Source organism: Elaeis guineensis, chromosome 8, assembly GCF_000442705.2.
Source record: "Elaeis guineensis isolate ETL-2024a chromosome 8, EG11, whole genome shotgun sequence".
Classification (NCBI taxonomy): Eukaryota; Viridiplantae; Streptophyta; class Magnoliopsida; order Arecales; family Arecaceae; genus Elaeis; species Elaeis guineensis.
Window position 1 is genome coordinate 126,446,991 of NC_026000.2, and position 72,089 is coordinate 126,519,079.

Here is a 72,089-nt window from a genome sequence, read left to right on the forward strand (position 1 = left end):
TCAACTCATAGAGGATACGCTCGGTTTCAGACAGCGCAGGAAGTTTTGGCTTTGAGTCAGGATGTGGTCGCTTTTGGGGTAACATTGAAGAAGCACTCATGGCTGCTGCTGCTCATAGATTCACCACAAAAGCAGAATAAGTAAAATAAGTAAACTAAAATGATGCAAAATATTACCACAATGTCTTTTTGCTGTTTATTGCCCTTTCAACATGCACAAGTGTATAATGCAAAATAAGACTTTGCAATCAAAGAAATCTAATAAATTCGCCAAACATTATGTTCTTCTAGAGCAAAACCTTCTTTTTTTTCTCAAACTGAACGAAAGTTAAAAGGATATTTCAGGTGCAGGCATATTTAGCCTTCATAAAAGAAAATAATCCTTTAAATGTCAATATTTTTAAACATCAGAAATCGATACTCCCAGAAACTCCAAACAAGCAAGCTTCACTATAAGTGGACCCTATTTAATACTTGGATATTTGTGCGCACGCGCGCACACACACACACACAAAAAGCCAGCATAAAGCCTGGATGAAAAGTGTCCGGGACTGAAAACTATGTCAAACTATTTCTAAATCAAGTTATGGAAGAAATCGTTAGAAGATAACAGCTTAAAACTTAGAAATGTAAAAATGAAAAAATGACCATGCAATGCAAATCTATGAAAATATATGAATTTAGATGAAGCCATGGTCAAGATATAGACCTAATTACACTTGTGATATTTTAACTACCTAACTAAAGAGCCAACACACCAAGGATTTGGGTTAAAAATTTAGATTCAGTCCCCTTAAAGGTCCAAGTTTGGATGGGAGGTACCCAAACCTGACTTGATCTGATCAGACCCAAACTTGATATTGTTCTGTAAAAGTGAGCAAACATTGCCTCTTTTCAAAAAGACAAATAAGCACAAAAAGAGACCTAAGCCAGCGCAGGATTACTAAGCATAGGTGTATGGTACAAGGCAAATTTACCTCCTATATTGGTTATTTTTTGCTGCCTGTAACAAAAGAAAAATTGAACCAAAAAATGAAAGAGAAGTTGGGATCATAATCAGGCAGTGTGGCACAAAAGAGGCAAAAGCCTTTTGGCTAGTGGGAGTGGGAGTGGGGAAGCGAGAGGGAGACATACCAGGCAAGCTTAGATAAAGAAATGGGGAGGAAGAAGTACTCAGAAGGTATCAACACAATCAAATATAGCACCATGGAAAACCTGACACAGTACAGATTCAAAAATAAAATATATAGAGGTGGAGATGAATAGAAAATTGGGAAAAAAATTTCAAGTCACGTGAATACATTTTTTTCCTTGACTATTACAAAACATGATTTGTCCATTGCATGTTTATCCCAAGGCCAACAATATGTTTTGATGACTTGATTTCTATGTTCTCATGACCTAAAGTGAATCAAGGACAAAATCCAAATCCAACCTATTCATATTTTTTTGGTTCAACATACGTGATCCAAATCTTACCCAAATAGAAATGAAACAACTTTGGTCGAATAAGTGGCTTTACTGAGTCAGGGAAAGATAGGATATGGATCAGATATCCATAGTCAATTTCGTTTTGTGGATGTAATCATACCAATTGATGTCAACAAATACAAAAATTTATATCCATTGTTACTTGCAAATGGATATGGATACTAATATCTATACTCAATCCACACATACATGAAAAGTTGGTGAGGAGCTTAATGGTTTAATTATCCTCAACATGGTCTGGTATTGGATCCAACAACTATAGATGCAATGAAGCAATGAAAAAATATCGACATCTTCAATTGACAATATCTCAATGTTGGATCTATGTAGTAACAGCAGCCAATATATGTGACATGTGTTGCCCTAATATGAAAAAAATATTCTTCCTCTGTGGGAGCTAAAGTGTATGTGGTCATTGGATGGCTACTTTGTTAGCCCTCTCTTATGTGCCACGGCCGACCTGGATATTATCAAAAGAAACAGAAGATATGTAACTTCTTTTTTTTTTCAAGGAAAAAGATCAGGCAAGCCTAATCACTAGAATATACAACTTTCAGGCAGATTGGCATGCGGAGAGTAAATTTGGTGCTATCATCCACATCAATAGAACTGGGATTAAATCACTCTTTGTCAATGGTTTCTGACTGCATGATTGTGAGATACAAAATTTTTGTCCTATGGATGCAATTTGGTTCAGCTCCAAGTACCACACCTGATACCAAGGTTACCTTAGAATCTATCTAAAAAATTTTCTTGCACATTAAAAATATCCAACAACATCCACATTCAGGTACCAGCATGCAAAAACATAACATAAAGATAATATACAGTGTTGTTTAACTGCAGACTAACAAAGGATTCAATGCCCCATAAATGCAAAACATCACGTGACCGAATAGAAAAAATTGACTATAAAACACTGCATGAGTGAAGGGAACACACTGTAAATTTACTCGCATGGGCAGCATTGCATACTTGCATTTTCAAATTTTCTGGTAATATCCACTTTGGGCAATAACTAGGAATAAGCTAATACTAGAAGAAAGATAGAACAATATCTTTCGACTCAACAATTGCAAGAATTAGAACCAAGTTATCTTTTTCCCATTTGGGTTTTTTTTTTTTTTGGGGAATAGAGGACAAGGGAGTAAGACAGGCAAAAAGGGACAACGGGGACCTCTAAATCAACCTTTGAACAGCTTGTTTTCATACGGATATCTTGGTCAAGAGCACCAAACTACAAAAGCACATTTCTATGAGAATAATATAGAGTGCCGCTAGAGTTGAAGCTTACTTACTTGAGCAGGCACGTCTGTAACGATATTCTTCCAGGGCGATCTCTTATCTATTCACAAAAAAAAAAAAAAAAAAAAAAATCGTGGTCCTTCCCGGCGAGTGAGAGGGGAGGACTTGTGTCGATATGCGTCAGCAGATAGGGGGATCTCAGATTTGGGGAAGGATCAGGGAGAACGAGAGAGATGGGGGATTAGGGATGTTGAATGAGAGAGAGGGGAGAGCGGGGAGGGAAGCGGAGAGAGAGGTCGCCGGGATAGGAGTCGGAGTGGGCGGGAGGGGGTTGGGAGAGGAGGGGGAGGGAGGGAAAGGAAGCGGATGGAGAGAGGGAGGAGGATGCGAACGCCCGAAAGAGTGGAGAGCGGGGGGGCCAGATCGTCGCCTACGACAACGACTCCTTCCTCGACGACCCACTCCTCTCCTTCTCTAAAGGCCATGCTAACCCCTGCCGACGACGTGCAGCCCGATTTCCCATCTCTCTCGGAGAAGAACAGAGAAAAAAGAAAAAAAAAAAAAAAAAACAGAGGAAGAAAGAAGAGAAGGAGGAGTTTATTACCTATGTTCGGTGAGGAATCAACGGGACGGGGTTTTGGAGCAGAGCAACGGGACGGGGTTTTGGAGCAGAGCAGAGTGGCGAGAGGGTTAAACAACCTTTATAAAGCAGAGTGGCAAGGCGGATCCTAGAGTTTGCCTCCCCTAGGATCTGTTTTCCTAGCCGGAAACAAAGAAAAGGAAGACTCCCCAACCTGAGATCCCGCCTCCACCACGGCTCCAACCTGAGATGGGCGGGAGGGGGTTGGGAGAGGAGGGGGAGGGAGGGAAAGGAAGCGGATGGAGAGAGAGAGAGGAGGATGCGAACGCCCGGAAGCGGAGTGCGAACGTCTTGAAGGTGGGCGACCGAAACCGAGCGATTTGGGATGTGAAGGAACCTGGGAGGGCTGAAGGGGGTGGATGGGGCCGGTGGGGTTAAGCGGATGCATACGGGCTATGATGAATCAACGTCTATGATTGATCATATTTTTAGAAAAAAAAAACACGGCTACGATTGATCATATTTTTAGAAAAAAAAACACCGTAGAAAAGCTATTACGTGGTTTAACTTGTTAAAACTGGTTTATGGTTTAGGCTTCTCTAATAAAATAATAATTTAAAGTATAAGTTTTTATATATTATTTTTTTTATTTTCTCCAATATCTCTTCGTTGTGTATCTTTGTTCTTAAATTTATATTTTTTTAAAAAAATAAATTAACTTATTTATACTTAAAAAATCTTGCTCTCACACACAATATATGCTCACAAATGCTTAGTATATAAGCATAAATTATGAAAATCACACACATAATGTATACTCACAAATATTTAGTATACGAGCATAAATTATAAAAATCAGATCTTAATTACAAGTTATATTCTCTATCTAAACAATGTAGCACTTCTATCCTCATAATTAGATAAATTTTTAGAAAGAGAAACCATCCCACTTTCTAGATTTAGCAAGAAAAAATCCTAACCATTGTGTAAACTTCTCTATTCGGCCCCTCCAAGCCTCCCACCTAATTGAGACTCAAGAGAATGAATCTAAGCTTCCATATTTGGTTGCTTCGAGCGTCCCACCTGATTAAGATTTCTGAGAATGAAAAAAAAATCATAGAAAAAATTTCTTTTGCCTTTGAGAAGAAATAATTTAATCCAGCTTCACAAATGATTGTTTGGCTGAAAAGATGGAATAGATGGATTAAAAAACTTTTATTACAATTTAACCCTAGAATGCTGCCTAAAGATATCTATCATTTGCTGTAAATAGAGGGATAGATGATAGCAAAAAATAATATTTATTGGCTATATTGTCTCTTTTAAGCCATCTTTTTCTTATTTGAGTATTGCTATATGGATCCTATTAGAATTCGAGATAGATCGAATATCGAAAAAAGTCCATCTCACAGTCATCCCTAAGCTTATTACAACATTAGATACATGATTGGCTTATTGCATTTTCAAGCCAATATGTTGTATTTTAACATGATTTTTTTTGGACTTTTTAGATTGATTTTAAGAATTTATATCCAAATGTATAAAATATCTAGATTTATTATATCCAAGTGAAAAAAAATCAAAAGATTAAAAAAAAGTTGGTTGTATCAACTGGATGACAGCAATGCATCAGAATTTTTTTTTTTTTTTTTTTGAGTTTTTAAGATTACTTTTAGGATTCTATACTTAAATTTATTATATATAATTCAAAAAATATTCAAAGATCAACATAAAAAAAGTTAATAGTTTCGATTGTACGAAATTATAATATATATATATATATATATATTTATATTTAATTTAAAAAATTGATAATTAAAAAATAAGATTAAAATTATGGACTATATTTGGTTATTGATTTTAAGATTTAATATTTAATATTTAAATATCAAATATTAAATATTTAAAATTATAACTTATTTTTTCAATCATTTTGATTCATATTTTATTATGGAACTCAATTCAGTAATACTCTAATAAAATATTTTGATATTCATATTTTCAGTTTAGATGAAAAGATTATGGTAAATGAAGATCAGCATGAACATAAGTTTATGGGCTAATGAAAATACTATATGTTATATTGTACAAAAAAATTATATATTGAAAAAATATTTTAAACTTTTACTTTGATTCAAGTTAAATCCGACTACGGAGCGCAAGTTACACGCTCGTAACTAGGCCACGAAGTATCTACCTTATCGGTACTAAAATAAGCCATTTTTATTCTTATAAAAGCTTTGCAACTTTTTTTTTAATCTAGCCATATATATTGTTGTCTTAGTAGTGGCAACTCCTGAGCAATTAGGTTCACAAACTGAAGGACAGGTATGAAAAATCGAAATGCTAGAGAGGCATCATTAAAATCACTTTGAAAAGTTGCTGAAATAATATATTCATAAACTGCTAGGGTTGAGATGTGCAAGATAAGTAGCATGATGCTGACAATTTGTTGTTATGAGTTGCTTTGTATATTCTACTCATCAAGTAAACATAAACAAAACCATGCTTTATCTTTGACAAACAAGTTTTATTTTCACTACAAAGGGCATGTAAATTTCAAGGAACAGAGAAAGAAACCTCACAATAATGACGATTTACTGCATAAAACAAAAATCATGTGTAGGCTTGGATATATCAAAGAGAAAACTGCTGCTTACTACATTTAGTTTTGGCCAATTTTTTCCTCCCCTTCTCAACCTTGGGGAACCTTGTCTTGCAAGCCTCCCTTTTCTCTTCTTTCACTTTTCCTAGCCGCCCTCTTCTCAGCAAGACCCATCTTGATCAAAAAACTCAATAAAATATTTGTGTAATAACTATCCTCTGCAAGAACTATCCTCAGTGGAAGAGGCAACCTCAACTAAGTCTCATGTCAGGTTGGCTTAATTAAATGATACAACCATCAAACAAGAAAAAAAAAAGAGGAGACAAACTCATTTAAGCAGCTAAAAGTATCATGTAATGAATCTAAAGCTGCAATAGATTAAACTATGCTATGAAAAATTATTTATTTACCGAGCACACAAATATTAAGCTATATCATGAGTCCTCATTTTGAGAACTATCAGCATGAATTAGAATTCAAGCTGCATCTTTTAATAGATTCATGATTTGAGACTTTCATAATACTAGAAGATGGGACACACTGATGTAAACCTTAGTACTTTCATAATATTACAAGATCGAATTATAAAATATTGCTTGCAGGTTCTTTGTGATGGATTAAATGACTAATAATATCAATGCAAGTCTAACAAAACAAAGAGAAAAATATAAATAAGGCTACAAAAATCCTACAATCATAGAATTGCAAGCAAACAAATTCAACGATAGTATCTACTTCATAAGAGTACCTGTAAAAACCTTATAGATATGAAAAATGCTAGGTTATCTTGTTAGTAAATTCTATTGGTGGTTATATTAGAGACTTAGGCTAGAATCTTACCTTCATTAGGATTGAAGGCATGTGAATGTAGTTCTACCCACTATTATAGAGCTCTTTGCTTAACACCCCCACCATCACCAAAACAAAAATAGATATAGAGGTATACATATGACACATATATGATATTTCTCAACTTTTTGGGGGGCTTTATAGCATTTTGTGTTTTGTTAATTGTGGTTTTCCATTTATGATGTTAATGAAGTGGGTGAGTTTTATCTCATCTATGTCAAAAAAAAATAAAAAAAAATGATGTGCATGTAAGTAACCGGTTGACCGTAGAAAACTAATATAAAGTAATATCTCACTATATAACAATTTATATATCCTCTAGGGTTTGTTTTCATGTTTAGTCCTCATGGACCCAATTAGGTGAGCTTTACTAATTCACAAGTGCTTGAACACTATATGTACATGAAATGAATCTACTATTCCCACCGAGCATTGATCAGTGGTGCTTAGTAGTACGTAATTTATCTTGAGGGTCCCTTTTAAGAACACGAATTAGAGTTTAACTTAGAGATTGGAACCCCAACTTTTTTTTTCTAATGATATAAAATAAAGAATAATTTTTTTAAAAAAAAAAAGCAAGAATACAAGATGGATGAAGATTTTTTTTTTTGATAGGGTGGAGTACTCATATAACATAAGTACAAATATAACCAATAAGATTAAAAAATAGAATGTCCCAAAAAGGGCAGGGCAGAACGACAGGAACCGTTCTTAAAGCTTCTACAGAGTGTTCGATTATGAATCTGACAATCTAATCCACCGTATTGTTCTTCTCTCAGTAGACATGTCCGACGTCTACAGAGGTGCAACCCTCCAACAACTTCCTGATGTTGGAAATAAGCAGGTGCTCTAAGACGGACCCCGCTACCCCCACGACCAGCTCACCACCATAGTAGAGTCCCCCTCAACAATAGGCTTACCAGTCCAAACCTCCAACCACACGTACTTGTTGCCCTCCCAGATGGCCCGCAGCTCCACACTAGGAATAATAGGCTCGAAGAGATGGATCCCACCGGCAACAATGAGCCCAAAGTGAGAACCCCAAATCACAAAGCAAGCACCGCCATGGTTAGCAATTATGCTACCGTTGAAGTTGACCTAGAGCCAGGTTGGGGGTGGGAGCTTTCAAGTGATAACGACCCTATAAGGTGCTGCAAGAGCAATGAGGGAGTCCAAAATATCTTGAGTCAAGAAGGTCGAACCAAAGGTAGTATGATCAATGATCTCTGTGGACTAGATAATAGCCTACTCCAACATAAATATCAGTGACGGCCACCTATTCTCAAGCACACCACTATTTCAAACCAGCCAAATATGATAGGTGATGTAGACCACCCTAATGCCCAAAAATCTAAAGGCCCCTGCCCATGTGTTCTATTGCAAGGCCTCCACAAAAGTCTATATTGACCCACCAAATTGGAACACTGCTGGAAGGAAAGTGGCACATCTCCAAACATGAGCAGCTTTATGGGATAGAAAGAGGGCGTGTTCAATTATCTTGTTGACCAGACCATACACAGAATAAGAGGGCGGAATGTCCATCTCCTGAGCTCTCAGGAAGGCTCTGATGGGAAGGTGACTCATAGAGACCTTTCAAAGGAAAAGGCTAACTCTTGGGTGAATCCTAAGCCTCCAAATCTATACACCATCAAGCCTCCTCGATGGCTCTCTCCTATAAAGATCATATAGCTCTCTAGCCACCACCCGAGAGGTGCACGGGTCCTCCAAACCCCAATGTCTAGACCACCATAAATAAGAATAGCCAGAGAAAGTATCCTCTAAGCCAACTGGTCATCAAAGTAGCGGGCCACCCGCTTCCTATCCCAACCTCTCTCCCTTGCCTGAAGTAAATCCTAAACCCACCTCGACTCCCCTACCTCCATGCAGATGAATGTCAACTAGTGGCACAAAAATAGGTCAGCCACCTAGCTATCCCTAATGATGTCTATGGATTGCCCATCACTTACCACCAAGTGGTCAAAGCCAGAACCTTTGGGGCATGAGAGCAGGTCTCCTTCCATATGAAGGAGCAATGTCGAGTGACATGAATGTCCTCGTCGATGGTCCAAGCACCATATCTCGCTCGCATCATGGCACTCAAGACACTGACAAGCTGAAGAAAAAATTTGACAGCATGTCAAGCTATTAGGGCATCTCACGCATCTCCAAGGACTGAATGCCGAGTCCCCCTTTGCTAATCGATGGACAGATAACCTTCCACACCAGGAGGTGCACCCTACACTTGCCAAGGTGTGAGCCCTAAAGAAAGTTCTTGAATAGCCGCTCCAGCTTCTGAAGGGAAGCCTTCAAGACAATGGTGTTAGACAAGAGATATATGGTGATAGAGCTGAGGACAAACCTAATTAACATCATCCTAGCCATCATGGATAGAGCTCTGGCCCGCCAACACTCTATCTGCTCTTGGATTGAAATCTCCATATTAATACACTCTGTCCTCTAAAGTCTCCATCCAATGATAAGGATGCTCAGGTAGTGCATGGGCCTGGTGCACTCGATGATCCTCAAAATCCCCCTGATCATCTACTTTTGACACACACTGGTCTTAGGGTAGAAATAAACTATTGACTTGAGGAGGTTGACGTTCTACTTAAAGCCAGTATAATAATCCTCCAAAATCCTTCTAAACGTCGCTACAATCCGAACGGAGGCCCGACTCAATAGAAGGCAATCATCTAATAAACAATAAGTGCATGGCTAATTGGGTCCCAGGGGCCAAAATATAGGGATCCACCTCCCGCCCCAGAGATACACCTGTAAGGCACAAGAGAGAGCATCAGAACTAATAATGAACAGTTAGGGAGACAAAGGACAATCTTGATGAAGATCCACAGTAGAGTGGAAGAAGTCCATCGGTGTGCCATTGATCAAGATAGAGAAGGATAATACTGTTAGATGTATGCACTAGATGCCAATATGACAGTCACATAGTAATAATTCTAGGACATATATTTATACTTAAAATATTGATTCATCAATAAAATAGATTTTTTCTATCTATTCTTATTTTATGTGTCCAAGAATCATCCTAAAAATTAATAATTTAAAGATACATATTTTCAAGAGTTGAAATTTAGAGATATGTATGATTAATTCTTAAAATACTTTCGATCGATGGATCATCATGTGGACGATGATCGATTTGATTAGATTGACATACGGATCACTTTCTTTTGGATAGACGAGTCTCTAGTATATGGTATAGAGACATTGAGTGGGAGTGTGGTAGTTGTTAGAGAACATCGATACTGAACGTGATCAAATGAGAGATCATATGGATGCCTACTCACTCGTCAGTGATCTTTTTGATATTACAGTGGTCTGAGTAGTTCTTTGATCTACGGTACCTCAGCTACTCATAATAGAGTTACTATAGTTTGACTGCACATAAACATGATCTCTTAGTCATTTGGATCTTTGTAGTGTATATTGGCTACAGTAGATTTACTGTAAGAGTAGGATGTGCATCTAAATGAGATCTATCAATCTTAGTAGATAAGGAGAAATCTTATGAAATTTGAAAAAATGAGTCTTCAAATCTGTGGCCATAGCAAGGTGATTAATAGAAAGGAGTTTCCATCAGTATCATTATTTAGACTTAAGCTAATCAAATCTTTGATGTGATAGATGTTTAGGTTTGACAAATTTTTATAACCTCCATCTTGTTGGGACTCACAATAGAAGAACTGAATCATACGATAACTATACCTAAAAATTTTAATTATTCTATTCTACTGGGTTGTTATTATATACTGCTAGATGTCACTAGTGGACTGTGAGAACTCATTAAGATCATTCTGGATTGATGATCCTTGATAGATAAGAGTTGAAAATATTCTAATCCATTAAAAGGTGTTTCGATGATACTATTATGGAGATCATGATATGTCTCACTATCAGACAGAATAAAATCTATGAAATCATACACAAAAGAGATTTGATCAGATCAAACAGTTGGATCTTGATAAAATTATCAATATGATTGATGATTTAGATCAATTTGTAAAAGTTACAAATGTTGGATCAGCTAATAGTTAGCAAGAAGGACCTAATTGCAATTATTGCAATCCAATTTGATGAGATCCAGTTGGAGATCAAATTCTAAATAATTAAATCAGATTTAATTTATTTGAGCTTGACTTATATGAGTCTAACATAGCATCTGAATTTCAGATTTGAGTCCTAATTGGATTAAGTCTGAGTCTGAAATAAATCGGACTTGAATCGAATTCCAATCGGATTCAGATTGAGCCTAATTAGATAAAGATGCAAGAGTCTCAGGTTTATTGAGACTCTCTCTCCTCTCTCATGGTAAAAAGGAGGGGTGCACATGGGGATGCACACCTCCTTCCTTTGGCATATGCAAAAAGGGAGAGAGGGCGCCAACTCTTCCTTGAGCTTCTCTCTCTTCTTACCACATGGGATTGGATTGAATTAGTTCAATCTGAATTTGAACTTCTTATCTGATAAGAGTTTAAATTTGGTTGAACTCTATCTAATCCCCTTGATGCCATCTATAAAAAGGATAGGGTTTTTAGGTGTGATGATTATAAATCAAGTCATAGAATTCATCTGTGCTGCCCCTTCTTCTTCCATCATCCACACACCCAAACTCCTTTCTGATCAGCCACACAGAGAGAGAGATCAGAGAGAGAGAGAGAGATCAAAAAAAGAGAGAAAAAGGAGGAGTTCTTCTATTGCCTCTCTGCATTCCTTTAGTGCTTCGCGATAGCAATCTATGCGTAGATCTTTAGATCTTCTTCTACGATGGTCGAAGAAGGAGATCAGATTCAAACCAACGAAGTAGAGATTTGAAAGAAAGTTAGCACTTCGATGATTTTCGATGTTTTCGATCTACTTTAGCACCATGTGGATATCCATAGAGGTCGGACATATGTCCAACTTTCAACAGAACCTGCAAACATCCTTATATCCAAATCTAAAGAAGGATTTTGCAATTCATATAGGTAATCTGATAATCAATTTTATTTTGATTTTGAAATCAAATATATGCTCCTCATGTTATTTTCATCATATGAATTAGATCTGTAGATATAAGATTATATCTATGCATGCGTAGATTAAAAGTAGTTTTAATCTATCTCTGCTATATTTTTCAAAATTATTTTGAAAATTTTACATGCATGACACCTAACGAAACCCAACAAATACCTGAATGTAGTCCATGATCCAACTAATCCAATGATTATGGAACCCAAAGCTCATAAGGACACGTTAGTGGAAATTCTAATAGATCCAGTTGTAGGCTTTCTCTATATCTAGCTTAATGGCCGTAAGACTACACCAGATCGGGGCTCTCTGCAAATCGTGCATGAATGCCTAGGCAATCAAGACATCGTGGAGATGCTGTGACCACCCACAAATGCCTCCTGCACAAGGCTGATCAGACAAGATAAAATAGGCTTCATCCTGTCCACCAAGATCTTTGTACACATCTTATAGAGGGTGTTACAAAAACTGATGGGCCTAAAGTGACCAGGTTTCGAAGTGTCCCACCTCTTCGATAGCAAGATGATAAAGGTATGCTTCCAAGAAGTCACTATCAAAGCAGTGGCGAAGAACTGTTGGATCACCTCCACCAACTCATCTTGGATGATGGCCTAGTAGCGCCGAAGAATAGAGGGAAGTCATCCGGATTGGGTGCTTTGTCCTTAGCCAAAGCTTAAAGTGCCCCCCAGATCTCATCCCTAGACACTGCGGCAGTCATGATAGTATTCTCCAAGCATAACACTTGTGGGCCAGAGGGGGGCCAAAAAAGTCCTAGTACCCCCTAGCTCTGTAATTCATCTCAATCTGAAGAAGCTAAAGATCTTCTACCTAACCTCATCCTCACTATCAATCCACTGACTCTAAGCAACCCTTAGAGATTAGATCTAGTTCCTATGCTTTCTAATGACCGTGGCTTGATGAAAGAACCTGATATTCCTGTCATCCTCTCTGATCCACTAAATCCTCGACTTCTGCCACCACAAGACCTTCAACTACAGCAATGAGTAGTGCAAGGAAAGCCTGCCCTAGAGCTCAGCAAGGTCATCAAATGACAACCCTCCCACCCTCTCTTTCCTAAGTTGCAGCTCGATGATAGAAGCCTCAACCTCATCCAATCTCTTGAAAATGTCACCCACCTCCATCTGATTCCACCTACTCAGCCTATGCCTAGTCAACTCCAACCTATGGGTGATCCAGTATATAGGACCACCCCAAACTGGGAGTCTCCAAACCTCCCAAGCAATATCCCAGGAATATGGAAAAGACAATCAAAACTTCTTGAACTGAAAGGGAAAGCAGTACAAGAGAATAGAATCTGTGACAATCAGAATCGGACCGTGGTCAGAGGCTATCCTCAGTAAGTGGCGCACCTAGTAACTCAGGAATCATTGAATCCAATTAGCCAAGGCAAAGGCCCTATCTATCCACTCCCAGACCCTAGCTCTGTCCTATCAGTTATTGCATCAGATAAATCTTGGATCAAAGAAGTCAAGGTCCACAAGCCCATTCCTTACAATAAACTCCCTGAATTTTCTAGTCTCAATATCATTTGAAAAAGGTCTACCATCTCTCTTCTTCTATGGCCTATCAATACAATTGCAGTCACCTGGAACCAGAGATGGAAGGTCTAGAACAACCAATCAAAACACCTCCTCCTACTACATCCTCTGCTCTCTATACTCAGTGCTAGCATAGACATCAGATAAGATCCAAGAAGGTACATTAATCTCAAAAATAATGGCTATAATCTATTGTCTACTATTGTGTATTACATCAATACAAGGAGTCCTAATTCTCTAAACCACTATGACCTACTAACCAAACCGCAAGAGTCTATAGCATAGAAGCCCCACAAAGAAGAAAAATATCAACAGGCTCGCTCCAAACTTTTGCCGACCAAGTGTCTCGAGCAACATGTAGAGGTCAAGACAATACTGGTGCACCAATCTCATATATGTAGAAGTGCTCAGATCCCTGAACATTCCAAAGTAGGATCCATATTAGTTGACATCAGCAGTTGGGCTTCCTAACCCCTCAGCATGGTCCAAATATTCTATCTTACTCTTTGCATGCCCTTTACAACTCACTAGGGCCTCTCTGATGCGGCCCACCGCCAACTTATGCAAAACTTCACCATCATGGACTGACCCACCCAACGTACATGCCCCACATTCGGCTGAATCACAGGATTAAATACCACCTAATGGTGGTTCACATGGAATGTGTGAGGGCAGTGCCCCCTCGGAAGAAGGGGTGTATGCCTCCCTGCTTCGGCCTAGCCGGGGCTGGAGTCGGTGCCACCGATGAAGGACTTGCCAGGCTCGCTATTGAGTTAGCTCAGGTAGCTTAAGTAGCAACTTTTTAAAAAAAATCATTTTCTCTTTCCTCTAAAATATTGCAATAGTTGGATCTACAGATTAACAACAACCACCACAAAAGAGAGTAAAGCCACGGCTTCTGTTGTGTGATGAAGAATTTCTTCAAGATGATGGGAGAAGTTTTTTTGATTTGAATGAACCTCCCGATGATGATAATTTTAAAAATTTTGAGGAGGTGTCAACTGGTTTGAGAGATAAAAATTTAATAGAAAATATATATAAGTCATCCATTGGTTAATGCTTTCTCAGCGAAGAAAAAGCTTTTATTTCTATGAAAATTATATCAAAAGAAATGATTTTGCAATTCGAAGAAGCAAGTTTGTCAACAAGAAAAGATAAAAAAAAAAAAAGAAAAACATGATTTTTTTTGCCATCGTGAAGGAAAATTAGAGCTGAAAATTATTGATTTGTCTAAGAAACGATGAAATAAAGAATCACTTAGATGTGAATGCAAAGCACATATGTGAATCACATTAAGAAAATTATTTGATATTCTTTTTGAGAGATGGCATATCACTGAGTTTGTTGCAAATCATAATCATAATTTGTTATTTTCTAAAGAAGTGCATTTTCTTTCATCTTACCCTAGTATTACTAAAGAAGATGAAGAATGCATTCTCTTGCCAAAAGAAGAGGGTTTTTCGATTAGGCAAATAATGTGTGTTATGGAGCTTGAAAAGAATATGAAACATGGGCACGTTCTATTTTTTTCAGTATATTCATAATATTTATAGCAAAATTTATTGAAAGAATGTAAAGAATGATGCTATGGATCTTCTTCAATATTACAAACATGCTAAAAAAGAAGACTCAAGATTTCAATATACTTTTACGCTTGATGATGAAAGAAAGTTAGAGCATATTTTTTGATCCCCAACTCATTATTTTAATTGGTACCAAAGGTATGGAGATGTTATTATTTTTGATACCACATATAGGATAAACTTTTATGACATGCATTTTGGTGCCTTTGTTGGTGTTGATAATCATGAGAGGATAGTATTGTTTAGTTATATACTTCTATGCAATGAAACTATAAGTGTATCTCAATGGTTAATGAAGGTAACATAGCGATTTTTTTTTCTTTTTTACTTTTTATACACTTTAGTGTTCTATTATATATATTTTATTTGTTTGAATTTAATTGGTAGAATTTTTATATTGTTGATGAAGAAGCCACCTAGGACAATACTAACTATCAAGATCCATGGATGACACAGGCAATTGCAAAAGAAATGCCATCCATAAAACACAGTTTTTGTATATGGCATATAATGGCTCAATTTAGTGGTTGATTTATTTCAATTTTTCAAAATTAGTATTCAAATTGGTGTGCTAATTTTATAAGTTATACAAGTTAGACACCCCTAAAGAATTTGAGCATCAATGGTATTTAGTGATTGCAAAACAAGCACATAAATGGTTTGTACTAAATTAAGTGCTTCAAGGTGCCAGTTTATCTTCGTGACTACTTCTTTGGTGGTATAACAACTATAGAAAGATCAAAAGCATAAATGTATTTATAAAGAGATTTGTCACTTCCCACACAAGCTTAATCCAATTTATTGAATGGATAAGTTTACTTCATTTAATGTGATAAAAATTTAAATCATAGTTAAGAATTTTTTTGCATATTGCTTGTTTAATTTTTTCTATGCCATTTTGAAACTTCTTTCTAATTTGACATGTGAAGTATAAGTTGATCTTGCCATTGAAGATGTCGATGAAGCACAATTACACAATATTATGTTAGAGAAATACAATAGATCTTTTTTGAAAACTATTTCACCCAAAGAATAGCAAGCATATGATACTTTGACACTATTTATTTTTAAAAAATTTCAAGAAGAGTTTGGAAGAGTAGTTGGGTATATGGTGCATGAAGAGAAAAATATGGAGTTTATAGTGCAGCAACATAAAAAAATTCATAGTCAAAGGCACAGAATTTCATGGGATGGTGAGATGGCTATTTGTAATTGCAACTATTTTAAATTTTGGAGATTCTTTATCGTCACATACTAAGTGTTTTCTTTCATAAAGATTGTTTTGAAGTCCCTTCCAGCTACTTGCTATCATGTTGGTGCTATAAAGAATTTCAAAATGCACAAATGATGAAATGTTAGTAGACCTTGAAGTATCGCCTGATGGTAATCCTTTGATTGATGTGGCTAGTATTGTTCGCCACCCTCTAGCATCAAAGACAAAGGGGTGACCCAAGTAAAAATGATTGAAAGGTGGAAAAAAATTAGAAAAACAAGTGAAAACTTGTAGACTTTGCAAGGGTGTTGGTCACAATATTGTTACGTGTCCAGAGAAGGAGAATATTCATAAAAATCACACTACTACAAGTGGTGCTAATAAGTAAAAAAATAAATATTTCAAATTATAATGATTTAAGTCCTATTTTTTTCTTAAAATTTTAGAGTGGAGATATGTAATGCTTTGATATTTTGTGTTCCATATCACTCATTTTAAAATTCAAAAAATATTCTTTTTTTAATCAGGATTTGTATTATGATAAATATGATGAATTATTTTTGTCGACAAAATATTCAAGAAAATATGATAAATTCCTGAAATATATAATTAAATTTGAATATATAGATAAAATTTTACCTCATGGTACCTTTTCCCCTTGGGTAGATAATATGTTTTCAAATTAAAAGAACCATAAAGAAAGGTCTTTGCATCAACTGCTAATTTCCAATTTTCCCTCTGTTTTCTAGTCCAAAATGGCTTCTAACACCAAGAGATCAAAGGAATAGTTTTGTCATAAGAAGATTATTAAATATCTTCTTGTTATTTAAATAAAGCCCACCTAGTTAGATGGGTAGTTAATGCTCCTTAACTTGTGCCCAAAGGGCACAGGTTAGGAAAACCCTTGAAATTTCTATTTAGTTGAAACAATGAAAAATGGTAATAATTTACAATTTTTGTCCAAATTCCTGTCACATTTTTATTCAAGTTTAACACCACTTAAATATCACATCTTCATAATGGGAGACAAAAGATGCTTCATGGGAAGTCATGAAACAGTATGTCTAGCCACGCATCACTTTGAGCTATTAGCTATTGCAATCATTCCATGGGAATTTTTCATTATAGGTAGTTATTATGGCGGAGAACAACTTTTTCTATTGTAATTCTACATTTTTATCTCTTAAAATTTATAAATTGGGGGGAAACGTTATGCTTTTTCTCCTCAAATTTAAACTTCCGTCTCCAAATACCAATTCAACTTGATTACCAAAAAAGAAGAGTTCAAATTATTCTTCAAAGTACCCTGCTATTTTCACTACAACCAATCTTTCTGTAACTTGGCGGGAGACCCTTTTAGCCACGCTATAGCAATATACTTCGTTGAAACAGCAAAAGGAAGGGGAGAACTACAGGCAAGGGCTAAATATTTGATGAAGATTTTTAAAAAAAAATTGGAAAACATGTCTCATAATGATCCTTCCAAGGATGGACTGGTACTCAAACCACAAGCACCACTTCTGTAATATTATTTGCAAATAATATCATTTCTTGCAGGAAAGAAAGAGGGTGCAAGCTCAGCTTGCAGCAGAGCAGGACAACCTGTCAGAGCCAAGGCCGAACACAAGTGCCAGTCTTCCAAATAGAAGCTTAAACAGGCTGCTCAGCATCAACCAGCATCTAAGCTCAAACAACAAGTCTGCAACACAAGGACCAAACTTCAAAAAAAAAAAAAGGACAAGGATATAGGTGGTGAGGATGTTGGTGAAGTACTTAGAACAGATACAGCATCAGAAATCTCCACAGCATTTTCAGGCACACGATCTCCATGATTTTTCTTAACTATCATAAGATCATATCAGCAGAGAAGAAAAAAAATAAAAATTGTCTGGAAAATACAGATGATTGTAAGAGAAAAACCCTGCATGTTATTGCAACAGGTATACGACATCAAAGTCACTACATCTTGCCCAGGCACCCAAGCCTCAGCCAGTTTCTCGAGAATTTGTGATTGCACAAGAGAATGACTAAATTGTACACCAACATATGTAACTATTGCTGTACATATTGTACTTGTTTCACCAACTCATTTCCCACAATAGAACACAGAATTTGCCATGTACCCAATGATGCTAATTATTCCCATTCAGAGGGTGAGATAGGCGCCATTTTTTATGCGTGCCTGCATTGTTATTTTGATACAATACCTGTCAACCAAAACAATATATCAGGCAAAATAATCAACATGGAATTGAACAGCAAATTTTTAGCACAGCGTTACATGGCAAGTTCATGATTCAAGACGTGGTTCTAGGGAACTTCTCTGATGAACATTGATGCTTTTATCCTTTTTGCATGCATATGTATTAGCGTCCCATTAAATAAACTTTCATTGTGAAAAAAATAACATACTTATCATCAACAATGACCGAATTACTTAAAGATCTAGCCATAATTGCGAATCAGGCCTAGCAGATTACCAAAGGCTTGTACAGACGCAATAACAAGTACTGACTGGTCTTTCCCAGTTAGAATTAACAACGAATAACAGTATCATGTTTAATGGGGCAGAGACATTTAGAAGATGGACAAAGCGAACATTCAGTTTGAGTGAAATACTCACCCACATTATGAATTGATAATCCAATCAAAGAACAAGGGCAAATTTTTTTCAGGTAGAAGAGAAACAAGGCGCTTGCTGATAATAAAGCCTGAGGATGGTTCAAGTATTTTTCCTTTACATATCATTTTCATGATGCTAGAAAGTACTCTTATCATGCATGCACACATGTTGTCATGCACAAAAGATAAGCATGAATGGCTACAGAAACATGTGGATACCTACTGATATACCCATGTATAGATTTAGATATGCATCTACCTACATAGGGCAACTTAGTTAACTTACAACTTTTTGATCATCTCCCCCTGTGCATAAGTATTCATCATTTGGAGCTACTGCAACCTGCAATTCAAAATCACATATATCATTCAAACCTAGGAGCAAGGGACCAAATAAACATTCCATTATCAATGAACGGCCAAAACATATATGATTTACTGCAATAAAGGAAGAGATTACTGACGTACAGTATTAACACATCTTGTATGGCTCATGATATGCCTGACACACGGTTGACCTAGGGCAACATTCCACATTGCCATGCTATGTACAGAAATTCATCAAGTTATAAGCATGATGGATATCAGAGAGAAAAAGAATAAAAATAAGGAAATGAGTTCACCTCCCATCACCACTCACGGTGACCAAGACAGGCTCCCTTTGAAGCCACCGAGCATCATTTACACCTTGATCACCCTCATCAACATGGCTATAGACAATCAAAAAAAAGAGAGAGAGAGAGAACAAATATGTTATTGTCTATCACTAATAGCTCTCAAAATAAAAGAAAAAAAATATACAACTCATTGCACTACATAGAACCATCCATTAAGCAGTTCTATAAATAATAAAATAAAAGAGGGAGCAAGAAAAGGGATTTACCATTAATAATCAATAAGCTAATATTATATCCACTACACGTTGGCTTTATAAATTAAATCCTATGCAGTTTTCTTGTACCAACAGCTAAATCTTCTGCAAAGGTAAGCCTCTCCAAATCCTCATTTCATGCAATTACACTTTTTGAATATTCCAATCTTTGCAAACCAAGTCATTCCCCTGTCAGACACTCCTTTAATTGTCCTTATACCATCATATCTAATGCATGCAACTCTCAAGTTTCATAAGTTTGACTCCCCATAGAAATCATATATTACCTGATTGTCATTGTGCATGCACATGTCATATTTGTCAGCAATTCCACAACAAGATGTCCAACAATACTATATTCAAGCCTATGGTGCATGGCCCCTTATTCTGTTGCTACTGAAAGTGCTGTCCATTAAAGATCACTATGTGAGAATCAAAGTTTGCTGTACCAAGCCATATCGCTCGATATTGGGCATACCATATTGTACCAGTAAGGCACCGGTACAAAAATAGGGGCTTGTACAGCATTATGCTGACACATAGTACAATACTTTTTTATCTGAAACAGCGTACCACGTCAGTAGGGGGCGTACCATACCAGTAAGCTATCGGGATGGTGGTTGATACTAGTATCACAAACCTTGAGAAACCCTATCAAACCTGATAGAGACTGCAGACTCAGATCATGGAAGTCATGTTTGTTATTTCTTCAATCTTGGGGCACCATAAGACACCAAAATACTGCATATTTTACTTGAGATAATACAATGTATTCAATGGCACATTGTTGCATAGAAATGTAAAAAGAAGCACCAGCCAACCAGACATTTTTGTGGCACAAGTATTTAAGAACTGTTTGAGTCTCAAATCATGTGCAAGGCCTAGAAACAGGAAGAACAAGGAAAGAGAGAAGGTTGTAGAGGAAGGAGAGGAGGGAGAAAGAAAAAAGGACAAAATGCACAAGTGCAATGCCCTGAATTTGTTCTCTCCCTTAAACTTAGATTGCAATGAGGATCCACATTGTAGGTGGATAATAAAAAACAAAATTCCCCTAAGTAGGAGAATCAACAACTTCTAATGAATGTTGAACATGATTCGGCAAGGAATCATGCCAAAACCCATCCAATTATAGCCGGTATATAAAAACAAAGTTGTCAAAGTCTCAAGGTCTCTCAGAGCTTAGGCAAATGATGCATCGTAAGGTGCATGCCTTCATGAAATGAGGTGTAAAAATATAAATATACATTTAGACAAAAATGCATACGTGATTCTAAATATATTTAATAATATGGTATCAATTTAAGAACACAATACCAAAGAAAAGGCATTGGAACTCAACTTTATGCACATATGAAGGACATGGTATACTCTATCCTCTTTTCTGTTTCTAATGGACAGAAACATAGCTGCAGCTGCAGCTGAGCAGCTGAAGAAGAAGAAAAGGGAGAGGAAGTGCAGCAGAACGAAGAAGAAGAAGAGGCAAAAAAGGGATTTCAGTCCCCTGTTTCACACAGCAGTAGGAATGCCCTGTCAAAACAACAAGAAGAAGAAGAGAGAAGAAAAAAGAAGCGATTCATATAGCAGCAGGGTTCCCTGTTTCACAGAGTAGCAGGGATCCCCTTGCCCAAAGAATAAAGAAGAAAGACAAAGAAAGCATCCTACATGGTTGATGGCTTTGATGCTGCCACAAAAAAGAGGGGAGAAGCTTGCCACACCAAACTTTGGAGCTCCATCGAACCCCTTGGAGCGCCACTGCACCAACCCCCCCCCCCCACCAAAAAAATCCCCTTCCTCTCTTACTGAATCAGCCACTTAATTAATATCTTCTGGCATTGTAATTATGTAGCTTTAGTCATCACTGAGATTTATTGCTACAGATCTAATCAAGAGATTGAGCTTTATTTAAGAAAAGGTTCAGGAGATTGAGCTTTGTTCAAGAACGGTGCACCTTTTCTGCACCTTAGAGTCTCAATGAGGCACATGCCTCCAAGGCTTTTTTGCACCTCTCTGAAGGAACTTCACCTCACTACAGGCAAGGTGCTTGGGGTGGGCTTCACCTGTGCCTTGCATCTAGATGCAGCTTTGACAACACTGATAAAAAGATACACCTACAGCTACAGGCTACAGCCCTCTTATACCCAAAATTATATACATAAATTGTCAACCATACATCTTTGAAGTTTTTTTGGAAGTAGCAGTCAACAGAGGATTTAAAATGCACGTATGATAATGTGATTGGACTTACAGAGCCATTTCTTCCATATCAAACTCAGGGAAGACTTAAGGGGTGCTTGGTTTGCAACCGGAATCAAAACCGGAATGGATTGGAATCGGAATGGCCAAATCTCCCAAAGCGTTTGGTTCGTGACCGGAATTAGAATCAGAATCAGAATGAAAATTTGAATCCTTGAGGGAGAGTAGGGATTGAGTTTTAGGTAGATTGGGCTACCATTCCGTCCTAGAATCGGAATCAGAACAGGGCTCCTCTCAACCAAATGTTTGGAATGGAAGTCAACCATTCTCATTAGAATTTCAGACCCCAACTCCCTCCAACCGAACACCCCCTTAGTTCTTCTTAAAGTCACTTACTGTTCAAAAGAAATTAAAAAACTATGTCATTTTCCAGAGGTCCTTCCAATGAACTAACAACCACAAAACAGGTATCATATTACATTTTTTTATGCATCATGAAAAAAGTGATGCAACAAAAGCACTTTAATGAATGAACTTATACAGTAGATAAATACTCCAACAATCCACTATGAATCAGTGGAATCACTATAGATTCACTTCAGCTTCACTGATGCCACCAGTCTTGTTTGAATAGGTAGAAGTTTAATTGTATGAATAGTAAACAACTGCAACAAGTCTTTTTTTTTTTTTTGAAACTCACCCTGGCAGTTGACCAGCATGTTCTGCAGTAGGCATTTGCTTCCCGTGGCTCAGACAATGTAGAGGCCTAAAGAAACGCATATCATTGCTTTGACAGGATGCACCTAGAGCAACCTGCCCACGGTTCATTGGCAGGAACCGTGTATCCCATACCAAGGTGTTATTTGATGTACTAGAGGCAGTAAAATAGGTACCGCAACCACTAAATGAAACACATGTAACCTGTGATAAAGAAACACAAATACACATATAAAAAAAAAAAAAAAAAAAACAGTTGATAATAAAGAGATCAAAATAAAATAAACAAAAAAACTAAAGGCAAGACCAAAAAAATCAAATAATAGATGTTCTTATGTGGTCAGGCAGAATGCAGCTGGGATTTCTCCAAAACTGCCAAATTCACACATCAGTCCCATTATTTTATTTAGCAAAAAATGTTTTCATATTCCGAACTTCCTAGGACGGCCGGGGAAAACTTGCCGCTAGTGACAGTTTCAAGAAAAATCTCAGGTGAAGAAAATATCGTAATGGACATGGCACGAAAATATGAATACAGGTGTGTGCAGTGTCGCTAAAGGATTAAAAGAGAAAACCTCCAAATGAAACACATAAATTTCTATCAGAAGCACACATAATCTTGGAGCTCATCTTACATACTACACTTGATTGAACCGTTGCAATGACAATTATTTGTGATTCTGGCCCAAGAATGTGCCCACTCACCTTTCATGAGTGATTAAAAAAAAAAAAAATCCAATCAAGGTAACAACCACTCCTATAACCGCACACCTAAAGACTAAGTTCTTAAGAACGGTAAAGCCAGTGAACCCAATAAATCAAATAGGCCGGAAACGAATAAACATATCACTAGGTTTAATTTTAAACACTAGATGCCCTAATTGTCTGCTCAAAAGAATAGAAATTAGTCTTCTTGAAATCTTAAGATCACTCCAAAATGTTTAAAACATCCCGGATGAAGGGAAAAAAGGAAGCTATAGAATAAAACCAGCTTGGTGTTCACATTATTAATTAATCTTCCTCTAAACATGAGAAGAACTGGTTGAAAAGATGCAAGAATCAGTGTTACTAGCAAACTCTATGGATCAAGGATGGCTGAACCAGCCAGTCTGGGATTGGCATGGTTCATCTTTGATTTTCGAGATGGTTCCTTTCTCAAACCCACTCTAGCTCATGATGTTCGAGTGCCACCCTCCTCACTCACAATATTCAAATGCCCCCCATCCACCCCACACGCGAACATCCCCACCACCCCCGCGACCACTTGTGATGGTCCGAGAGGCGGGTTTCCGCCCTTCTGATAAGTCCTCTCTCTCTCTCTCTCTCCAAGAATTAGGGTTAGGGTTTCTCTTGGTTGGTCCGCCTCTCACCTTCGATTGGCTGATTCAGATTTCCCTCTCTCTCTCTCCTCTTCACTCCAAGGGTTAGGTTTCCACCTTTGCTCACCCTTCTCATGCCTCCCTATCCGCGGCCTCTTCCTAAGAAGACTGCACACACGGGTGCGACACCAAGCCCTGTGCTTGCCACCGGTGCCTTCACACATCAACGCCAACACCACCTCCTCTGGATTCAAACTAGGTGAGTCTCCCCTCTCCCCCCTCATTCCCTCTCTCTCCTTCCACTTCCCCTTCTCCTTCTCCCTCCCTCTCCTTCTTCCACTCCAGCCCTCTCCCTCTCTCTCTCCATGGTTCCAGTAGCGATGGTTCGGTATGACACAGACTGATACCGCATTGTACCAGTTGCTGGTCAGCATGCCTATTGGTACCAGTTCTTCCAATCTTACTAACATATTACAATTGATTCTCTCATGTAATTTAACTCAGTGGTGCAACACATACACGAGACAACTATATGCAGTCCAAAAAAAATGCAAAAGTAAAATTTCATGATACACCTCAATCTCATAGTGGATCAAGGATAAAAGTCTATATGTTCAATTTAGTGAAAATGTGGCATCTGGATCTTGTTAAATAGAGAATAGCAAATCTCATAGACTAAATGCATAGAAACAATAGGGTAATGTAGGAAGTCATGGCTGAAAATGTCACAGTCAATCACAGGTTACCATTTATTTAGTGCATCAAAATGTATAATAGAGAAATGAAAGGAAGATGAAGGCAACAATTATGTTAATGACAAAGTATTAAAGCCAAATAATGCAGATAGTAATGTCAGTCATAACAAGAAGCATAACCTTGAAAGTTGAACTAAGAATAAGAAATATCCCATCGTAAAGCAAAGAGCAATTAAATAAGCCTCAAATTTCTCAATTCAACCATCCAGCAAGACGTGATATTTTAGACCAATAAGCAAAATAAGTTAACCTTGTTTACATGAGGGACTAAATTCCAATTATATGTTTGTTCACTGAAGAGCTCAAGGCTTGTCAAACACTGATGCTGGCAGTCAATGATACTAGATAAGCTAATGATAAAGCAAGGAATGTTAATAATATAAAAAACCAGAAATAAAGACAAATTATCATACATAGGTCATAACCATCATCCGTGAAGGGCCGGCAGGGAATTGGGATAAGAAGACAGGGATAAACAGAGTATTCAAGGATCACTGATGCATCGAAAGTGAACCTAATTAACAGCTAGATGGTTAGGAAGCAGTACAGAAGTACATAGTGAGAGGAGTTTGAGGATAGCACAAGCACAAAAATGAAGTTAAAAGATCCAGGATACAACAGAACCAGAGAATTAGGAGAATCAGAATAATCTCACAAGCAAATGACAAATATTATATCTGGTTTCCAAATCTAAGTGTAGTCTGACACTCATGCATTGGACTCAGAAATTTACATAGTTATGTCTTAGATAAGTAGAACTATGAAACTTTAAAAAGCATAACATATTTTTAATTAACGTCTAGCAAGGATTTTCTTTAGCATTTTTTTGGTTTCTAAGAGCCTCTAAGAGTTTTTGTAATTTCATACTTTAATCTGAAACACGAAATCTACTCCAATGGTTCCAAAAAAATGCAAAATTTTCTCAATTATTTTCTTGATTTGCTTTTATGTTTGACTGTTTTTTTTTATATATTTTGACTTTCTTTTTTATAGCAAAACTGCAAAGGTGAAAATTCAATATGCCGAACCAAAACCAAGATTTGGAATCTTGATCTCAGTCAATAAATCATCCCTCAATCAGCATAACTCTTGAGCTACCTCTACTATTTTCTAAACCTTCCATTTCTCGATTTTCTACACATTCAGCTCTACAACTGGGAGCTTTATCCAAAATTTTGTACCTGGACCATATATACTACGCAACAATCTGACTCGAACAAAACTCTAGAAGTTTTTAATCCAAATTTTGAGAGCCTGCAGTCACAATTGGTTACTCCAAAAGAACTTAAGTATGGTCAGAAATATAAAATCTTATTACATTCCTAGTATATTGATGATTAAAAAGGAAATTTATTAAAAAATATATATATACTAGTAAAAGTTCAGCCAAGTATTTTACAGTGAAGACAAACCACCCACCTCATGACCAGAGCCCACCGAGAGATGATTAATTGCAGCACAAGTGCGGATGTCAAATAAGCCAACAGTCCCATCCCCAGCACCTATACGTCCAGGATATGAAGTACCATCCAACTAGTTAGTTGTACAGCAGAGCTGAAAATGGTACAAATTAATGCCTACCAATTATGAAAGAACAGAACACACCTGTTATTATAGTGTTGCAAGCTGGATTTGTTTTCAATGATGTAATATACTGTAGGAAAACCTATGTCAGTAAGCTGTTGAACATGTAAGCTTTTTCGGAGTCAAATGAAAACAACATACAGAATCATTTGCAGGGAAAGATAGACAGGATTCCGGAGATTCAATATCCCATAATTGCACTACAGCTGGACCACCATATTCACAATCACTTCCACAGACGAGAAGGTTTTCACTGCCAAATTCCATAGCATCAATGGAAGGATAAACCTGGTCTCGGATCCTGCATTCAAAAAATAAAAAGACAAATTCAATGAAGCTTATAACAAGTATGTTCAGAAATTAGAATAACTACATGTATATTTGACCTGTACACAACAGAACTGCAAATCATAATATATGATTGCATGAGACAAAGGTCAGATTTTCAGTCATCAATAAATATTATAAAGCACTCACACACTCAAAAATCCACATATGCAAGCATAAGCACAGCAGGCACATGTAGACCCCCCTTAACACAAACAAGGCACAATGGACAAAATGACCGAGCACTAATAGGTATCAGATCAAGTTTCTCCTGAATTCAATTCTGTTGTGCACACAGTTATGAGCATAGCAGGCACACGCAGACCCCTAACACAAACAAGGCACTATGGACAAAATGAGTGAGCACTTATAGTTATAGGTATCAGATCAAGTATCTTCTGAATTAAATTGATGCTAATCATTCGGGGAACTTTACCCATAAAGCTTCATCTTAAGTGGGCTCTCACCAGTGGCAGAGCCACGATTTTAAGTAAAGGGGGCAAAAATTGAAGCAATGTTGAAGTGTTGAACAATTTTATCCAAAACTAAAACATTAGGACAACCATACAACCACTTGTGGTTACTCAAGATCGTTTAATAAATACAACTGAAACATGTAATGGACAATGGTCAATGAATAAAAATAAGACAACATCACAAATTAGAAAAAACAATGATTCAAATTTAAAAAAAAAAAAAAAAGAATCTAAGCATGCATCAAATAAAACTTGAATCTATACTTTTTTTTGTTCTTCTTCTTTTCCTTTTTTTGGACAAAATGATGGGCATAAACGAAAGAACAAACCCTTTGTAATCCCAAGCCACCAGTTGGGTATGTTCATTCACTTGCACAGCTCTTTCAATACTATATCCTCTAAAATACTTGTACAGAGAACAAAATAAGGATCTCAATTTTAGATTTTTTTTCTTGATTTAGTAGCTTATTTATTTTCATTGAAATTGTAATTTAACTAGAAAATCTCTATGACTTTGATGGCTTATTTAGTTCCGATACATTCTAGAAAGAAGCCAACAATTTTGGAGTTACCTGTGAATCTTTAATAGAATATTCTTTTTTCAAAAGAAATCCCAAAATACTTGGAACAGCACTGAATGGTACTTAGAAACATAAAATACGAGTGGGGGCAAGTCACTAGGATATTATCACATACCAAGGGACTGCTGGCTCTGCCATTGGCTATCACATCAATGTTACACAATTCATGGTTCAAGTCTAAAAACTTAATTTGACAAAAAAAAAAAAAAATTATGCCTCATCTGATGTATTAAACAGATTGAGTTTGCTCAAGAAATATTTTCTATGTTTAAAGTCAGAAAATGGTGTACGAAGGCAAAGTAAGCAACAGGCAGCTACCACATTTATTTCATATAGCTGCAATGTCAGTCTCTATATATGAGTTCTATAAAGAATTACAATGTAAGGTAGAATATTAAATATTTTCTACCATATACTCAGCCACTTAAGGAAATCAAATATTGTACCAGTCATTTTTGAAACAACGGTCCTCGCACCATCAACACTCATCAGCTAAAAAATAAAAATAAACCTAAAAATGTAGCTTTTATAAATAAAAAAAAAAAAAACACAACCGCTCAGCTCAACTACCAAATTTCTCTAATATAAACATGTCAAGTACTTGGAAATGGAAATTTTTACAAACATACTGGTCATGAAAATTGACCATATCACTTCCACCCCGATTCCATATATATTTGGAAGCTCTTCTGTATTGTCTTCGGCTCATAGCTAAGGAAGCCTCTGCATCGAATAACAGAAGAATAAACCCCCAAATTCTATCTAAGAAACTAAGTCTTGAAAAGTACGCATACCTAGATCGCAGCTAACCTTGTCTGATCAGAATGGGACAACTTAATGGCTCAAAATACTACACAACAATCTTTAAGATATTTTTTTAAAGAGCTCTAACCCAAACTAAAATTTATTAGGCCTGGTGTCAAAACATTATTAAGCATAATTGGGCAAAAGTGAAGGATGCCACGAAAATGAATTCTTTGATGAATGTATGTAGTTTGAGGCCTAAATTTCAAGCTCACACATTCCTAAAAAGAAGAGAAAATACAAGAAAAAGAACGGAGAAAAAGTGATGCTGCAATGCGGCTCTACAATGAATACATTTGTCACAATAAGTTATGGAGCTCACTGCATTCCCTTCAAAATTTCTCTTATTGCATGTTTGACTCTCTAAAGTTGCAAATTGCATATATGTCCTCACAAAAAATTGATCCTTACATTTATACCCCTCTTGATGTACAACAATTTCAAAAGGTTGAATTTGATAGTTTAGAAGTGAAATGCTGAAAATGTTCTCCTTTTGCATCTAGGTCCTCCAAAATGCGAAATGACTTTCAGACATTTCATCAGCAAAAATAAAAAAGTAACCCTTCTCCACCTTCTCATGTAGACATTCATTAGTCATCACAGAAATGGCGTGCCATGCTAACAAAATTAATAATCAAATAGCATGAGATTTTAAAGACAACATACGAGGTTTTAGAAAATGGACAGACATGTGATAGGTGGTCAAGATTGGCAGGGGCAATGGTGGGAAAGTTCATCCATTCATCAAGGGGCATTTAATGGGATATGATTAACATTGCAACAGATAGTTTCTCGATAGCCTTGTAGATACAACAGTAGTCAAGATTATAGAACCCATCAAATTGACAATCTAAATGCCATATGCTCCCCGAAGTCTCGATCTTAGATCCTATTTGACTTAGGCAAGGGTTTTAATCAACTGCAATCCAACACTCCTTTGACTTAGATGTCACTCCCGGTCATAAAGCCTTATACCAGCACCAGCAAGACCCATCAGTCTCGATCCAATATCAAATTGACTGCCTCAACATTAATGAGCTGCCCATCATTTTTTTATGGGAGGATCTAAAAAGATCTAATACATGTATGATTTCAGCACCATAGGAGCATTTGCCTACCACCTACAAGTGGAAAGCTTCACAAAGTACCCATGCGACTATTCCAGAGAAAGAATGGTAACACCCACTCACTACTTGTCTGGTTGGAGGCCTCCATTAGAACTCAAGCCAGACACATAAAACCGTGTGCGCTTTTTGGCTGGGAAACCACCATGTCTACTAACCATTCCATCCATAGTAGGTACTACCGCGCAATCCATCTATGCGAGTACCCCAGGTCCACACCCAAACATAGGTGGGAACGAACGTGAGGGTAGCATAAGATTAGACATCACACCTCATTAAAATGCCACAGCAATAAGACTCAGGGATGGACATCATATTGCGGGTAAGGAAGGTGGGCATAGTCTTTGATGATGTCAGGGAATTAGATCATGCAGCAAATTTCCCACTACAACGGTCTGATTGCAAGCAGCATTCAGGATCCTACCGGAGCATCAAAGTCATCTGATGGCCCAAATTGTTCTTGTATTGAGTCTGCATTTTTCTAGTATTTTATTGAAGTCTTGTTCGTTACATAACTATGAACTTGGGCCTTAAGTTACTCAGCAGTCAAGTTACTTGATGTACAAGTTAGTTGGGCCCCACATCATTTTTTAACGCATTTGGTTACTTGGTACTTGGGGTAGGCTATATACAGGATATAGTCATATAAGAGAGATAAAAGATAGACTTGAATCATGAATTATGTTGCATGAGTTTGTATTGATGAGAAAGAAGACTGTTCCTCTCTTCTCTCTACCCTTTCTCTCCCCTTATCTCTAGTGCCTTCTTTTTCTCTTCCTTCTCTCTTTTAGCTTCTTCCCCTTTCTTCATCTAGTCCTCTTAGTTTTTTCTGAAATTTGAAGCATATCCTGAAATAAATTATAGATAAACACCAACCCCTCTACATAAGAAAGTTCATTCTAACACCAACGCTATTCTCTAAACCCGATGAAGGACCTAGAATGCATCCCTCTTTCCCTTAATTCACTAAATTGTTCACTTCTGCCCTGTTTTCTGCAATAGCATAGCAAGCGTAAAAGGTCGCAAAGCCCTTCCAAACTGTTAGGTCTGCTAATGCATAAGCAGAGCACCCCAAGAGGTCCTGCATCAAAACTTGTTTAGTAGAAGAATAATTAAAAAGGAAGAGAGATGGACATCATGGGTCGTATTGTAGGCAAAACTTTTTTTTTTTTTTTTTGGTGTAACCAATAAATATGTTTAGTATTTTCTTTGAAATTGGACAAAGCTAGCCTAAATAAATTCACATTGCCAAAATCAATGAAACTGTTGAAACTGCTGAAACCGACTGAAACTGACAATGTCAGTCAGGATAAATCAGTTTGGGGCAAATCTTTAAACTTTGCCAGACCCTTTTATAGCAATCTGTACGTTTAAGTTTGTATCTTCCATCTAATTTCATTATTCTGGCAAATATGCCCAACAAACTTTTTATTTCAAAAAAAAAAAAAAAAATCCAGTGGCATTACTTTTGGGTCATATATCTACATGAAAAGATGGCCCTTTAGGTGAATTGAAGTCCAACATGCAATATAGGTAAACATGTAGAACACCACTTTGCAAGTACACAGGAACAAATGGTTATTGTCAAGGACCAAAGGCAAAATGGTAACTGTCGGTGGAGCACATTCCAGCATAGAAAAACCTTTCAGGCCATCAGGATTCTCCTAAATTTACTTGATCCTGAATTTAGAATGGCTTTATACGATCTCCAAGATTTTCATGTGAAAGTAAGACAATCAATCATGTAACATGCACAAAAATTTTTGATATGAATTACAGGTTCAACAGACTCAGTTGATTTAGACCTGAAATCAGCAGAACTTTGTACAATTCAGTTCATACAGATTCACAGATGGGGTTTTGGACTTTAGCCATTCCAGCTTGACCAAGTTTAAACTTGGATTAATGAGTTTTCATAGTCTGGTGCCTGCATCAGGTGTAACATCAACACCACAAAAAAGATTAAAAAAATGAAAGCAACTTGACATATGGTGCAGGAATTCTTAGGACTACAAGCATATATGGTCTTCATATTAGCTTGCAGAAATTGACCAACAACAAGAAACAGACTAGCAAAATCACCCAAAGAATAAGAAGGATGACATGAATAAACATTACAAAATCTCTTATGAAATTTCAGAAAATTAGTTGTTAGTTGAAACTAAAACATTTGATATGAATAAAGCACTTTTTTACATGATAACCTCTAACAATATAAAGAACTATAATTGAAATAAATGGTGTTTAATAGAACACAGATTTGATAGGGGTTAAAAAGCAAGCAGTGAGGTCATTGAGCTAGTGCATCACCACAGTTTGACAATTTCATCTATTTGAAGATTTGATGAATCTGTAAACACTACTGTGCTACCTAGGCAAATTTCAGCTAGCACCTTATGTGGAAGTACATTGAGAAATATGTAAACCAATTAACAAATAAAAAGTCACTCAGCTAAATTCCAAATCTCATAAAATAAAGAAAATAAAACGAAAGTAGGCATCAGATAATCTGCATTCTATTCAAGAAACTACTGCTTTACCTTAAATTTGAATTTAAATCAGCAGCAAGCTCACCCCTCAAAGCATTCCATAATAGAAGTTTTCCATCCCCTTTCGCTCCACTTGTGACCACTAGGCCTGAACAATTTTGAGCATATCACATAATTGATAATACCACAAGGTACAGAACTACGCAATAAACACTGCAATAAATGGAAAATATGGAGGAATAGAGACTTTATTGGCAGGCTACTGTTGATTACATCAAATAATATACAAAAGCAACCTGACCTCAATAGGACAGTTAGAATTCTAAAGCCAAAAAAAAGGCAAAACTAAATTAGAATAGACTTTATAGGCAAATTACAAACCATATGATCAAAAAAGGTTGACAGTTTCTGCATCATCTAACTAGTTGATGATCCAAACACAGCTACAAAACAGTCTGAGAAGGAGCTGGCATCTTTGCATAGAGGTCAAAGCAACAAGAAAGGTGGAGATGATTAGGGTTGTTGTTAGTATGTGCAGATCCATGCGACAAGGACTCTAGCCGGACCAAATCAGGACACCAACCAGACTGATTTTTTGCATCCAAATATGGGTCTGCTCAAGCTTACCTGGCCTGGACTTGACCTGTCACAATCACACGTTACATTGGGGTATCGGTTTGATTATTGCGAACCCAACCCAACATGGATCCGATCCAATCCAGATTTGATGGTTTACCCGGTAAATAATATATAGTTTACCATTACATCTCTCACATTTCTTACAAAACTTACTAATTATGCCTTGAGGCTAAGTCATTACTAAATAGTTTTGAGGGCACAGCAAGAATTGACCTTTCCAAATAATAGTACCCACATGAGACTCAGATCTAATCCCAATTGATAACCTGCCCAACCAGAACCCAGTCCCAGAAAGTACATGATCTATCCTGGATCCGATCCCTATCCAGCCTAATCTCAATCCTGTCCTACCTAGATCGGGACAAACCAATTATTTAATGGGTAGGCTTTGTGATAAAATGAAGGCCTGAACCCTCCAATAGGTCTGGATCCAAGTTATGAGGTTCTTGGTACAACCCAATCAGACTCAGTAGCACCCTGGGAGCTGATTTTGGAGTAAAAAGCAAGAATTGAAGTCTATCTTTAGGTGCAAAGAAAAATGTTAAACAAAATCAGTATGATATACAAAATACAATTATTTCTACTAGAACAAAATGAAGGCATCTAGAAGAAAAATGTCCAACTTTATGTTGTTGAATAAAATGTAGCGAATGGATTACAGCATCAAACATAACTCAAAGTTTTGGGTTTTAAAACATAAATCACCACCTCAAGATAGAATGGGCAGATGGTGCAAAACTAGTGTGGAATATAAATCAAGACAGGTCAGGATGTCAAACAAATTTTGTCATACACAATGATAAGAAGCTGCAAGCACAAATTAATACATGCATCAACAAGAACTGGCATCTATACGTAGACAGGGCAATAATGAATACAGAAAGCATTTGATGATTATTTATAATATATCATAATATTGTAGTATAGCTAGAATATAGCTATTGGTTCAGAAAACATCTATTTCAAACTTCATGTGATGTAAAATGGATAGATTGAGGAGCTATTTAGGAGAACAATATACAGTGAAATGAATTATGTTCTTGAAAACATTCCAAAATTTCAGTTCAACACGTGTCATCCATCCCACTATACTCAATATACAACTTACAATTTCCTTTTAAAAATTCTATACCTGCTCTGGCTCTTGACCCAATAGCTTGCTTTAAATCAAACTTCACTAATCAACATATCACTCTGAAAGACGTGTAGATTTTCATGCACTTGATAGTGATTTATGCAATGAATACACAAGGTATGCAAAGCTTAAAGAGAATTATCAGAATATTAATATGCATACTTTCATGTGCTCGTTAGAGGTACTTTAAGATTTACTTGAGGTGCAATTGAACTGAGCTGCTCAGAATTTTTATATACATACATTTACGTGCTTGTTAGAGGTACTTTAAGATTTACTAGAAGCGCAAATGAACCAAGCTGCTCATGGGCTCAGCTCATTAAGAGCTCATTTGAACTTGGCTCAGCTGGGAAACAAGCCAAGCTTAAGCACTTCTCGAAGCTCGTAAAAGAGCCAAGCCTGAGCACCTACGTTGTTCAGGTATAATGGAAAAGCTCTGAATCAGCTCAACTTAAGCCTTAGCCAAGCCTAGTTCGAACAGGTTATGCAGAAGCTTGGCTTCAGTTCGAGCTCAGCTTAAACAGCTTGTTTAGTTTCTGAACTGAGCTCAAGCAGCCTGTGTACTCCGCTCTGCTTGGCTTGTTTGCAACCCTAAGATTTTCATATGCTGTTTAAAATGGGATTGGTTAATATCAGATACTCTACATTTGCATTGCGGAAAATGATTGCATGATTTTTAGTACAATCATGCATGTAAGAGTTGTTTTGAGCATAACAAATTGAATGGTAGCCATTTTCCTTTTAGATATCAAAAATACGAAAAATGATGAGATAAGGAATTCACACCTTAAGTTTCTCCAAGCATTGTAAAATATAAGCAAAGCCATAAGGACAATGATGACTAATATTGACATCAGAAATAGATATACAGCAATTGCAATATATGTCAACTTACACGACTGCCAGCTATTGACTGTCATAGCATTAATTTTTTGCGTATGTCCAATTGAGGCTCGATCATCTCCCGTAGACCCCAAGGTAAAAAGACAAGAACCAGTAATACAGTCCCAAACCTAGTTCACAATGAAAAGGATGAATCGAGAAGATAAATTTATTCTCAACCTTATTTCTAGAGACACTTTAAATTTCTGTTCGTAGAAACTACAGTGCAAATAAAAACATATAAATTACCTTTAACCAGTTAGAACCACAGGAAACTACACTAGCACCTTTCACTGCAAATTCAACAGCCTGGATCTATCAAACAAACAAAGTTACAGAGAAAAGGTCACATCACTCTGAACACCAAAATGTGCACAAGCGTAAATTTAAAAAAAAATGAAAAATAAATCTTCTACCTCAAACTTCACAATCCAACACAGAACATGATTAAAAAAATCGAAGTTAAGGAAAAAGAAAAGATCAATCAAAACATTAACATAGAAGCTATAATGGTAAAGTGAGATCTTGTACATGGGATGGACCAGCTTTACACCTACAACCAGAGTTCAACAATTCCAATATCTCTAAGTAAATTCTACCATATATTCCATTCTGATCCTTAACAACCTAATTCATAAAAAAAGATCCAGGTATACATTTTCAATTTGCCATCCAGAACAATTTAACCCACCAAATATCTACATCTTTAATTGGAAAATTTTACATAAGTCGTAGAATTGTCCATTTTGGTTTTCTCATGGTTATTTGATGATTACACTAAAAGGTTAAATGACATCAATTGGTGGTTTTTGGTGAGGCTATTACATGTATTTCCCTTCATGCCTCTAGCTAAAACAGGAAGCTTGTTCAAACAAAGCGAAAGGTATCCTATGCAAACAAGTCTGTTCCAGACCAATATTAAAGAAACCCTACTTGTTTCATTAAAAAAGATACCTTTCCGAAGATGACCATGCTAGTCAGGAACCGATATGACCGATGTGCCCCGATTTTCTGCAACCCAGAGGAGGCTCGCCCTAACTCGATGATTACCCAAGCAATACAGCCCATACCGCTTAGTAAAGCCTTAAGCCTATCTCGACATTTGGAAGGTTGGAAACAAGCAAAGAATGGAGAAGGCATTCTCAACGTGGGAAGTGCATTAATTGGGTCCATTGCGGAGATTTTGAGCTAGAAATTCTTCTAGCTTGGAAAGCGTCATCCCTTTGCCATTTCATCAAAAATCTGAATTAAAATTAGAGTTTATTTGACAAAATTGGATGAGTGTGGCTACATAGACCATATTAGGGGCATATTAGTCTCCTCAAAGCATGCTAGTCAAGACCCTTGTTAACACTGCATAAGTGTGGCACCCACTATACCAAGCTTACCAGTCTTTTGTCAATATGGGGTTGAGTCATAATATTTCGAACAAAGGTTCGCAAATTTGGTACCGGAAACCGTGCCGATTGCCAACCAGTACGGTACCAGACCGGATCGGACCGTATCGGATATAAAAAAATCAAAAAAAAATCCCACCCAACAGCACCAAAAAAAAAAAGAAAAAAAAATCGGGCCAAACCTGCCCCGAACTATACCGAACCAGACCAAATCACTCGATATCGGGCGATTCGGGCCAATACCATACCGAATCAACCGGTTTGATCTGGTTCAGACATTTTTCGAAAATCCGGTCTGAACCGGATCGGTTCCCCGCCAGCACAGTATAGTATGGGGTGTACTGGTCGGTTCGGGCCAGTACGAAATACCATGTTTCGAATCTTGTTCCAATAAAACCAACTCAATTGAAAACAAATACTATAAAACAGAAAAGAATCTTACAATCTTCCAAACAACCAATCCTCAACAATTCAGCTCTGTTGAATTTACAATGACATGTAAAAGTGTTTACTTTTATTAGCAATATGTTAGACTAGTTTACAATATACTTCTAAAGATTATCTACGATTCTACATTAACCATTCTCTCCAAGTAGGGGAAGCATGCAAATGGTTGGATTATATGATGCATCAATTGATTCCATCTTCTACTAGAATTGTCTACTAACCCCCCCCCCATCAATTGATATGAATTTAACTTAAGGTTCAAATCTACCTATTGCTATGCAATTCCAGGTCTATACCCTTAGATTTTGCAACAAGTACAATAATTAAGAAAAAGAAGATAATGACATGAAAACATATTTTTGAAAATTACTTGGATACGAAGAGAATATGAAAAAGTCCTACCTTAACTCTTATTTTGGTAATCAGTAGAATGTATAGCCAAAAAAATAGCAAAAAACACTATCCGTGGGCTAAAAAAAATCTAATCAAGTTATATATTGGTCCACCTATTGATCATTTTGCAGATCTAAGCATTTTTTGCGCAGGCCTAGCCAACATTAGATAACAACATAAGGAATTGCCACTCTAGGCCCAAGCTGGCCAATTTAAAATGAGGGAGCCCAGGCCTGGCCCGACCCAGACATAGTGGTGGCAGACCCTGCATGCTAGGATGAGGGCAAGAGAGAAAGAGAGTGAGATAAGGAGGGAAAGGGTTTAAGGGGAGTGGCGGTGCTTCCAACCAAATGAGGATAGGGGGAGAGAGACAGAAGGTTAGAGTGAAGGTGGAGCAGCTATTTAAACTAGGATAGGAGGGAGCACAACAGAAAGAGGGAGGAGCGGAGAAAGGGATAGAGATGAGGCGGCAGCTCTAGCTAGGGGGACAAGAGAGAGGAAGGATTAGAAGAAGACAGCAATTCCAGGTCATATTAGGTAGGAGGCCTGCAAGAGAAAGGGGATGCACATGCGAGAGGAGGAGAGAGAGAGAGGAGAGAGAGAAGCATACATTGGGAATTGCTGGTGGCTGTCACCGGAGAGTGGAAAGGCATCACCTAAAGGAGGCAAAGAGGAGAGAGAACGATTAGGGATGATGGTTCCCATCTACCACTCTGTAGCTTTCCCTAGTTTTTAAAAAGAACTTTAATAAAATATAACATTAATTCTATATTATAAGTAATATATTAATATATATTATGTAGTCAGGTTGACCCAGGCTAAAATATGGCCAACACAAACCCAGCCCACTTTTGATTCAGGCTTGAAAGTTCCAACTCAACCCACCCATCAAATTGGAAAACTTTGCACAGGCCAACCAAAAATCAGGCCAGGCAGTCCACATCAATTTTGCACAAGCTTATTTTTTTATGGATGACTAACCACTTTTGTAGCAATAATAAACTATTAACTATTTCAATTTTCATGAACTTTCTGGCAAATGGTAAGTAAAATCACAAGGTCGCAGTGATGTAAGCAAGGTCCGTCATTTATCGCTATATGCGGTGCAAGAAAATACTTATAACTAATCAATGGAAATTGACCATCTACATATGTTAGAATGTAGGTCTCAAATATTTATGTGGAAAACCTATCATCTCAAGTCCACATACAAGTAGTGGAGGAAATGCCAGGAAAATGTATTGTAAGTGCATTATCTGAGCAAGAGAATTAAAAAGGAGTCACACTATGCAAGAAAGAACAAAGTCTGGGTGAGTACAAGTAATAAACCAAGTACAACAACACAATACAAATATAAAAATCCATAGTACAAATAAATTTATACATATTGATGAAGCATATGGACATGTACTGTTCCAATGCTCATACACAATCATACGCCATGACACCAACTGTAGAAATTCCTTTAGAAATTTCATAGAATTGGACAAAACAATCTTGATAATTCAAACAAATGAATATATATTTTCAACTTACAGACCTTATCAACAAATCTTGTAGGCAGTTGTTTCCTTAAATGTTCCATGCCCTTCAAATTACTAGATTGATTACCAAAAACCTCATCTAGTTCCAACTCTTCTTTAGCAATCATCAGCATATAAAGTAATTGTGAAGTAATGGACTGACTTGTTCTCCCCATATCCATCTACATTTTTCTAATCATTCTCCAAATCTTGAGAAACTCACTATCTGTTAAGTAGAGATCTAATAAGAAGATTACTATTAAAAAAGCTATAATTGACTTGCATCTATGCCAAAAAGATATTAATTTCTTTATTTTACCAATCCTAGTGAGCATTCTCTGTAGATCACCTGCTTAATAAAAGCACTTAGGGGTGTTTGGTTCACGACCAGAATCGAAAATCGGAATTGGAATGGATTGGAATGAGGATCGGAATAGCCATATCCCCAAAGCATTTAGTTCGTGACAGGAATCGGGATTGGGTTTTAGGGGGATTTGAATACTTGAGGGAGAGTTGGGATTGGGTTTTAGGGGGATTGGGCCATTCCCATTATGCTCCGGAATCGGAATCGGAATAGACTCCCCCCAACAAATGGTTGAAATGGAAATCACCCATTCCTATTCCCACTCCCATTCCAGACCCCAACTCCCCCAAAAAAAACACCCCCTTAAACTCTTTACATACCCAATGCATATGTCTTCCAAAATGATAGTCCGGCAAACATGAACATTCCTAACTTGCCCTCTAACTTATCTCAGTATTTATGTCACATCATGCAGTTTTTTTGCAAACACTAGCATTTTTATTTCCATTTATAGGTCTCTGAACCATGTCTTAATTTCAAAAATATAAATGAAACCATTAACTTCATGCATCATAACGAGAACCTAACAATGGTAACGTTAGGCCATAGTAAAACAATCATGTAGAAACCAGCATCTCCAACCTTATTGGTTAAGCTAAGGCCTAGGGCCAATGATTTCCTCGTTGTACCCCTAAAATATCATGTTAATTTCTCATAATTACAAATAATCCCACAACAGTGCTCCCTACCCGTGTCAAACCTCATAACCCTTCTCCTTTGCCAACAGACAAAAATTTCACCATAAATTCATGCTTTGCAAACCTCATAACCCTTCTCCTTTGCCAACAGACAAAAATTTCACCATAAATTCATGCTTTGCAGTTCGAATTTAATGAAATTCCAAACTCAAGTGGAATATTCCAGAAAAAATGAACTGTAATTTATTGTGACTTTAGATTCCATCAAACATCTGAGATTCATGTTCCCTTCTCCTCCTGCTTCACCTTTCATGTTAAAGTTAAACCTTCATCTCTTATGTTTTACAGCATCAAGTTCATATCATATAATAATTAATATGAACAAAGATTTGGCTGGTTCACATACCCAGAAGTGCAGCACCATCTAATTTCGCACAAAGATATTCTTAGGATGGTTTGTTAATTCAGCAGACATCTTGTTGGACTTCAATATGTCTCAAGCTAGAAAATCAATGGTCGGGAAACAACTTGTGGAAGGAAGGAGGGTAAAGTAAGCTGACAAAATCTCAAGAATTAAAGCTACTAAAGATAGATCTTTTATATACAAATATGAAGACAACATTGGTGGCAGATGTAGACTTTAATTTCTGTTGGTATTTACTCAAAATTGCCGAGTGTTTTCACCAAGTAAGCTCTGACCAGTGAACACCAGCAATTGAATAATCTTCATATCACCAGGTATGAGATTCCAAAATGGAGCACCCCTAAACTTCAAATTCTTCTTATTCTTGACTAATAAAGCATACTCTTACCAACTACATGAAAAGAAACATCTTTAATGGCAACTTTTTGTTAAATCCATTGTCTTCCTATACAAAAGGTAGTAAACATTTAAAATACTAAAACTGGAATGAATCACAACTAATTTGATACCTGACAGTTATGACCGCTGAGTTGAACCGCCCTTCCAGATAGAAGATTATATAGTAATAATTCATTTGGGGCCTGCCATACAAGTTTAAAAAAATCCCAATCAGATCTGGTGTCATCTTTCAATTCAGAGTAAAAATTCTGAGTAAGATGACCCACAGTTCAACAAGCGTGCATTAACCAATTTAAAGGGATTTTTTATATTAATATTTGTATCAACAATTAATTGTGATTTAAGCATCACATAATCTGTGAATAGTAGCTACTCGGTCCCTGTAGACATAGGCTAAAACATTCCTGACCTCATTAGAGCTACAAACAAGTTGAGGCAGCCCTTCTGGGTGAAACCTTACGTCAAGAACCTTTTGGACACCTTGCTGAACGCCAATAAGATAAAATAAAATTTCAGTGAGGTATTAACCAAAAGTAAATAAAACAAATTTGGTACAATAGGAAAAACGATGATTCATTTTTCCCTAATTAGAGTCAATAATTGACTACCATCATCCTGCCCACATCTGGCAATGTAAGATACTGAAATAAATAAATAAATCTCAAATTTACTGCTAATTAAAATATACAGACATCTATGTCAAGAGCTTGAGTATCATTGGCACCGGGCATGCTGGTCCCATGCCAACACGTGGCTATTCACAGGCATATTGCAGAGGCACACAATTTATAGCACAGACAGAGGATCTTTTAGGTTCAAAAAAAATGATATTTGAGCTAAACTTCTTCCCAATCTTCCTAAGTCCTAACAATTTAAAATGTTACTGAAAACACCTATATACTACCACAATCAAAAGATGTAGGTACATAAGCATTTTGAATGTTTTACAGTTTTGCCTTTCAAGCTATTATGACTTCTTAATGATGCATTTAGACTCTTCAGCTCTCCACTGGCTTCAACCTTCCATTATCATCAAATGCGACGAAACAAAAAAAAAAAAGGGGCTTACAAGCACTTCTGCTTGAACCAAGCAAGGCTGCAAATGGCTCGGGTTGACCCATGACCCAACCCTTTTTTACCCAATCCAGTTTGTTTTTAAGGACCTACAGGCCAGGTTGGGTTCCAAAACTGGACCCATTTGACATTCCGGGTTCAAGCTCGGTTTGCTGAACATTGACCTGACCCGACCTGAACCTATTAGACCATTAACCCGGGATCTAAAATGGGGGGTGACTCAGGATTCAAGACATTCTCAGCACTTTCCAACCATAGGTGCATGAACAGGAATACCATACGCCTCAAAGATTGAAATCTTTGAGTATCAAGTAAATGACTTCTACCTATACAAGGGCATTTTAAGGTCTATGAGATTGGCACTACAGAATAGGAAACAGAGTGACACATCAATCACATATGCATACAGCTGCTATGGAATTGGCCTTCCATTACCAAATTGACAGAACAGCTGCTGCGATATTGGCCTTTCTTTATCTTCTACTATTCATGTTTTAAAATGTATAAAGTCTTATTTCTACAAGCTAAGAGTATAATATATAGATCTTATTTCTACTTAGTCAAAAGATGGTACCCCAGTCTCTGGTTTGGGTTCCTGATATACAATTGGATCCTTGGTGATTCAATTTGATAATGGTAGCCTGGCAGGATTTAAAAAATTGATTTTTCAAGGGATCATGAGCAGAATAGTCTTTTGCGAATTAAAAAAAAAAAAAAAAAAATCTATTGTCAGATAAATTTGTGCTCTTCAATGACCATTTTTCAATGAACATATGTGATTTTTTAGCAAATTGGTTTTTTTGCTTCAATTTGTATCGGTAGCTGGCAATTACCAATGCAATAAATATATGAGGCCCTTTTATCTGAGACAATATAAGCTGATCGATTTTGAGTTGTACACCTACCTTTCAAGAATTTTTATCTGCATTTTACTGTTTTGAAAATAAACTCAACATAGTTGTTAATCTTTTCTTTGCTATATCAAATAAGACAAATCAATCTCCATTCATATTAGTACCAACCAAAATATTTAGATATCCACCTTTAAGAACCTTATCGAAGAGAGAATGGACTGGCCACTTTGGTTTTAAAACATCAGCCATTTCACAAACCGGAGGCTCTTTTCCTTGAAAAATAAATTAGAAGCTATCAAAATGCAAGTTCTATCGGTCAAAGAGTCTTGTGCAGCTCTCATTTCCCTGCATTAGTTGGACCCTACCCAGACCCAAACTGGACCTGACCTGGGTGCAAATGTTTTGGGTTGGAATTGGGTCATGCATCATCCTAACCCGACCTGAACAACCAGCTGGATCTAAAAACTTTGTCGTGGACCCAACCCACCCAACTCTATTGTGTTAGGTCTGGGTCCAACATCAAGACACGAACATGAAACTGGGTCTAGTCAGGGTCAATCATGACCTGCTCTGACCTAACCTATTTGCAGCCCTAGAACCAAGTGACATCAAGCCTTACTAGCCAGCACCAATCAATATCAAGCAACTTAGCTAATACCAATTATGTGCTAGGTGTTGGAACTTTCTTGCCGGCTGGCACCAACAAGCACAGGCCAACAACTGACACCTAGTTATGTACCATGGAGAAAAATAATAATGTGAAAATCAAAGAATTAGCAACCAGAAGCAATTAAATAACTAATGTCATCATGTCTCCCTTTACCGAATCCAGGCACGCTCTTCAAATAAATCAAATGATGTTATATGCCAATAATCCAGAATCCACACCCATTTTTTAAAACCAGGACCATTATACATGGGGCCCATCCAAAACTATCATTCACTGCTATAACATGTGTCAATTTGTGAATGGTGAGTGCTTGAGGAGTGTCTTAACATGTCCTTTTTGAATCCAACAATTCTACATTATTTCACAATTTTCTCCCAGGTTTAAATCAAGGTTCCTCAAACCGATACTAGAGGTCGTACTGGCCGATGACCGGTTAGGTATGGCACAATCTATACCATGCCGTTCCAAGGCATCTGAAACAAGGAGAGGGAGAAGGAGAGGAAGAAAGAAAGAGGGAGGGAGGAAGGGGGAGAGAGATGGGGTGGCTTATTGGTGACTCTCCTCCTGGCAACTCTTCTGGATCTCCACCACGAGTGGGAGCGGTGTGTCACTTACCAATGATGGCCTTATCAATGAGGGCAGGTTGTTTACTGCGGCTCCCTAACCCTAGGAGAGAGAGAGGGAGTGGAAGAAAACTTACCAGTGAGAGCTAGATCAAAGAGTCGGGCATGAGCGGTGGAAGGTGGCTTGGTTTCGACATATTGATAAGCAAATCTATAAAGGGCGGGAGGGGGGCAGGTGGAGTGGTTGAACCTCAAAAACTCTTGAACCATCACAAGAGAGCCTCGAAAATTTGGGATTTTTTAAAGGAGTGGCTAAACCATCCTGGGCCGGCATCGGTACGGGCCAAACCACCCAATTCGGATTGATTCAGCAATCACTGGTTTAAATAATATTGGTGCCTCCTAAGAACTGACCCCATCCAGAATTGTCATTAACTGCTATCATGAAAATTAAGGTTCATTGATTTCCCAATCAAGACTTGAACTAGATTTGGCTTTAATAATGGCCATATTAGATGCTATACTAAGAAATAAAAAGATAAACAGTAAGATAATAGAGTTATTTATTGACTGCCAAACAAGATAATAGTTCAATAGCTATTCTTATTCAAGTGTCCATTTTGCATATGTATAACATGAGGAGGGGCTTCCAAGAAAAAGGTTACTGATAGCCATGATTTTAAACCATGCTTCTATATTTCTTGCTTTCATTTCTTGTCTTTTATATTATAGAGAGGAGTCCCATTAAGTGCCACTAAAGGCCCATTGCTACATGGTAAAGGCCTTGATGCTTCTGCTTATTTCTTCATTTTCTTAGCATAAGATTAGATATCGACAACTGTTTTAGCATTTCAATGGCCGGATACCAAAACTGCTGACTATGTGTACCAAGATTCGTGGACTCGATACCGAAATCCATGCTGGTCAACCGACGGTATGAATCGATATACCGTACCGGATCAGAGCAAACTGACAAAGAGGAAAAAGAGCGAACCGAGAGGAGGAAAAGATAGAAAGAGGAGAGGGGGAGGGAGAGTACAGCCAGAGGAGACATCGAGGGTGGCCACAGACGGGCTGCTAGTGCCCTCGGAGGGCCGTCAAGGCTCCGCTTCATCCGTCGATCCTCGGCCGAGAGAGAGAGATAAGGAGAGGGGGGAGAGAAAGAAAAGGAGGAAGGGGGCAGCCGCCGTGGCCGTCGGACAGTGCAAGCGCGCCTCCAGCACCGCGAGCATGAAACAAGGGCAATCGCCCCTACTTTATCGAATTTTTTTTTTAAATCTCAATTACAATGAAGCCAGCATGGGTTTGCCGACTTCATTATTTTTTAAGTTTTTAAAAAAAAACTTTCAAACAATGAAGCCAACAATGGATTTGCCGGCTTCACTATTCATCTTTCCTTTAAAAAAAAAAAATCCGATGAGTGAACAAGGATGGCGGCCATGGAACAAGAACGATCACCCCTGTTCCATGGCTGTGGCTCCGTTCGCATGTTTTTCGCCGTCCGGTGGCCACGATGTCCACCCAACACCCTTCGGCAACCCCTCCACCGGCTGCTCCTCCCTTCGATACGTTTGCTCTCCCTCTCTCTCTTTCTCACTTGATTAAATGCCCTATCAGACGATGCCGAGCCGTGGAGGCCTCCGCGGCCCTCTGACAGCCTCAACGGGCCACCATCGACCTCCGACGGTATCGTGCCATCTCTGTCTCCCCTCCTCTCTCTCTTCCTCTCTTTTCCTCTCCCTCCTTCGGTGTGCCATTTTCCTCGATCAAACCATCCCGATTTGCTATCGAGATGGCTTGAAATGCCTGAACCATCCGATTCGAGATGATTCGGCGTTCCATAATGTATACGTATGACATCTAAAAGAAAAATCTTTGAGCTACCTATACATGAGACTTTAAGCCACCTGCCTTGAGTCTAGTTCGATATACTACCATATTTAATGAATACAACTTTGTTCGATACCTTCACTTTGAAATGAGATAAAAAGTGAAGTGCATGAAGCAAAAAATAGGAGCTTATTTGATATTCTAACTAAATAAATAAACAAACTTGAATTAGATACGAGCATAGCAACCCATGATATTCAAGTGTATTGCATGTGCTCAACACTAGTATATAATCCTAACAAGTGTTATACGACCACGATACAAATCATCTAAGATAATATTGAATTTATTTATCATAATGGTCATTATGCATATATATGACCATATATGGAAAAAATATTATACAACACTCTTGGCAATTGTTACTCAAATATTTCAGTGTTCAACCCAAGGTTTATTGTCTTGGTATTGGACCTCATACTGGTACCATCCTATTACAATGTTGGTATGTGGTTTAGTACGGTATAAGAAAACATACCGATATAAGATCCGTATGGTATGATACATCCTGTATCGGACGGTATGGGATGGTATGGCAAACCATGGTTCACCCATTATCAAAATTCGCGGACTCGATAACGGAATCCATATCGGTTACCGATCGATATGGTACCGTACTATACCGTATCGTACTGAATAAAAAAAATCCCACCCAACAGCACAAAAAAAAAAGAAACAGAAAATCGGACCAAACCGTACCGCACCGGACCAAACCATCAAATATCGAGCATTCAGGTCGATACCGTACCGAACCAATTGGTTCGGTCCGATTTAGGCCATTTTCCAAATATCTGGTTTAAACCGAACCAGTTCCCCATCGGTACGATATAGTACGGAGTGTACCGATCGGTTCGGACCAGTACAGAATACCATGCCCATTATAATATTATTATCTTAGACTCATATATAATATATTGACAAAGAATTACACAATTAGTAAAATAATAGTTTGTCACCATATTATAACCACCAACAATAGTTTTAAGAAAGTAGCGATTAGGTCAAACAATGCTAACTTTTCATCTTATAACATCAATATCTCCCATCTACCCAAGAAATGGCTTGAAAAAGCATATTAAAGAAGGATGCAATGTGGCTTGCACAAGCAAGCATCCGCAGGAAAGCTAGGAGAGAAAAAAAAAGGGATAAGCATTCCAAAAACAAATAAAACAAAAATCTTAATCTTCTCCCAAGCCACATTTCTGAGCCATATGTGGCTTATTTGGTCGATTCTCTTGGCTGCCGCCTCCCCCCTTCTTACGCCACTAGGTCCATCATCTAGCCTCCTTCCCCTTCCCCTTATTTTACCCATTGACATGAAGGAAGTTTTGTCTACATTAAGGCTTCTCTTTGAAGTCATATCTTTTTTTGGCTTGCTCATAATCATAGAAAAGCTAGGCCACTCCAAACCCTAGAAGCACACTTGTAGTTCCTCCCGATGGTCGCCACCATAGATCCATCCCCCTTCCTCCCAAAATCGGAGCTCTATTGTCAGTCAGAGATCACAGTGGTATGAGATCTTGGAACACATTGCCTTCGGTGCCTAGGTCAATGTCTAATGGGCCTGCCCATGGTCTGACAGGCTCATGGTGGCCCTTAAGGAAATCCACAAACCACAACCACCATAGCTCATTCAGGGGGATTGAGACCCTCTAAGATCCTCCAACATCATCAATCTCCATGAATACTTTTGCCAAGAAGACAAGGATGTCATTGACAACCCTTAATTTAGGTGGCTAGAAGCACTAGACGAACTAAACCATATGCGGCACTGAAGACTGGTCTAAAGGAAGATTAAGATTTTTTTTTTAACTTGGTTCCAAGACACGTGTCCCTTCTTGCACACTCGCTTCTTGCACACTCGCAACTTTCCCATGAAAGCGGTACAATGCAAGCAAAGCAATGTCCATAAAAGAATCAAAAGACTAATAATATTTCATCCATGATTTAATAGAATATGCATCACCATTTTAATGTCTTTGTTCACTTTGTTCTCACAAATCATAAATTTCCTAAAATTCACACCATCTCATGTTTCCTCAATTCCAAGCTCATCATCACTAATCTGCTTTTCACAACAAAAATATACACGTTGATTTCATAACTTCGCAAAGAATTATAGCATTACTCACTTTTTCTGTGCAAGATGGAATTTTTTTACTAGAATATAGAACTAATATACAATGTGTCCAAACAATGAAAGAAGAGATTCCTTCTAGTATCAGCAAGCATTTCTCTTCTTTCTGGTACAAATATCATGACTGCAATTGCTGGTCGTCAGCTTGTACAATTTAAAGCTTAGTTTTAAGCATTTCAGTATTAAAAAAAAAAGGTAATAAGAAGCCAACATAAATTTTTCTTTCAGTCAATACATAATCTATTGGAAAAGCACAAGGCACGCTATAAAAAAAGTGGAAAAATCAACACCACTTTAATTATCAATACATGTACAGCAGTAAGCATTCAACATATTTACCCTGCCATTAGGTTGAGGAAGAGCCATGCTAGATGTATAGGCACACCAAGTGGGAACCCATGATGAATAACTTCTTTTTGTGAGCCAGACAGCTGGCCCTTCAAACTGATTCTCAAGTGATCTCCACCCTATTACAGAACATTAAAAAATCAAGATATCAAACTAAATATGCATCAACCTGCAGAATCTCTCCATTACCATCTGAAAACAAAGTAAAGTCCTTGAAATTAAAATATGTTTACAGATTCAGCGGCTGTCCAATACTCAAAAGACCTTAGGAAAAAAAAAATAAAGGAGAAAAAGACAAGAAACATGCCTTCAAGAAAAGGGATCCATTTCTCCTGATTCCTTCCTGCATAAGCACCATGAGAATAGGCCAATTGCCAGCTAATACCTTTTTCTCGCCCCTGCAAACATGAAAAAATGTTCCTGGAGGAAGATCTCTGGGAGGCTGATGAATGAGTATCTCCTTTCCAAATATTGAGATTTCTTGCTTCCTCATAGTGTGAGTTTGAGGGTTGATCAACTTGAGATGCACCTGGTTGATGCAAAGATTTTTTTTTTAAAAAAAAAAGAACAAGAAAAAAAGTTAATAGATATTTTCAGAAGTATAGTTCATCTTGTGCTCAGGAAATTACAAGTCATACAGAGGACAAGAAAAGTGCTCTGATTATAGAAGTTAGTCACTTGGAAAGACATGCCTTAGAACACATTCGTCAAATGAAGAAATTGTTGTCTTACATTAATTGAAAGAATAAAATAAAAATGTAGTTCATTGTGCCATCATGAAATCAAAGGTCATACTGAAGGAAAAACAAAAGCCATGATAAATGAACAAAGTCAACAAACTGACACCCATATAGTATGACATGTCAATCAGTGCTTCCTTTACACAAAAATGGTTCAACTACACAAGTATTTTAATAGTTACAGTATTCATGAATAAGAAGCAAAGGGACAGCATCAAGGCACCATATATTTTTAAATTAAAATTCCATGAGACAACAAGTCTTGTAAATAACAAGATTTTAAACTCATCATGCCATTTACAAAGACCTCTGATGCTTTAGAAAGAATACACTGGTGCATAGTAGAGGACAAAGTAAAGTACTTCGACCCAACAATTTACAAATGCCATTTGGGAAGGAATGTCATGGATGATGTTATACAGTACACTAGGATAGTGATTGTGGCCATGGATTCAAATATCATTTACCATGCCTGTGTCAGCAAAATTGGCAGGATAGACGCAGCCATATACCATGCCAAAATCAGACACAATTTGCACTTGCTGTGCATAAAGATACGCAAGTTTAAAAGATTTAACAAAGGCACACTAAGATATGCTACTTAATCAATTACTCCTTAAATCAATTTTAACTGATCTACAACTAGTGTATAGACATTATAAACAAATATTCTCTTTATTATTCTATAGAAACTACCATCACAAGTTATCTCACATATTTGTGTCGATATTTTTTTTCAGAATATGTGTTATACAGTTTTTAGTAGTTCATAATGAAATATACCATTGCACAGCAATCATGGTTCGCCATACTGGTGCTTACTGTCCCTTACCGGGCATGGCATACTGAGTCTCAGTATGTCGAACCAACACCCATGCCAGGCATAATGACACTATACCAGCATGGTACCAGTACAGGGTCCAATACCGAAACAACAAACCTCGTAGTATTTTTTTCATACTAACAGCATAAGCAAGCTCCCATTTCATGGTAAAGATTGTTAATGGATACATACCTATCTATGACGATTATCACATTGGAAATGTTCTATACATATTGCACACATGACCAGTATTGTGAAAACCTCATATACTAGTAGCACAACTGCCAGATTCCATATCCCTCCTTATCACTATTACAGATATGAGACAACAGTACCAACTCAAGCACAATAATACCCGATGAACATGGTTAATGTGAAAAAGGGAAGCCTCCAGGGGCAGTATCTGCTAGGCACCTAAAAGTATCTATCCATATAAGTCATCTACGTTCTTAGATTGCTAGATCAACCTCACATCATTTAATACAATGATGAACCATGTATGGAATAAAAATTACATGTGTTTGAGTAAAATCCATGTTAAAATGATGGCATGGACATAGAATTCCACCACCCATCTTAATCTTATGTCATAGATTCGCTGACTTCCACGATTCAGTTTGAACTTAACGCAAGAATAAGATGTTTTATTGATTTTATAGAATATATTTGCCAAAGAAATTAAATTAGTATAGCCTTCATTTCTAGCTTTCAAGTTAATGTACAATGATGATCTTAGATAACTAGTTAACATTAATTCAAATGTTCTAGTTTACAGAAGAACAAAGATAAACAATTGAAAAAAGATAAAAAACTCCATCCTGCCACGAACACAAATCGTGTTTGAAATGGTTGAAGATAGGTTTAAAAATAGAGAGTGGAGTTCATGCATATGGTACATTCTAACATATCGAACATTAGAGGACCAAACCGAAACAGCCATTAAACTGATAGGTGATGGCTACCACCAAGTATCAAAAATGAAGAAAACGCCTTCAATATAATGAGATCTACACTTATATATCTCACATATAAAGTTTGAATAAGAAAAAAAAAAAGCAAAGAAATGGAAAAGGCTAAATCAGGTTGGCCAGATGGATGAGAGAAATAACAAGAGAAGGCATCAGTAAAAATAAAGAGAGGAACCAATCCTAGGATCACTTTTCAATCATGTTTACCTGTCTTACATAAATATCTAATATGACCACAAGACAATAATACTTGATTATTTAACCTATATATAGAAGTTTTAAAGGCGTAAGCGGACATACGAGCAAATAGAAAGAAGAAGGAAAAGAGAAAGCGACAAGGAAGAGGAAGAAAAAAGTCGGTGAAGTGTAGCTGCATGGTTTGGCCAACAACTCAAAGCTCTTGAGCTGTAATTTAGACAAAAAGCCACTACAGTGGTAATAGCAAAAATATCATAGTAGAAGGGCCACTTAATTACACATGAAATTCTTGTGATTACTGGGAACACATTAAAGCACAAGATAAGAAATGACATAGAATAACCAACAAATAGAGCTGCATATCCATGAGACTCTGAAAGCTAGCTCCTGAAATCACATTCAGGTTCAACACAGCATTCAAGCAAAGAATTTGCAAAGAACACTAACGAGCTCTGCATTCAGGTGACTTCCTCTTTTAAGAGGTGCAGATGCATGCAATCCTGAAATATGTCTGAACCATGAGTATGCAAAATTTAAATGGCTTGATACAGTGAAAGAAAATGTAAACAATTAGATTATGTAAAAGATGCTTTTCCTTTATTTTGAGTAATAGAGTTTTTTTTAGGATTTTTTAGTCTTAACTCTTAACATTGCCATGAATTGTTTGGATATGTATACATATATAAAGGTCTTTATGGATTTCAGCAAAGCTAAATTGCATTTGCTTACCAGCATATGCTTCTACATAAATTTTCAAGACAACATCACAGATTTGGCTAATATACCATCTCGAATATTTGTTATGAGAAAAAAGTACCATGGTACATCCCCATTTTGCACAATAATGCTAATTCTAAAATGTTTTACTTAACATTATAATACCAGAATATTGTTCAAAATTTCAACTAAAACAGGTCGTTTTTTATAGAAATCAAGCCAAACTTTACCCTAAAGTCAGTTTAGTCAAGATGAACTGCAGTCCAGTTTTGGTGATTTCAACTAGTTTCACCAAAATATCATCAAAATTAGCAAATGGATGCTATATTTATTAATTATACAGGTATTCAATGCCAGTTTTAGGACATTCTTCCTGTCACTATGTTTAGCTATATATTGTCAATTTCTGGAACATTTTTCATTCTTTGAGTGAAAAGAGGGTTGTTCACAATCAATAAATGTAAACTATGTAAAATATTTTTCAAGAAAATTAGAAGTGTCCGGCTCTAAGAAATTACGAAAAAGTTTTCATGAGATATGGAATCTGTATTAGGTCTTCAAGAGATTTTTTTGAAACAAAGCCACAGTAGAACAGGAGAAGAGTGGTCTATGAAGTAGATCAAGCACTGCAGATAGTGGATTTTCAAGATCATAAGTTCAAATTTGCTGGATCTAATCTTAAATCAGGTTAGGCATTTACACAAGAAACATTTAACTGTAGTCTTTCCAGCACTTTTTAGATTATTAGTTATACGACCATATTGCTGCTCGATATGATGAGTGCTTACCAATTACCATATAAAGTTTGCATTCATATGCATTTTTTTGCTAGCACATTTCACTTCTAGGATCTTTTTGGTTGTAAGAAAGTTGGGGAAAAGGGAGGGAAGAATAAATGTCTAGTCCTTGGAAAAGAAAATCTTACTTTCCACTAGTTTAATTCAAGGTTTTAAATCCCATAGGACGAGGCTATCCTAATTTTCCCATAAAATGAGATGCACCATCATCCTAGCCCATCCCAACACTTGGGACAGCGGATGTCCCAAGACATGCCAATTGGGATGCTGGGACAATGGCGGGATGGTCCTATCCCAATACAAAGGATGATAACCCATCACAATGACATCCCACCAAGACTTGAATCCTTAGTTTAGTCATTGGAAAGTTCTGGTACTTTGTTGTAGTAGCAGGTAAAATTTGCATTTGAAGTTCTGCTTTTTTATTTTAAGGTATATGTTTTTTTTCCAGCAAATATGAAAAGGACTCCAAATTTTATGGTTTTCCTGCAAACAAACGAGTATAATAATGCTTTTCTAGATGACTCCAAGTTTTCCATCCTTTTCTCTAGGAAAACAAACCAATATTTACATTGTTGAGTGTATATTAGGTTGCCAAAAAGTTTAATCTAAATATTCTATATTTAGGCTTTTTAGATTGAGAATGCCAAAATCATGCTCCAAAGATCGCAAAATATGCAATATGCTTTAAAATACTGCGAAACATCTTCCTTCGCTTGGTTTACTTTTATCTTATTCAAGATTTGCCGTCTCGGTATCAGACCCCCTATCGATACCATTCTATTACAGTGTCGATACATGGTTCAATACAATACGAAATAGCATACCGATTGTCGATATGGTACAAGACCGGTATGGTACGATACACCATGTACCGGACGATATGGGATGGTATGGCAAACCATGATCTTATCATTCATGCTCTTTCACAATGTTGTAATCTTTTTGGTCCAAAAGTCAGAGACTCAATTGAACTACAGATATATAGGCTTGGTGGGCCTAAGCAAAACCAAGTTTTCAAAACTTGATTAGAAATGATTAACATGTGAAGGGATCAAATTATGTAAATCAGAACAATTCTTTATGAAAAGATTGCTCCAAATACTCAATAGTAAAAAAATTAATAGCAAGAGAACTAAAGTAATGCAAACAAGAACAGTGGAATTTAGATTAAATACAAAGTACAGCTCAGTCTTCTACCAAACAATTTCAAATAAATTATATTTGCTAAAACATTTAGGTGAATCATCATTCACTGACACAATTACTTATTATCATCGTTATGGCAGAGAAACCATTGAGCAAGGAAGACAACATACCACATGATGCTTCACTATAGGACCATGCTGGAGTCACAATGACAGGATTTCTCTTTCTTTTTCGCCCACTTTTTGTCTCTAACAGTAATCTAGGATTTGACTGTTCAGTGACTTGTATGCTCACCACATCACGAGAGTGAGATGTATTTTCGGGCATCACTTGAGCACATACATCCTTTCTTCCCACAGTGGATGAGTGAAGATTGGTATTGTTATCAGAATGGCAAGACTCTTTGAAATCAATCGCATGTTTGTGTCTTAACAGGACACTGGTCAACTGGCTCTGTAAATCTGTTAAACTGAACCATATCAAAAGAGTATTGAAGGCAGGAACCCTACTCAAAAAGAACATAATCTGAAAAGGTCCAAGTTTAATCACTTACAGTTCATATCTAAGAAAAGCTTCCTTCTTTTTCGAAAGTAATACTTTATTGTCTCTTAACACACTGCCTGAAAATTTGCCTGCAAAATATTGGAATGTCCAATTTTCATCCCGGCAAAGCATCCACAAAATTCAATAACAAAAGGGACATGCTTTGGTATAATTAAGCATTCTTTATTACCCAAGGAAAGCATCGACAGAAGTAATAACAGTGTTGGCATGTTAGATTAAATCCAAAAGAACATATCAATAGATTTAAGTCTTTTAAGAAGAATGGAATTGGGAAGTAAAACAACAGTGGTAAAAAAAACAATAACTGGTGTCCCTTTTTGACACTCCCCCTCCCCAAACACACACACACACACACAAAAAAGAAAAGAAAAAGATCATGCAAGTTCAATCTGCAATAAATAAATTGTAGATTTCTTTTTGGCTTCATATCACCAACATAAGACTAAATTCAATTAGAAATTGGCGTCAAAATTTAGTAATGATCACAAATTTTCACATGCATAAATTGGCGCAAACATTCATTATATAGTGATACTAGCTTAAGCAAAATGGTGTGGAAAAAAAAAATTTCTTTGTCAAGTATGCCAATATCCTAAGAAGAGGTGCGGAGTTTGTTGACATACAGAAATAATACACTAGAATAGCAAGTGAGATTATTTGGTTGGCTTTAACAAAACTCTGAATGTTGCATTTCGGTTGTTAACAGCATATATAACCATATCCATAACCATAATGGGGTCGCTAGCCATCTCTAGCCATTCCCACTACGTATGAATGGAAAAATGCAAGGCATGGTGGAGAATGTTGGTGTACTCTTACTTATTTGAAAGCTCATAATTATCTTAAGGGGCCGTTTGGTTGGAGGTAATCTGGCATAGGAAAATGATTCCCATGTCAAATTATCATATTTGGTATGAAAAAGGAAAAAAGGAGATGGTAAAAAAAATTGGTGGGCTCCATTCTTATTTTTCAAAAAGAGAAACTAAAACAAATATCATGGGAGGGTTGATATTTGATAAATTCGCAAGTGGCAGTAATCCATACTTGACAAAAATACCCTCAATAAAGTTGCATATGTAATTATTAAATTTATTATAATGTCTTTCCAAATTCATTCAATAAAGAGTTTTTGTAAAAAAAATTAAAATGAAGACGGTATTATATAAAGGACTACATGATTATAGTCACTACATAAAAACGAATTGGAGATGACAACGCTATCCTAGTATTAAAAACTTATTTTATGTTGAAAGATATATTTGTAAATTGAATCATATTCCTATGTAGATTTACCTCCAACCAAACATAATAATCTTTTTCCAATATCATTTTCCATAGTAATTTTTCCAACGACCAAACATAGTAAAAGTTATTTTCTTCTGCAATCATTTTTCCAGATAAATGATTCCCATAAATTGTCAGATTACCCCGTAATCTGACATACCCTAACCAAACGGACCCTAAGATGGTTTGTCAAATAGTTGCGAAAGATATTATCTAATATGGCAAGATAATGGAAGATGAGAACTTTAAATCTAAAAGATGCCAATTCTTTTGAATGAAATCAGCAAAATAAGCATCCAAGTTACTTGCATAGAAACAAGTTTATCCCATACTGCTCTTGATGGCATCCCAAATGTTTAAATATAAATAATTGGATGGAACAATACCTATAAGCTTATCTAATACACTTGTGGATAAAGCACCACTGTAAGTAATCCAGTAAGAGTTGGACTAAGATTGAGCTGTTAACACCCCACAGTTGCACCCCACAACACAAGTGAGTGAGCGAGTGCATGCCTGAGAGAGAAAGAGAGAGAGAGGGGAGGGAGGGAGGGAGTGGGAGAGAGAGTCCAGCTAATAACGACACACTCTATCAAAGAAATCACTAAAATACAGACATAAAAAAAATACTGTACAATATGCTTGATGATCGTAGACTTATCTCTTAGTATTTACCTGGTAGAAAGAAGGAAATTTGACCAAGTCAAGATGAGTGAAGGTTTGAATGTGAGAACTTACCAATGAAAACATTGAGATAATATTCATAAAGCTCCACTGGATTTTAGATTTGGCTCATGATCTTTAACAAAACCATCTCTATATCTACATTTTTACATTGAAAAACATAACTAATCCAGCACAGTTTAGGGGTTCCCTCCCCCAAGGAAGAGAGATTAACTAATGTTAAATGCAGCACATGGCAGAATAGCACTAATCTCATAGTCAATTGTTACATATACTTTGTGAAAGTACTAACACACACAGGTATAGCATATCAGCACTACTTCAATGCTAGCTCATTGAAATACAAAGTTCCATGTTTCACAATCCTTTCAAGAAAAATTTTGATGGCTAATACAAACATCATGCAGCAAATTGAGTGCATTATGTGACCAAAAAAATGACGAAACACAAAAAACAAAAAAAAATCAAATAAAAAGATATTATTCCAAACTATGCGTTGATATTAAAATCACATAAAGAAACACTATAAAAAGTTCTGTACAACATGAAATAAAAATTCATACATGGAAGAGGAGCTTCTCGTGTTGTGATCCCAACATTGAGGGCCTTCACAGAAGCTCTGGCGGCTGACAGCTGCAAGCTCTGTTCCAAGTATCAACTTTTGTGAATTTGGTGTCATCTTATATTGAATACAAAATGAAATAGATTTACACAAAATGAACATACAGTTGTGGCATAATTATGAAGAGAATAAGCACTGTGTTTGAAATATATATATATATATATATATATATATATATATATATATATATATAATTGTGGCATAATTATGAAGAGAATAAGCACTGTGTTTGGAATATATATATATATATATATATGCAAGAAGCAACCAGATTTAACATCCATGTTGGGAAAGAAAATCTAGGAGATAGAGTTCTCTACAAGGACCTAAAATGACCATGGTAAGATGCATTAGGACCACTACTATCCTATATGCTTCAATGTTCTATTTGTTCCTCATAGGAGATGTGGTACCCTACATGTGCTTCATCCATGTAGGATAAATAGAGATTCACTCAAGATAGTCAAAGGCGAAAAGCGCCCTTAAGGCACTTGAGGGGTCTAGCGCCTTGAGGCGAGAGGTGCTAGAAAAGTGCTCACCCGAGTGAAGTAAGGTGCTAAAATTGAAAAAAAAATAAAAAATATGATATATAAATAAATAACAACTAGAGATAACTATTATAACATGAATTATCACATAATTAACAATTTAAGCATAAAACATATATAAACCAGTAAAATGCTCAACTAGTTCAAGATAAAGTATATGATAATAAGCCATAAGCAGCTCTAAATTCATGAATGAAATAGAAAATATAACAAGCTCTAAAATTCATCAATGGGTCTCATAAATAAAACAGAAAACATAAACAATCTTAAAATGAAATCATATAAATGAAACAAAAAAAGATAAATAGCCCTAAAACTTAAAGTTCATCAATGGAATCATCAGATTCAGTTACACTTGCATAGTTGTCATCACTTTCATCTTCTCCTCCTTCATTGGACTTATATCCTCAACATCTTCTTCTGTCTCATCTGAATCAGCCTCTATCTCTTCAACACTAACTTTGCCATACTAATTGACCACTTTATCTCCTGTTAGTAATAGAGCTGAAAAGTTAAATGGATGGTCTTTTAGGTTTTTTACACTTTTCAGTCATTAAAAAAAAATAATCATAAAGTTCACTGAGGCGTCAAAGACAAGCATCTCGCCTCACTGAGAAAGGCCCTAAAAGGCGCCAAAGGTGTGCGCCTGAGTGAAGGGGCATCGTCTGAAGCATCAAGGGGTGATGGCCCCTTCTAGCGCCTCGCCTGAGTGCCTGAGGCGTGCCTTTTGGCACCTTTGACATCACTAATTTCACTTGATATTTAGAGCAATACAATTACGTGAGTGAAGCACCCAAAAATTAGCTTCGAGGCATATGGGTTTGCGCCATATGGCTTTAACTTCTAAGCACTTTAACAAAGAGTTGCTTGGCTTTTGCTAGCTTGGCTCATGGCACCATTCAGGATTGCTGTTTTATTTACATACTTAAGCCACCAGCACAGGTATAATTTTGTTTATTCTTTGTCTATGTTGGGCATCATTCCAGTGAGTTAGAGTTTCTTATATCTTTTCCACCAGTACAACATGAAACATACCTGAAATGTTCTTAACATCCAAAAAATTGTGACCAATCACCTGAAACACGCATGACAAGATACATATTTCTTTGTCTAGCAAAATCATGTATCCTTACATGAGTACACACATTTTCATATAAGAAATTTAATTTGGAGTCTGGATTCTAATTATGATGAGGTCAAAATTCTGCTTGCCAAGATTGTCATGCCAACATAAGCATCTCAATCACTGCCATGTAAGATGTGCAGAGTAATAGATTGATTCTTTTAATTGTGAATACCACCAAAAACAAGGAAATTGTACCATAAGTTTCTATGTCCAATGGTACACATGACAGCAATCATGATACGCACATGAATCGGGGCTACCGGAACTCAGAAGAAGGCATCCAATAAATTAACAAAAGAATAGAACTGGGATCCAGGAAAAGGTACACATAATAAAATGGATTAATAAGCGAAAGGCAGAGAATAAAGAACAAACCAAACAGAAAATCAGCATATTTAAAAAAGCCAAATGATATAGCAATTTGTCCACTGGAATTTTCCAATAATATCTTTACTAAATTTCGCAAGGCTCTGTTCTGATGCTGAGGAAGTGAGAGATAAGAAAGTTTGTTCAAGGAGAACCCTCTTCTCCAGTGTTTGGCTGTGAAATTCAAAAAGAAAAATTTGAATCGCATATATAATGTTAACATTTCCTCTAAACGCCCTAAAGTTTTTCCTTGCCAAAAGGTAGTGATTTTGGAATTTTCGGATGGAAAATCGCAACTTTCATTTTCCTCCCCTGGAATTTGAATTAGATAACAACAAAATTTTCCATGCCTAACCCTCTCTTGCACACCCAAAAAATAAAATTCTTCAAAACTTTCTTATTGATTTCCTTAGTGCCATCAAACAACACAAATATCCCAGATTTCTTTTTTTTTGTAAGTGATAGGAATACCCATTAATTCATTTCATGAAAAGATGAACGTATACTTTTTTATTTTCTTTCCATCAAAGACAAATTTATATTTCTTTCACGTTCCCAGCAACCAAACAGTTTGCATAGTTTTTCTAGTTTACAAATATAAAATACCAACAAATTAAAAAAATAAAAAATGAAAATGATTTATTCAAAGTTTGAATCCACCAAACAAGTCATCTATTGGTATTTTTAGTTACCATGTGGTCATCATGTAAACATTATCACTCCATCAAGCCCAAGATAATTGAGCGCACAGTAACATGAGAACAATGGTTAATACAGGATTCCAGGATAAGCCAGATAGAGCGGCATGTCAAGTTTCAACTACTATCAAGCCCATTGGATTGTGGCTATCAATAAAATTTATAAAAAGATAAGAGAAGAAGGGAAACAGAAAATAAAAGATGAAAGAAATGTCAGAAATTTGGCACCTTTGGTAACTTTCCCCTCTTCTTCAGCAGCTTCAAGTGCATTCTCTGAATGTAGTGCATCATATGGTACTGAGAATGCTTCGAGAACAACCTTTCCATGACCAATGGGTTCGCCGACAGCCACTCCGAGATCTCTTTACCACTAACCAAGACATCCTTATCCAGCGATTCCAACCACCTGTAAACTGGCTTCCAAAGGTCCGTACGCTGGAATCGGTAGGGAAACTCCACCTGGCCACTCGTTTCCACCTGCAATGCAATGAAAATCGAAACTTTCTAGAAATTTACAGCGAGTTCTACCGATTGCGCGGTTGTCAATGGAAAGAGGCGATGGGAACCTGGTGGGGACCCAGGGCGGGGTTGTGGAGGGAGAGGAACCACTTGTGGAGCTCCGGGCGGGAGAGTGATCTGAAATCCTCCGGTAGAACGGCCTGGTTCGAATCGATCCAGGTGTCGATCTCGCCAGTCGTGGGGTTGCGGTTCTTCGGGAGGGAGGAGAGCCAGGCTCGAGCGATCTCCTGCCATGGCTGAGATGCTGGAGAGCGAGAAGTAGAAGGATTAGGGTTAGGGTTTTGGTGGGGCGACTGGAATCTGTTGTCCGGTGGAACGATTTGGAGGGGAAGAGGCTGGGACATTTTCGGCAGAGTTTTGCTGACGCTCTGAGACGAAGAAGACGGGAGAGCGGGCGAGGCCTGGGCCTGGCTCTATCCCTGGCATCCGGCAGGCGTTTGGGTACTCGTTTGGAGGCAAATTAAGAAACTTTAAGTATTTTATGCATATCCTATTATACTCCATATTTTAGTTTTTTATATTATTTATTATATATTATATAATATTATAATAAAATAATATCATAATATCATATATTATAAATAAAATAATATAATAATATTTATATAATAATAATAAAATGATAAATGAGTATTAGGGATGAAATTCTGTGTTTATACGTAAGATTATAGAATAATCTCCCAACACACTACGTATCAAGTTTGAAAATCTCCATAATATTTATTTATTTATTTTTTCTGCATTATATTATTTTTCTTTTCTTTCTTCAAACCCCTCTCGAGTCGCCTCATTCCTTTTCTTAATTTTTTTATTTTTTCTCTATTTTTCCATCCTCACGAGTCCCAATCAGCTGGAAGGTTTCAAGCAGTCGGAGCGGACGTGCCATCTGGAAGGTTGACGCCGTCACTTTATGGACCCTCATTGCCGACACTTTGAGCGGTCAAAGCGGACGTGCCACTCGAAAAGCCAACATCGCAGTCCTATGGACCCTCCTTGCTGACAAGTCCGCTGAACGGGACCCTGATGTGGAGGACGCAGACGGCCCTATCCTTCGAGATTGGATGACACTTCGACCAATCAGAGTGGATGTGCTACTCGGAAGACCAATGGTGCTGCCTCATGGACTCTCCTTGTGACCAGTTTGCCAAACGAGACCCCGACATGGAGGATGTGATGGCCAACGGTCTCACACTTCACAGTCGAACTGGGTTCAGAAGAGTGCATCCGGATGCTGATGATAGCCAAAGTGGATGTGGGTCGGGCAGAGAGGGCACGATCGTAGGCATGAGTGTGGTGGAGGTGGAGCATTGATTTTCCATCACACTGTCCCATTGATTTTCCATGCATAAATCATAAAACAAAAGAAAAAAAAAGAAAAAACTTATTTTCGAATCTACAGAAGAGGACTCCTAATGGAGTCCGTCTTCCTCTTTGAATGCGAGTGGGATTGGGATTCTAGAGCTCGCTAGGGCCCTAGATTCTATCTATAAGAAGCCCTTCCCTCCCTTAGATCTCTATCTACGGTTCATTGAGAAACCATCAGAAATTAGAGGATTTTTCTAAGGCTTTTCAGGTGGGTTGCTGTTGAGAAGAGTTCACCAAATCATGACTTAAGGATTCGTCGGGCTTAGGTAAGAGGTTCCAACTTGTTCTTCTCTCTTTTTTATTCTTTTTCGGGTTCCTCTCAACAAGGTCGTCCCGTTCTTGTTTTGGTTTTCCCCAAAAATCACTAGCAATAACCACCATTTGGGCCATCACTGGGGGCCATTGCTTCGCCGCCACTAGGAGCCACCATGGGTGGCTGGCCCTTATCTTCCGCAGCCATGCATGTGAAGGGAGAAGAGGGGGAATAAACCCTCCCTATTTTGGAAAGAGAAGAAGAGAAGGAGAGAGGCTTCTTTTATCTCTTTTCTAGATTATAATTAATTGATTAAATATTTAATTAGTTAAATTTGAGAGAGATTAGATGAGTTTCTTAGGTTCCAATTGGGTTTTGTTCTCAAGCATATGGGATTTTGTGCAAGTTATGGTAGTGTGAGTCAGTCTCGAGAGGTTTTAAAAGTAGTAGATCCGGTGCAAGATTTCTTTAGTTCAAAATTATCAACTGAGAAAGTATTTTTTTTATTGTTTAAATTCTCCGTGGTCACACCAAGATTTGTTGCGTTATCGATGTCTGACTCAATTGATGAGTTTTCATTCATTAGGATTTTGAATATTTCGCAAGATCTGAGTTTTTTCTAGTTGCTGACCGACCATTCTTTCTTTTTTCTTGTTTTTATTTCTGTGGCAGTGCTTGCAGCCTCTCATACTAGAAATCAAGGTACTCCTCTCAGACGCCAGTAAAATTTTCGATGAATATTGATTAGATCTAATGTTTTCTTTGATTTTTGTTTTGAAATCTCTCTAATTATTGAATTCTTTTTATATCAAATTTGCTTTGAATGATCTTTGTATCAGAGTAAACTTGCACAAAGGTCAGAAAGAGTAAAATCCATAGATTTACATCCAATAGAGCCATGGTAATTTGATTCTTGACTTGATTTGTTTTAAATATATTTTAAACATACCTACATTTGTCTTTTCTAATATTCAAGGATTAAGATTCTGTAGGAATTCAGTGTATACAAATATAAAATCATGCATCGATCTTTTTACTACAAGATTTTGATGAGTCTTTATTCTAAAAGTGTTTGCATGTGGAACTATCCATCACAGGCAAGTAACTGGTTCTCAATAAGTTCTTTAAAACCATAATTTTTTTTTTTGAACTACAATTTATTTAGAAGGAATATCCTTTACTATATGTGTTCAGTTCTAAAAATAAATTATTGAACAAATGTGTTGCACAAACAATTTAGATAGTCTATGATATTGATTTATTGATTAAACCTTACATCTTTCGACGTGTGAATAATTAATCCTTGCCATCATTATGCTGGAATTCATACCAATTGTCTAACTAATTTGTATTAGTTAGATTAAATGTCACACTGATTAGGAACTAATCATTATTAGTTATATCACAGAAAAAAAGATTGCTATTGATGATAGTTAACTTCGATGTCTATTATTTTATTTCATGTTTTAGCAATCAAGAAAAATGGATTCAAATCTTTTCATGCGAGGAAGAGTGGTGTATAATATTTCAACTCACTTCTTGAGTAGGAGTATGAGATTTGCTACTGTATTACATGATAGTAAGATTGGATAAGTTGGACATGATAGGTTTGACAGTCATAACCAATATAGAAGAATGATCAAGGCTTTAGAAAATATAGGATTTTGATCGTATTTCATGGGTAATTTCTACTGATGCTTGAAGTCATCTTCCAATAAGTTCAATTGAGTGATCTCAATGGCCATGTTGTATATGCACATGTTTTTTTTTTTGAAACGTATAAAGTTTACTACTTCAAAAGCTAACATGGATCAAAGTCTATTTCATTCTTTTATTAATCTCTTTTTTTTTAATATGACTTACTAACTTTCTATTTTTTAATTTCTTTCTCTTTCTTTTTTTTGAAGAGTCTCAATTTCTTTCTCCTATTACTTCTAAGTTTTATGCTATGAATTCATATGTTAGAATGTCAAGATAAAATTTAAGAAAGCAGAGCTTTTCTCTTTATATCAAATAATTTATATTTTATTTTTCATGCTTATTGAATATATTCTACAAACCTACCTTATAGCATCCTTGATTTTTAGACTCACTAATATTAATAGCATAAAAATAATAATAATAATATATTATTATCAACTAAACCCCTGCAATGTGGGGGTTGAGTGCTAGTTATCTTATGTAAGGATTCATGAAAAGGTCTCCTCGATAGTGTCACTGTTTTACAACAAATCATATCTTATTAGTTTTGAGCCCACGCATTGCACATAGATTCTAGGTCCTATAATGGATCATTTTTTTAAAAAAATTATGTATAAATAATAAAATAATATCCATCCAAATTTTTTATATCCATTCATATTCTTAACTACATATATGAGTGGATTTTTATTACAAGAGGATAATAATATCAGGCTTTAAGAATATCATTTAAGTCACATAAATAGGCTTTAATAATATCATGCTTTAATTTAATATTTGAAGAATTAAGAATTGTTAGATAGGAGAGTCTAGGAACATGGCATATTGTAGGTTGATTTTAATCCAAATGGCATTCATAGGTGATAATGTGCTACTTATATAGACAACCTAAATGGCTAATCCATCTTCTCTCAGTTTCTACTTTCTAATATATATATATATATATATATTAGATTGGAGGGAGACCCAAAGATAATTTTTCATGGATTCCTACATGCTTGTGAAATCAAAAATTTAATCATCTTCTATTGATAGATATTTAGAGATTCAAATTAAGCATTATCTCATATACTACTACATATGTAAGGTTAATAAGATGGTTGATTGGATGGTGTCATACATGATAGAGTATAAAACATTGGAGTTATGGAAGGCTCCTTCTAGTTTACCAAGCCAACTCCTGGATATTTTAATAACTAATGCGAATGATTGTCTTTATTTTTAGAAATTCGGTGAAGCACCTGATCTAACTAATCAACTAACTATTTTTATACATACAATGATTTATTATAATAATGAATAATATGATATTAATACCACAAATTTATATTATATTTATTATAAAAATATTTGATTAGTCAAATAGAAATACTATGATTCACAGATAGTATTCCATCCAAATAATAATCTTATTAACATGATAATATTTAGTTTATTATTAAATACACATATTAAGATATTTCAAATAGAATGATGTATTTGCTATAATACCTTATATTAAAATATAATTTATATATACTAAGATTATATAATCATATATGTTATTGTAGTATGTAATATATTACTGTATATTGATATTATATTTAATTATTAAGATTTGATACCTCGAGATACGAGCCAAATTGAGCCCACAGCGAGGTCCGCAACGAAAACGAAAGTCCAATGAGACTAAGATCACCTCAAATGGATCTCGGACAAAGGAGATACGAGCTTTTGAAGTTGGCACAGAACTCAGGGCGATGGAGGACCGTAGGCGGCCGACAGCGGGTCGGTGGCGGTGGCGCAGTCGTGTGCGGTGGTGCACGATCGAGGCACGGCTAGCGTGCGGGCTGGGTGTGCGCAAGGTGCGACCCAGCGGGTGGGCCCGGCCCAAGCTCGGGCGCACGGGCGCATGGGCCGGCCCAGCCCAGCGCGCCATGCTGGGAGCCCAGATCCCGATCCACCGTGGATCGGAAGGTCCATGGCGGACCGTGTGGACCGTGTGGGCATTTTTCATGCATTTCTCACAGTCTACGATACTATTCCATAGATCGGAGCACGATCAGATGGTGTGGGTTGATCTGGATCTCGATCCGACGGTGTGTGGCCTTAAGTGGGCTTGATTAAGACTCCTAAACCTAATCAAACTCAGGTTTTAGCCCTTTAAAAGGGCTTGATAGCGAATAGAAGGCTAGTGTGGCTTGATCTTACACCGTAGAGGACCCGTGAAAACCCATGGAAGAGAGAGAAGGGCTGAGATGCTGAGAGAAGAAAGAGCAGGGCTCCTAGACAGTGGACAGCGATCGCTTCAGGGGTTCAGGAGGGTCTTCCAAGAGAGAGAGCTTTTGTGAGGGAGAAATTTTTTATGAAAAAAAATTGGATGTATGAGGGTTGAGGGTGAGATCTCCTCTTATAAATTTTTTTTTCATAGTGAAGTTTGTATGCCCCGTAGAGGTGAGCCATTTTTTGGTTAATCTACGTATTTTGATTATTTTTGTTTTATTTTTTCTCTCTTCCTACTGCATCACATGGTACTGAAAAGATCCTGAGAGGTGGTGTCTTGGCCAGACATCCACCAACAAGTGGTATCAGAGTGAGATGGTACAAGGACGTAGATTACAGTGGTGGTGAGCAAGACTGAAGATGGAAAAGACAGGAACAATCAAGATGGAGATCAACAAGTTTGATAGGAAGAGCAATTTCTTCTTGTGGCAGACAAGGGTGAAGGACGTGCTCATCCAACAGGGGTTGATCGATACTCTCTTATGTGAGGAGAAGCCAACCATCATAAAGGTGTGGGATTGAAAATGACTACAGATGCAGATGATGAGTACCATCCATATATACCTAGCGATGAGGTGGTGATCCATATGCTGAGCGAGACTTCTTCGATGGTGCTGTGGTCGAAGCTCGAAGAGTTGTACATGGTGAAGTCTCTCACCAATACTCTTTTCCTCTGGAAGCAGTTTTACCAGCTGCGGATGGCTAAGGAACAGAGCGTACAAGAGTATCTAAGTCACTTCAGAAGATCCTCACCAACCTCCTCAGCATTGATGAGAATATTGAGGAGAAAACTAAGACGCTAGTTTTGCTAGCGTCACTTCTACCTTTGTGCGAGTCCTTAGTAACTGCTCTTCTAGTGGGAAAGAGCACCATCAAGATAGACGAGATCACTGCGGCGATACTCCAGAATGATGTTCTAAGGAGAGAAAATCTGTCTTCGAGCTTAGGTGGCAGTAGCTCAGCTTTAGTGACTTTTAGAGGAGCAGGAGGTGGTAGACGGAGTGATAAAAGATCGTGACAAGGACGGTCCAAGTCTAAGAAGGATTTGAGCAAAATCAGGTGTTACCGGTGTGAGGAGTTGGGGCATCTAGCAAGAGATTGCCCTCAACTCAAAAATCGGACGATGGCTGCTGTAGAGATGGCCGACAATGATTCAGATAGAGATATCCTGGAGATATCTGATGAGCTATCTATTTTTTCCAGCAGTGGATATTAGATTCTGCATGCACCCATCATGTATGTTGCAGAGAGGAATAGCTTGACTCCCTGGAGAACAGTGAGGGCACCGTATATCTATCGGACGGATCGAGCTATGCGATCAGAGGCATCGGGACAATCAGTTGGAGGATATATGCTGGTGTAGTGAGGAGATTGGAGGAGGTTCGATACATATCCAATTTCAGACAGAATCTTATCTCACTTAGCAGATTGGATTCGAGAGGCTACATGACGGTAGCTGGTGGAGGAATCTGAGGGTGCTATGCGGCGATAGGGTTGTGCTGGAGGGGAAGAAGGAGAGCAAAGGACATTATTACCTGATGGAGAGTCCAATGCGAGGTGGAGCTTCGGAAGCTAGGTGGAGCCCAAAATGAGATGGAGCTCCAGATGGAGGTAGATCGAGCACGAGACAAGAGACTCGGGAGGAGAAAAGCGATGTCGCAAGGTGAGATTCCTATTTTCACAGGATGATGCTCTGAGTAGGTCTCAAGTCAGGAGGAGCACAGCATACGACAGAGATGAGATCGAGCAGCCTAGCTCGACTCCCATGTTTGCCCATCCATAATCAGCAGGTGATTGTCCCAAGGCATGGGAGCGAGGAGATCCAGAAGCTCTAGACATTAGGAGGAGGCCGAATATCCAGTCGAAGTAAAGATTGTTAAGATTTGACATCTTGAGATTCGATCCACATTGAGCCCACAATGAGATCTGTGATGAAAAATAGAGTCCAACGAAATCAAGATCACCTCAAATGGAGCTCGGACGGAGGATATACGAGCTTTTAAAATCGACATGGAACTCGAGATGGTGGAGGACTGCCGACGACCGACAGCGGGCCGGCAGAGCGACGGCGGCGCCGCCGCATGCGGTGGTTCGCTGCTCGAGGGTGGCCAGCGTGCGGGCTAGGCGTGGCCCAGCGAGCAGGCCCTACCCAAGCCTGGGTGCATGGGCGCATGGGTCGGCCCAAGCCTGGGCACACGGGGCGCGACCCAGGCCCAAGCACGCCCGTGCAGGCACAGCATAGGCCCACACGCGGCTAGCCCAACCTAGCATGCCGCACTGGGAGCCCAGATCCCAATCCACTGTGGACCGGGAGGTCCATGGCGGACCGCATGGATCGGTGGGCATTTTTATATGTTTTTCATGGTCTACGGGACTATTCTGTGGATCTGAGCGCAATCAGACGGCATGGGTTGATCTGGGTCTCGATCTGACGGTTTGTGGCCTTAATTGGGCGACTCCTAAACCTTATCAAACTCAGGTTTTAGCCCTTTAAAAGGGGCTAATAGCTGACAGAAGGCTGGTGTGGCTCGATTTTAGGCCGTAGAGGACCCGTGAAAACCCGTGGAAGAGAGAGAAGGGCTGAGACGCTGAGAGAAGAAGGAGCATGGCTTCTAGATAGCGGACAGTGGTCGCTTCAGGGGTTCAGAGGAGTTTTCTAAGAGAGAGAGCTTTTGTGAGGGAGAAATTGGGTGTATGAGGGTTGAGGGTGAGATATCTTCTTGTAAAATTATTTTTTCATAATGAAGTTTGCCTGTCCCGTGGAGGCGGGCCATTTTTTAGTTGATCCACGTATTTTGATTATTTTTGTTTTATTTCTTCTCTCTTCCTGCTACATCGCGTGGTACTGAAAAGGTCCTGAGAGGTGGTGTCTTGGCCAAACATCCATCAATATTAATATTCCATACTAATCACATGGCTCTTTAACATATGAACACACTATTAATATAATAAAATAATATATTGTCATAGTATAATATCATAATATTATTATTTATTATTATTATTAATGTACTATTTAAAAATTAATAATGTAATAAAAATATCACTGCATAATATGTTTTATTAATATCATTATGTTGTAATATAGTATTATAACATATAATTTATGATATTACTCTTTAGTAGTATTATTATATCTAAAATGTTAATATTATAACTAAAATATTAACATTATCATATATAATATATTGAAGTGGGTCATTGTATTTTTATTAATTTAAAAAATATCTAATTATTTTAATTTTTAATTTATTTTAGAAAATTTGACAAACAAACAGAATGTAGCATAAATACTAGCAAAGCTGTGTCACCTAATGCAGTTTTTCTTACTCTCATTTTTCTTATATTTCTAATCAATGCCTCCTTGAAAATTTTGGCTTAATGTTATAGTAGAACAAAATAGCTATATAAGGCCAAATAAAAACTAGTGTGATAATGTTTGTTGTTCTTAGGCTTACATGGTTTATTGGTTTGAGCTAGCTCCTAGCTACATATGGTTGCAAGATAGCAAAATAAAAATAGATAAATAATTGTCCCATCCCTAGCTATTCCTTTAAAATTCCTTTATCCCTAGATTAAGATGAAGAAGTTGTTATTCCTGCAATTAGTATAGGGAAAATAAAAAATATTTTGATTGAAAAGGCAAGAATAAGGGGATAACTAATCTTTTTTCCTAAAATGGACAAGTTTATCTCATGCAATTTTAAGAAATAACCACATGTCGAACTTCTATGACTAGTGTTTACTTCATCAAATCTAAGTAGGGAACTCCATGGAGGAAGATGAAGGCATAAATAATGAATTAAAATAGTTTTTCTTGATATATCATATGAATGGAGCCTAGATGAAGAGATGAAGATGGAGGAGCGAGGGCATCTTTCTTATCTAAGTGGCGTTGGTAAATTGGGTGTTTATTAGTGTTGTAGTGGATTCCAATAACTAAAAGGATTCTATTAGACGGTTCATATAATGGTCATGCTAATACAAGAATCTACACCGACACTTTTCAGGGGTTCTACTTGAATTTTAAGATATTTGTTGAAGTTAAAGGTCTTGCGCAAATATTGCTAGAGGTATGAGATAATGGTAGGTGGCAAGTCAAATCTCTAATGAGATGAAAAAACTCAGGAAACATTTCATCATAGTTAAAAAAATGACATCCTACAATGATAGGCAAAACTTTTAGATTAAATTTAGGGAAAAGATTTTCTACGTGGAACCTTGAAGAACCAATGGTAGTTGGAGCATGCATTCCAAAATATTCTCCTAATAGCGGACCATTTTATTTCTGGATTTAAAGTGAAGGATGATTATATTGAGGTGATGAACTAAGGTCCTTTATTGTACTGATCCAATAGCCATGGAAACTTCTTTTAAACCATCCAAGAATCTTATCGGCTATGCCTCCTTTTGATTACCATTTAATCAGCTTTTTTTAGAGCTACGATTGACAAGAATGATCCTTAGATTTTAGATGACTGGTTAAAGAGCCTAAAAAGGAAAAGTTATATGCATATTTATATGCCGATCAACTTGAAAGAAATATTTATTTATGAATCAACATCGAAGGAGAAGGGGTGAACCTTCATTGTGGTAGCTAGTTACTTACTTAGTGGAAATTCCTCCTTGTTGTTTTTTTTGAAGTTGGATAGGGCATGAAATTGAAAAATATGCCTTTGACAAGGCCAAAAAGGATTGCTAAGGTGGAAAATATTCATTTAGAAATAAGCTAGAATGATATGATTTTTGACGTTGAAACAAAAGCTTATAAAGATTGAGATCTATTTTTCTATTGCATGCCATCCTTATGTTTTTCTTCAATATAGGTTAATTCTTGTTATTGCATAATGATCCTTGCACTTTTAGAAAATATTTAGATCAATTTCTAGATTAAACTAGACTACAAAGCAAATATGCTATATTTTGCAAATGCCAAATCTTGTAAAACAAATATATTCATAACTTTAATCATTAACTGACTTAAAGAACATTCATCTGCTGTTTTTCTCCTCTCTCTTCTTCATCATCAAATTGTAAAGAAATGACAATCCTTATATGCCTTCAAGATTTATAATGAAATTTATGGGGATACTTACATTGAACTTGAGGATTAGATCAAATTTTTTGATAATGATTTTTCTTTTGTTCTTTTTATTATAAAAATTTATTAAATTGATATTACAAAAAAGATTATATTATTTTCATAGTTATTATTTTAAATTTAGAAGGCATTAGTTTTTGCGAATGCGAATTATTAGCCTCATTGCTTTTAGTAGGTGAACAATTTAGGATTTATGTTTTACATGCTTATTATCATAACATTCTGTTGTCTTGAAGTTTATAGGTTTTTGCTTATGAAAGTTTGATTTTTTTTTATTTTAAAGAAATAAATTTAACATATATTGAATTTATTTACGCATTTAATTTTGCTAAGATGTAAGAAATAGTAGTTTTTAATATGTTTGTCAAAATTACAATTAAATAATCTAAATCTCCATTGGAAGAAATATAGGACGAACTACTAATTCTTATCCGTGATAGCTAGAAAAGTGTTATTAAGTAATTATAGTTTAGGCAATTTAACTTCAACCAACCTTCATTAGGGAAGATCAAATTCCTGCACTAGATTTTAATTCTAGATAGCTTTGAATGGCAATAACTTTATTGGAGCTTATTTTATGTTATTAAATATAGAAAAATTTATTTTGAATAGAAAAAGAGAATTTTAGAAATACAAGTTTTTGCATGAAAGAAATATAAGCATGTACACAAAAAAATAATTTTTGTTTGTAATAGTTCAAGGTTTAGTTTTCTATTAGCTTAATTTTGGTTTTGTTTTCCTTTTGTTTTGTTGATTTTGATATGCTTGCAAATTTGAGATCAAATCTAGTTCACATAATTATTTACTTAAACTCCATTCCAATTGAAATATTAGAAACAATCACCTCTTGATATAGATGGATGCCATGGCTCTTGTAGTAATCTAACATTGTTTGCTTAGGTTGAGATTGAGTTAAGCTTGATCGAGTTTGATTAGTCAAACTTAGCTTGAACTTACTTCTAACCTTGAAATCTAATTAAGCTTGGCTCATATATTCTTTGGTTGAACTTGATTTCAAATAGAGTCGAAGTTAAGCTTATTTTGGATAGTTCAATAAAACTTACCAATTTAAAATCACCTTATTCTCATATAAAATCTTGAATAAAACTTCATCTGAGTTTGGTAGAAACTAGATTTGAGCTTTTTCAAGATTGATTTATCAGTTAATTATATGCTAAGGGTATATTTAGTTGCAAGAATAATTGCATGGAAAACTTACTCTTCTAAGTAAATAAATAAAAGCTAGAAAATAGCTTTAATTCTTAGATAAAATTTAGTAATTGATCATATACTAATTCACCCTAGTTCAAGCTATTCAAATCCACTGATGACATTGATGTTTAGTGTATTCATTCCCATCGTCATTCACCAAGTATATAAAGAAGAGGTTCTCTCGAGATATGATGTTGTTTCTCCAAATTCTCTCTATCCCGTCCCTTACATGTGTGATCAATATCCCTTATAGCTCTATCTATCCATTCCTATCCTATCTGACTACCCACTCTTTCATCTTCTACACCTCCTATACTTCATTCCTATCCCATGATGGGGTATCCATCGTCATGAGATCCTCTCCCTTCTCCCCCCTACCATCTCTCTTAATCTCTCTTTGGTCCCTTATTTCTCTTTAAGCTTTATCCCGAGGTTATGCTCTAGGCTTGAGAAGATGAATGCTTACCTCGTCTTCATTGGCCATCATTGAAGACCAATTTATCCCTTCCCCCTCTTCACTCCTCGAATGTAAAGAACATCATCTTTTTTCTCTATGTTTTCCTTTTTTTGCTCCCTATCTCATTCTTCTTTAGTGTGATGC

General features: G+C 36.9%; 2 protein-coding genes across 6 annotated transcripts in view; both read right to left on the reverse strand.

Moving 5' to 3' along the window:
- The window catches only part of LOC140851037 (uncharacterized), a 4,482-nt gene extending 772 nt beyond the window's left edge, over positions 1-3,710 (reverse strand). Inside the window, exons 1-2 of one of the 5 annotated variants that reach the window (XM_073242371.1) lie at positions 3,340-3,710; positions 1-105 (exon numbers count right to left, since the gene is read on the reverse strand). The exon at positions 1-105 is cut by the window's left edge and continues 772 nt beyond it. In XM_073242371.1, the coding sequence (XP_073098472.1) occupies positions 1-100 (100 nt within the window). In that variant the 5' untranslated portion in view covers positions 101-105; positions 3,340-3,710. Of the gene's footprint in view, positions 109-2,432; positions 2,621-2,784 lie in introns of those variants that run through there. The other 4 variants (XM_073242368.1, XM_073242369.1, XM_073242370.1 and 1 more) reach the window with 4 other exon arrangements.
- Positions 3,711-18,057: 14,347 nt separating this feature from the next.
- Positions 18,058-60,040, reverse strand: LOC105049689 (uncharacterized). The gene is made up of 20 exons (XM_010929427.2): positions 59,642-60,040; positions 59,304-59,552; positions 56,279-56,357; positions 53,737-53,815; positions 53,354-53,652; positions 48,099-48,320; positions 47,783-47,910; positions 40,665-40,739; positions 40,366-40,437; positions 34,920-34,985; positions 34,684-34,801; positions 32,066-32,162; positions 26,355-26,514; positions 26,235-26,283; positions 26,049-26,131; positions 22,539-22,759; positions 19,398-19,484; positions 19,243-19,318; positions 19,061-19,117; positions 18,058-18,359 (listed from the first exon to the last, which is right to left on the reverse strand). Exons 1-20 carry the CDS (start codon positions 59,936-59,938, stop codon positions 18,285-18,287), a joined length of 2,589 nt encoding a protein of 862 aa, XP_010927729.1. The 5' UTR covers positions 59,939-60,040; the 3' UTR covers positions 18,058-18,284.
- Positions 60,041-72,089: the final 12,049 nt, after the last annotated feature.

Coding starts and splice junctions, on each gene's coding strand:
- LOC105049689 (XM_010929427.2), bottom strand. CDS start 59,938: ATGTCCCAGCCTCTTCCCCTCCAAATCGTTCCACCGGACAACAGATTC. Junction 40,740..47,782: donor TTCCTCAACCTAATGGCAGG/GTAAATATGTTG, acceptor ATTGGCGTTCAG/CAAGGTGTCCAAAAGGTTCT. Junction 18,360..19,060: donor GGGGAGATGATCAAAAAGTT/GTAAGTTAACTA, acceptor TTTGGTTGACAG/GTATTGTATCAAAATAACAA.